At 45.9% G+C, this 65,944-nt stretch overlaps 2 protein-coding genes across 4 annotated transcripts in view; both read right to left on the bottom strand.

The window, feature by feature from the left end:
* LOC133473520 (dnaJ homolog subfamily C member 5-like) overlaps positions 1–1,674 on the bottom strand; it is a 62,938-nt gene extending 61,264 nt beyond the window's left edge. The window contains exon 1 of the mRNA XM_061765191.1: positions 1,153–1,674. The gene's annotated coding sequence lies outside the window, so the exon portion shown is untranslated. The remainder of the gene's footprint in view (positions 1–1,152) is intronic.
* Positions 1,675–11,011: 9,337 nt separating this feature from the next.
* Positions 11,012–37,586, bottom strand: rps21 (ribosomal protein S21). Of its 3 annotated transcripts, none has more exons than XM_061765172.1 (6): positions 37,521–37,586; positions 37,102–37,176; positions 18,202–18,265; positions 11,292–11,363; positions 11,127–11,182; positions 11,012–11,056 (listed from the first exon to the last, which is right to left on the bottom strand). In XM_061765172.1, exons 1-6 carry the CDS (start codon positions 37,556–37,558, stop codon positions 11,047–11,049), a joined length of 315 nt encoding a protein of 104 aa, XP_061621156.1. In that variant the 5' UTR covers positions 37,559–37,586; the 3' UTR covers positions 11,012–11,046. The 3 variants fall into 3 exon arrangements, with proteins under 3 accessions (XP_061621156.1, XP_061621158.1, XP_061621157.1); XM_061765174.1 differs by having other exon boundaries at positions 37,446–37,531; XM_061765173.1 differs by lacking the exon at positions 11,012–11,056 and having other exon boundaries at positions 11,123–11,182.
* Positions 37,587–65,944: the final 28,358 nt, after the last annotated feature.

The following is a 65,944-nucleotide window of genomic DNA, read 5'->3' as shown; positions in this document are numbered from 1 at the left end:
TTTTTATTTTGAAATACAATATCAGCTCTTCATCAAACTTCTTTTCGTGGAGTCCTTGGTGGTCTGTCACACAGATCTGGACTTGTCTTGCGATACCAATGGGATTATGTTGGGGTGGCTTTGGCTCAGTAGGTAGAACAGGTTTGAATCCCTGCTACAACTGTCCGCATGTCGAAGTGTCCTTGGGCAAGACACTGAACCCTAATTTGCTCCCAGTGGGCCTGGCAGTGCCTTGCATGGCAGCAGTCGCCCATTGGTTTATGAATGTGTGTGTGTGTGAATGTGAGGCTTTGTAAAGCGTTTTGGGCACTGTGATGATGTAGATAAAGCGCTATATAAGTGCAGCCCATTACCATTAAGTTTTCCTAAGATATCAAATAAAGTAATTTTTTTAATGTATCTCAAGATTCAAATTAACTTTGCAGGTTGCATTCCTTAACCGAAGAGTACTGACGTCCGTATTATTGGGAGGCTTTTATTTTTTCGCCGCCAGTTGCCGACCTATTACCGTAATGCCGAGTATGAACAAAATTAGGGGCGGCTGGATTGACTGCTACTTTACGAGTGGAGGCTGGCTTGACCGCAGTAATCTACCGTTTGAGTACTCTGATTAATGATTGATGCAGGTATGAAATATTTATCATAGAATACCACACTTTTAAAATTTGTTTTTTCAAAAATTTACAACAGCCCACTTGCAGCACTTGATCTTTAGGATTTAAAGATAGATTAAGAGTGCAACTAAGAATAGAAGCAGGTTTGTGTGAACAACTTGGAAGACTTAACTTTAAATGCTAGTACATTGTACACACACAATAAACTCCGATATCGTCGTAAAAACAGACCCATCAGAAAACAATCTCATTGAATCTGAATTCTACTTTCTCCGTTGAAAAAAAAATATACTAAACGTGCTGAGTTGAGAAGTACTTCGCTGACATTGGAATTATAACTGAATGGCTTGCGGGTTTCACACAGCCGCTTGGTGAGCTACCAGAGTCAGGCGGGACAGTGCTCTTTAGACCGGATAATCTCCAGCGCCTTTATCCGCGTTCTGGTTAGCCCGCTAGCATTGGCTCCCTCACTAATCCAAGGATGACAAACACCAGCAGTGTTAGCCTACATGCTAACGCAGAGAGAGGAAACACTCACCAATTTTTCAGGCGCAACCGTACAACGATGTCTTCAGTCTTCCTTATTACCAACGTCCGAACCCTAGTGGATGTTCAAAAATCCATCTTCATCCCAGCGCACACTGGAGGATTCCCCAAATCCGAGCAGCGAGCGGTTAACGTTTACACCGGCTGTCAATCACTCTTAGGGTGCGAGCAGAAACCCTTCCTCCTTGTGTCGCGCGCCTGGCCTGCTGTCACCGTGAGCGCGCTTGAACAGGAGGGAAGCCATAACAACCCACAAGTAATGTTTATTTGCTCAAATTCTAGTATCATAATATAATACAGTACTAATAATAAATAATAATCAAAACCTAGTTTTACTTCCAAATGTACTGTCTGATGAAACGATACACGAGCGGTCAAAGGTTTTAGAACACCACAATTTTTCTAGCTTTTTTAAAATTGAAATTTATGCAGTTCAATTTCTCATTTTACTCTGTAATGAAAGCACAGAAATAAATACACTATTCAAGTTACCAAAGAAGTCATGGAATCAATCTTGAAGGAAAAAAATTGTTCTAAACCTTTGATTCATTAAAGTGGCCACCTTGAGCAGATATCACAGCTGATCACACATTTTAAAAAAATGGGGAAAAAAAGTTCTGAAACCTTTGACCTGTCAAAAATTTTTAAAACGCGCCATTTCTGTTTTTTTAGTTTTTTAGTAAAAAAAAAAATAAATTCAACCTCTGTACCTATTCACCACTTACTGTATCTTAGTTTGTCTCATTTCAAGATACTCATTGCACTTGAAGTACTTGAATTAAAAAAAAAAATTTTAAATAGAAAAAAATGGTGTGTAATAAAACTTTTGACCAGTAGTGTATAGACTTTACACCGATTTTATCGGCCTGATTGGTATCGGACAATAATTAGCATTTTATGCTGATCGGCGGATCGGCTTTAATGTCATTCACCGATCCGATCAATGACGTCTTTGATCGGCTCCGCAAAAGGCATTAACATCACCATGGTGCACAGTATATTTGAATCCAAAAGCTAGTATATTTTTAACCTTGTCGCATGTCTTTTGACGTAGTACTGTAAATATCTGATGGCCAATAAAGTCCATCCATTTTCAACACCGCTTATCCTGGTTAGGGTCGCGGGATGCTGGAGCCTATCCCAGCTGACTTCGGGCGAAAGGCGGACTACACCCTGAACTGGTCGCCAGTCAGTCGCAGGGCACATATAGACACAGACGACCATTCGCACTCACATTGGCACCGTCACTGAGTGGGAACTGAACCCATGCTGCCTGCACCAAAGCCAGGAGAGTGTACCACTACACCATCAGTGGCCAATAAAGTTATATAAAAATAAAAAAATACATAAATAAATGTCAGCGGTGTGGGACAGACAACACGTAATGCCAGGATCAGACTACAAGACAAATTTTCTCTTTCACGATTGCAGTATGTCAGACTACTGCAATAGTAGTATTGTATTCCGATACCACCGCATCCCGTTTTTTATGATACACTTGTTACCGTGGCGACGACAAGAACAAGAGTGGATCGTGCCAACTATATTATAAGGACAAAATGGGGGAAAACGTGTGTTGGTGGTCACCGGTGCTCAGGACAGGAGAGGAGATTCGTTTAAGGATAGCTTGAGGTATGTTCATGTACTTTTAATACGATACGGCTCGCAAGCAGGCAACAAAAACGTTATGTAGCCAAGCAAGCTACTGCTAGCACTGACGGTTGTACTGGCATTCTGTCGAATCATGCGCTAAAGTTCCGGTGTGGGTGAAGTAATTTAATTACATTAAGTTAGCACCCATTATTTCTGTCATGTTGTAATGTTGGTTTGACCTGACTGACGAGAGCAGTGATTTCCAACCTTTATGGAGCCAAGGAACATATTTTACAATTGAATAATCTCATGGCACACCAACAAACAAAAATGTCACAAAAAGTGGATGCATTAATTACTGTATTTACTTCCTGCTATCTAATAGAAGACCATTCATTTGTTCTCTGTCACTATGCCTCACTGGCATAAATAGCGGAACAAAGATACATTTATTGTAAATATAATTTTTTTAGCAATTAAATACACAAATATATACAGTAAATGAACAGTTCATTTAAATAGACACATTCCTCCATCTTGTGATCGGATCGGTGATCGGTTATCGTTTTCTTAATCTTGCTGATCGGTGCTTGGCCGAAAAATCCTGATCGTGTAAAGCCTCGTAGTGTATATATATAGTAATTCCAATGAAAACTACTAGACAAATATGGTATAGTATAAATAGGATTACAAATCCAAATCAGAATCATCTTTATTTGCCAAGTGTTGTCAGAAACACACAAGGAATTTGTCTCCGGTAGTTGAAGTCGCTCTAGTATGACAACAGCCATTGTGACAATAGTTTTAGGACATAAGAACACACTACGGAGAGTTACTTAGCAATGAAGGGTTGCCAGTAACGTGGTAATGCTGATTCAATGACAATTGTGCAAATGATGCAGTCTTCAAGCAATTCCGAGCGGTTTGGAATGACTAATAGTGCGATAACTGGTATATAGTGACAATTGTGCAAATAGTGCAGAGACCTCAGGAAATTTAAGCAGTTTAAAATGACTAGTAGTGCGAAAATCTGGGACAGTGACAATTGTGCAAATGGTGCAGATAAATCTCAAGCACATTAGTGACCAGTATTGGTCAATAACAGATATGCAAAGTGAGTGCACGAATAATGTAGTGGTGTCCCAACAGCGATGTGCAAAATTGGCAGCATGTTACAATTGTAAGTTAACTGTTTAAGAAGTTAATGGTAAGAGGGAAGAAGCTGTTGGAGTGACTGCTGGTTTTGGTTTGCATTGTTTGATAGTGCCTACCTGAGGGAAGGAGATTAAAGACCAGGGTGTGGAGGGTCCAAGAGGATTTTGCAAGCTCTTATCTTAGTTCTGGCAGCGTGCAAGTCCTCAAGAGAGGGTAGGGGGGTACCGATGACTTTCTCAGCAGTCCTGACTGTCCCTTGCAGTCGGATTTTGTCCTTCTTTGCAGCAGCACCAAACCAAACTGTGATGAATGAACACAGAACCGATTCAATGACTGTTGTGTAGAACTTCCTCAACAGCTCCTGTGTCAGGCCATGCTTCCTCAGAAGCCACAGGAAGCACATCTTCTGCTGGGTGTTTTTGAGGATAGAGTTTATGTGGGTCTCCCACTTCAGGTCTTGAGAGACTGTAATTCCCAGGAACTTGAAGGTCTTGCCGGTTGACACAGGGCAGTTGGACAGCGTGAGGGGCAGCTGTGGCGAAGGATGCTTCCTGAAGTCCACTATCATTTCCACAGTCTTGAGCATGTTCAGCTCCAGGTAATGTCGGCAGCACCAAAGCTGTAGCGCTCCACTTCCTGCAGTCATTAATGTTGAGGGAGAAGAGGAGCGGAGAAAGGACACATCCTTGGAGACCCTCGTGCTGATGGTGCGTGTGAATAAGGTGGTGTCACCCTGCCTCACCTGCTGTGTCCTGCCCGTGACGAAGCTGTAAATCCATTGGCAGATGGCAGGCGAGACGCTGAGCTGGAGGAGCTTGGAGAGGAGTTTGGGGATGATTGTGTTGAACACAGAGGTGAAGTCCACAAACAGGATCCTTGCATTGGTCCCTGCGCCGTCAAGGTCTTCTAGGATGAAGTGAAGTCCCATGTTGACTGCGTCATCCACAGACCTTTGGTAGACAATCGGCAGGGGGTCCAGCAGGGGTCCTGTGATGCTCTTGGGATGGTCCAGCACGATGCGTTCAAAGGAATTCATGACCACAGATGTCAGGGCAACAGGCTGTAGTCATTCAGACCCGAGTTTGCAGGTTTCTTGAGGACTGCGATGATGGTGGACCATTTGAAACAGGATGGTACCTCGCACAGTTACAGAGATCTTATGAAGCTCTGTGTGAATACTGGAGCGAGTTGGTCTGCGCAGACTTTGAGGCAGGATGGGGACACAAGGTCTGGGCCTGCTGCTTTGTTGATCTTTTGTTGTTTGAAGTTACAACTCAAATCCTGTTCGTGGCCGGTCAACGCAGGAGGGGGAGTAAGAGGTGTGATGGTGCTCGGTGGTGTGGCTGGCTGGGTGTGGGGTGTGAAAGTGTCCTTTCCAAATCTGCAGTAGAAGGTGTTCAAGTCGTCAGCTAGTTCTTTATTGTTCTCTGCTTGGGGGGATGGTCGCTTGTCATCTGTTAGCGATTGTAATCCACGGCAGACTGATTTAGAGTCATTCGTGGTAAACTGTTTTTCTAGCTTTACTGCATTTTTTTTAATTAACTTTGTTGGTACACACACATCTTCACAGAAACTGATATAGGATGTAACAGTGTCCGTATATTCATCTAGAGGGCCAGTTCAGTTTCAAAGACACTCCCGTCTGTGCAGTCTAAACAGCTTTGAAGTTCTATCTTTGCTTCATTGGTCCACTTCTTCACAGTTTTCACCGTAGGCTCTGCACATTTAAGTTTTTGCTTTATGTTGGTATTAAGTGAATTAAGCAGTGATTAGAGTTGCCCACGCCCCCCCCCCCCCCCCCCCCCCCCCCCCCTCCCTGAGCCGTCACCTTGTCGTGGTGGAAGGGTTTGTGTGTCCCAGTGATCCTAGGAGCTAAGTTGTCTGGGGCTTTATGCCCCTGGCAGGATCACCCATGGACTTCGTTTTCCCTTGCCAGGACGTGGGTCACCAGGACCCCCCACTGGAGCCAGGCCTGGTGGTGGGGCTCAAAGGCGTGCGCCTGGTGACCGGGCCTGCACCCATGGGGCCCGGCCGGGCACAGCCCGAAAGGGTAACGTGGGTCCCCCTTCCCATGGGCTCACCACCTGTGGGAGGGGCCATAGGGGTCGGGTGCAATGTGAGCTGGGCGGTGGCTGAAGGCGGGGACCTTGGCGATCCGATCCCCTACAGAAGCTGGCTCTAGGGACGTGGAATGTCACCTCTCTCTCGGAAGGAGCCCGAGCTGGTGTGTGAGGTCGAGAAGTTCCGACTAGATATAGTGGGACTTGCCTCCACACACAGCTTGGGCTCTGGTACCAGTCCACTCGAGAGGGGTTGGACTCTCTTCCACTCTGGAGTTGCCCACGGTGAGAGGCGCCGATCAGGTGTGGGTATACTTATTGCCCCCCGGCTCGGCGCCTGTACATTGGGGTTCACCCCGGTGGACGAGAGGGTAGCCTCACTCCGCCTTCGGGTGGGGGGATGGGTCCTGACTGTTGTTTGTGCCTATGCACCAAACAGCAGTTCAGAGTACCCACCCTTTTTGGAGTCCTTGGAGGGAGTGCTGGAGAGCGTCAATGTCCATAACGAACACCATGTTCAAGCATAAGGGTGTGCACACGTGCACCAGGACACCCTAGGTCGCAGTTCGATGATCGACTTTGTGGTCGTGTCATCGGACTTGCGGCCGCATGTCTTGGACACTCGGGTGAAGAGAGGGGCGGAGCTGGCGGGTGATGGAGAGGAGGGTTCGTCGGGTAGTCGAATCTCAGATTCAGGAGGAGCAGTGTGGTTTTCGTCCTGGCCGTGGAACAGTGGACTAGCTCTACACCCTCGGCAGGGTCCTCGAGGGTGCATGGGAGTTCGCCCAACCAGTCTACATGTGTTTTGTGGACTTGGAGAAGGCGTTCGACCGTGTCCCTCGGGGAGTCCTGTTGAGGGTGCTTCGGGAGTATGGGGTACCGAACCCCCTGATACGGGCTGTTCGGTCCCTGTACAACCGGAGTCAGAGTTTGGTCCGCATATCCGGCAGTAAGTCGGACTCGTTCCCGGTGAGGGTTGGACTCCGCCAAGGCTGCCCTTTGTCGCCGATTCTGTTTATAACTTTTATGGACAGAATTTCTAGGCGCAGCCAAGGTGTAGAGGGGGTCCAGTTTGGTGGCTGCAGTATTGCATCTCTGCTTTTTGCTGATGATGTGGTTCTGTTGGCTTCATCAAGCCGTGAGCTCCAACTCTCACTGGAGCAGTTCCCAGCCGAGTGTGAAGCGGCTGGGATGAGAATCAGCACCTCCAAATCTGAGACCATGGTCCTCAGTCGGAAAAGGCATGCCCTCTCCAGATCGGGGATGAGATTCTGCCCCAGTGATGCAGACTTTGTATCGGTCCGTTGTGGTAAAGAAGGAGCTAAGCCGAAAGGCGAAGCTCTCAATTTACCGGTCGATCTTCGTTCTTACCCTCACCTATGGTCATCAGCTGTGAGTCGTGACCGAAAGAACAAGATCCCGAAATGAGTTTCCTCCGCAGGGTGTCCGGGCTCTCCCTTCGAGGTAGGGTGAGAAGCTCGGTTATCCGGGAGGATCTCAGAGTAGAGCCGCTGCTCCTCCGCATTGAGAGGAGCCAGATGAGGTGGCTGGGGCATCTGATTCGGGTGCCTCCCGGACGCCTCCCCGGTAAGGTGTTCCGGGCACGTCCCACCGGGAGGAGACCGGTGGCGGGCTCTCCCGCTGCCCCACTAATATGCTCTCTAGTGTGGCTTCTCCCTCAGGGGCCAAAAGACCGTGGGAACACGATCGGATTGACAACACAGGAAGCCAACTTGGTGGATTTCTGGGACGAAAGGAGAACACACAGCACACAGCTCACCAAAGGAGTCAACCCCAGCATATGATTATGTGAGAAAGGAGTTGGACAAAGTCAAAGCTGGTAATAATATTTCAGCCTTGGATGATTTATGTATGCCGTTAAGTGTGACTCATTTGAGGAAAGATGGGGCTTCATTCAGCGGCTTGAAAGGAGAACATTGGCCTTGTTGACACGGCTGAAGGACAAAAAGATGCAGTTCTTCCCAAACAATCGAAGGAACAAGACATAAGGCGACACATGGTGGCAGATGGTGAGGAGGACCCAGATGAGGGCCCCGAGGGGTCTCACCAGTTGGAGGTGAAGAGGCATCAAAAACAAGCGATTAAAAGAAATAAAAATCCCCCCCAAAAAATAATATATAAAAAAATAAATTTTTTCAACAAAAAAAGAAATTCCCAAAAAATAAAAAAATAAAGGAATTAAAAGAAAATAATAAACAAATTAATAATGCAAATAAATTCCTGAAAAAAATCATTCCAAAAGAAAAGTTAAAAATAAAATGTTTTCGGAAAAATTTAAATCAAATCAAGTTTTCCTTTTTCTTTACAAAAAAAAGGGCACTCGAGGACAACCCGGAGCTTATGCTATGGATAACACCACGAAGGAAGAAACCAAGGTGGCAACGTCACGTCTCTCCAAACAGAAAGACGAATTACGAAGCCTTGAGTCTATAAATGACCAAATGGCGTTCAGTGAGAGGCTTCTGATTTTAACACAAAGCGAAAACGGTGACCGTCGTGGGTGCCACGGGTTTTTTGTTTTGTTTTTACACACAAAGAGCTAGCACTCTAGCTCAGCGTTTGACTGACGTGTAAACGGGATTCTCGGTATAGAAAACGTTCTTGTGACCAGAAACTTCCCAAACCTCCTATTTACACAGCGAAACTCAGAATAAAATTCCCAAAACCATAACGGGCATATAGCTCATCTGGTTAGCAACTCCAGAGCATAGCGGGAAGAAGACGAGGACCGTCCGAACACTTTTCAACAGAACTTTACATAGGAAATCTCCTCACAGTTCAAAGCATGCAGCGCATAAAACGGATATCCAAATAAAATTTGCAATGCAACAACAGCGCTAGTTTCGTTAGGGCTAATCTTCGTTTCTCTTGTTAGTAAGTGCTCGGGCGCTATGGTAACGGAATGTGCTCACACATAGCCACAATCTAGATAGTAGTGGACGTGTCAGACATGACCCTGCCAAGATGGCGGCTGTCGTCTTGGTTTATTGCAAAAATATCGGGGGGGTTTGTTTGGGTTAGGAATAAAACTTAGTATCTCCTCACTCGGGGCCACCACTCTGTAGCGTATATTGGGGGATAACAAATTGTGCGTAATTAGGAAGAAAACGATGAGTTGGAAGCGTCGACTGCGACACTTCCAGGTTATCGGAATTTTAAATTACAGCGTTATAAATCAAGATATTTGATAGATATGGGAGGCACCATCATATTTTTACAAGTTTAACTTGAGGCGAAATGACGACAAACCTTTATTATCAATCTCTTATAGGAAGGTGGCTACATTCTAGGAACTTTGAGTTCGAGACTTTCTAGTTCACTCACCTTATCAACAGCTCCCTGACTACTGGAAAGTTGGGACGTTGTGTTAAATTAATAAAAAATATATATATATAAATAAAAATAAAAAAATTAAAAAGAATACCATGATTTGCACACCATGTTTCAACCTATATTTAATTAAGTACACTACAAATAGATATTTAATGTTCAAACTGATAAAACTTTTTTTTTTTATCAAATTTTTAGCAAGTAACCATTAACTTAGAATTTTATGGCTGCAAAACGTTCCAAAAAAGCTTGGACAGGTGGCAAAAAAGAAAGTTGAGGACTGCTCATCAAACACCTGTTTGGAACATCCCACAGGTGAACAGGCTAATTGGGCACAGGTGGGTGCCATGATTGGGTATAAAAGGAGCTTCCCTGAATTGCTCAGTCATTCACAAGCAAAGATGGGGCGAGGTTCACCTCTTTGTGAACGAGTGCGTGAGAAAATAGTTTAAGGACAATGATCCTCAACTTACAATTGCAAGGAATTTAGGGATTTCATCATCCACGGCCCATAATATCATCAAAAGGTTCAGAGAATCTGCAGAAATCACTGCATGTAAGCGGCAAGGCCGAAAACCAACATTGAATGCCCACGATCTTCGATCCCTCAGGCGGCACTACATCAAACTGACATCAATGAGTAAAGGATATCACCACATGGGCTCAGGAACACTTCAGAAAACCAATGTCAGTAAATACAGGTCGGTGCTACATCCTTAAATGCAACTTACAACTCTTACTATGCAAAGCAAAAGCCATTTATCAATAACACCCAGAAACGCCGCCGGCTTCTCTGGGCCCGACCTCATCTGAGATGGACTGATGCAAAGTGGAAAAGTGTTCTGTGGTCCGACGAGTCCACATTTCAAATTGTTTTTGGAAATTGTGGACATCGTGTCCTCCGGGCCAAAGAAGAAAAGAACCATCCAGACTGTTATGGACGCAAAGTTCAAAAGCTAGCATCTGTGATGGTATGGGGCTATGTTAGTGCCAATGGCATGGGTAACTTGCACATCTGTGAAGGCACCATTCATGCTGAAAGGTGTTGGAGAAACATATGCTGCCATCCAAGAAACGTCTTTTTCATGGACGCCCCTGCTTATTTCAGCAAGACAATGCCAAACAACATTCTGCACGTTACAACAGCGTGGCTTCGTAGTAAGAGTGTGGGTAGTAGGCTGGCCTGCCTGCAGTCCAGACCTGCCTCCCATTGAAAATGTGTGGCGCATTATGAAGCGTAAAATACGACCACGGAGACCCAGGACTGTTGAACAGCTGAAGCTGTACATAAAGCAAGAATGGGAAAGAATTCCACCTACAAAGCTTCAACAATTAGTGTCCTCAGTTCCCAAACGTTTATTGAATGTTGTTGAAAGAAAAGGTGATGTAACACAGTGGTAAACATGACCCTGTCCCAGCTTTTTTGGAACGTGTTGCAGCCATAAAATTCTAAGTTAATGATTATTTGCTAAAAACAAAGTTTATCAGTTTGAACATTAAATATCTTGTCTTTGTAGTGTATTAAATTAAATATAGGTTGAACATGATTTGCAAATCATTGTATTCTGTTTTTATTTATGTTTAACACAACATCCCAACGTCATTGAAATTGGGGTTATAAATAAATACTGGTCAACTGTTGTGTGTATGAATAAGTATATTTTAAAAATAAAAACAAGACCAATAAGCATATGAATGTCACATTTTATTGAACAAATGTTGATCACTCAGATGTTCCTGTGGATGGAAAAAAAAGCACATTACAACTCAAATTAAGTGATGACGACATCTAAGAAAGTCGGCTTACTTAGCAACAACTCCATCATTCTTTGCCAGCCTGAGGATTGAATCATCAGACTCTCCCTGTTTTGCATTTAGGTGAGAAGACGCACACACTTTAGAAATAAGCAATTAACCCTTCAAAAGCCTTATCAAAACATTATAAATTTCAAAAACAATGGAGATCACTCACCATCCTGCGGATGGCGCCACAGATGGCGTAGGTCTTGAACTGACCATTGAAGCGACCAGTGACCTTGTCCACCTACAGCAGACATTGGGGCATTGCGGAAAAAGCAAACAAACAAAAAAACATAAGACAATGATATGAAAGTCCTTTTAAACCCATATTCAATGGAATACACTTCAGGGGTCACCGACGTAGTGCCCGCGGGCACCTAGTAGCCCCCAAGGACCACCCCGGCCTATTCTAAAGATAGTTTACTAGTGTAGGAACATTGTGATTCTTCTAGGAATGGTGTGGACGTGATCTGCAAACATAAATACTGGAAGAGATTTATGGAACTGTTGCATGTTAATTTTATTTATCTTCTAACGTGAGAAATTAATGTCATCACGAAAACGAAGATATTTATTTACAACATTCATCCATCCATTCATTCATTTTCCGGACTGCTTATCCTCACTAGGATCACGGGTATGCTGGAGCCTATCCCAGCTAACTGCGGGTGAGAGGCGGGGTACAACCTGCACCGGTTGCCAGCCAATCGCAGGGCACATATAGACAAATGATTCACACTCATATTCACACCTATGGACAATTTAGTCTTCAATTAACCTACCATGCGTATTTTTGGATGTGGAAGGAAACTGCAGTACCCGGAGAAAAACCACACAGACACGGGAAGAACATGCAAACTCCACAAAGGAGAGCCCGGACTTGAACCCAGGGTTCTCAGAACTGTGAGGCAGATGTGCTAACCAGTAAAGTTAATTTGAGCAAATGTTATTTTGCAGTCTGTATCAAGCTGATAGCCCTTCGGATTAATCAGTACCCAAAAAGCAGCTCCAAGTTTCAAAAAGGTTGATGACTACAAAAGATAAGAAAATTAATGTTCAAGGTGGTAAACTTTTTTTTTTTTTAACCAACTATTCACTCATTTTGAATTCAACATGTTCCAGAGAAGCTGGGACAGTGGCATGTTTACCACTGCTAGCATTTGGGAACTGAGGACTCTAATTGTTGAAGCTTTGGAGGTGGAATTCTTTCCCATTCTTGTGTGATGTACAACTTCAGTTGCTCAACAGTCCGGGTTCTCCGTTGTATTTTGTGCTGCATAATGTGCCACACATTTTCAATGGGTGGCAAGTCTGGAATGCTGGTAGGCCAGTCTAGTACTCACACTTTAACTAAAAAAGCCAAGCTTTTGTAACATGCAGAATGTGGCTTGGCATTGTCTTGCTGAAAAAGGTAAGGACTTCTCTGAAAAAGGCGTTGCTTGGATGTCAGGTTGCACCAAGTACTCAAGTGCTTCGACTACTTCCAGTATAAAAAAAATTATCGAGGGAATTTTCTCTGCCTCGGGGACCCACTTATTTAACAAATTCAAAGGCCAGTCCTCCCAGTTTTATACTATTGGTATATACAGTCAGGGTTGGCACTGGGTCATGAAACCTCTTAGCCAATGTGGCTTCACAGTATAAAAATCGTGTGTCCAGTTAGCCACATCATCACGTGTGTTCATGTGGCTAAACCTTGAGCCACACGTAGCCAGTCCTTGTCACTGGGAAGCTGAAACGCTTTTAACAATGAGTCCAGGGATCTCTCGTTTGATTTTTTTGTTTTGGCCTCCAACTTAAATCCTTTTTAAGAACTCTCATTGGGAAAAGAATTGACAAAAATCATTGTCTGTTTCACTTCATTTTTCACTATTACCAACTTCTAAGGCTAATGCCAAATGCATCCTGCAGGAAAATATTAAGTACAATATTTTTCTGTTTTTATTGGCCATTTCTGAATTTGAATTTAGTTCATTCTGTTGTGACATAATCCCTGACATCGCTCTGTCGCTTAATACATTTTACATTGACATCAGTAAACTAATTAGATAATTGGAGGCATGTTTCCTAATTAATACAAAATGTACAAACAGATCAGCTCTTGTCGCCGATGTTACATGTGCTTCGCGGTTCCGCTGGGACCACAACCAGGGCCACGACCCGCAGCACCTCAATGTGAAAATACAAAAGACCAGTGTAACAAATACAACACTAGCTGATCTGATGAGCAAAGACGTTGCTTCAATGTAGCAAATGGCAATAGAGGATGTACGCTCCGAGGTGGGTAGAGTAGCCACACATTGTACTCAGTTGTACTGTTACCTGACAATAATGTGACTCAAGTAAAAGTAAAGAGTAGTCCTCCAAAACCTTACTTGAGTAAGAGTAAAATGTACACTGAAATAATTTCTCAATTACTGAGTAAATAGTGAGTAACTTCAGATTTTTTTTAAACCACAGCATGAACATCAATTAAAAAAGAAATTACAAAAAATGTGAATGTACAAATTCTGATGATGCTGTGTGTCAGAACAGCTGCAATTTACTGAAAGGTGTTTTCTAAAGTTACAAGTGAGCTGAAATATCCACGTTTGGGCAGAAAGTGCCAGCCAAATACTACAATACATGAAAGCTGTTGTTTTTGTTCGTCTAAATGTAAACACGAGTACCGCGCCGTTGCCTTAATGGTAACGACAACCTTCCCAACATAGTCGCAACGTAAGCACGTCGATCAGCCAGGCTGGCTCATCTAGTGTTAATAACTATGCCCGGGAAGCCCAAAAGAAGACATTGTGTGAGGTCATGTGACTTGTGTCCTTTGATTGGTGAACTAGATTTAAACGTCACTAGTACTTAAACTGGATTGGTGCAAACAGCGCCCAATGCGGAAGTCGAAGTCGTAGTCTGCATCAAAACTAATCGGAAGAAGCTTGATTATGCATCAAGACAATGACCCAAAACACAGTGCCAACACAAAGAACTTCATCAGGGGGAAAAAGTGGAAGATCTCACTAGGCCAAATCAATCACCGGATCTTAACCCAACAGAGCATGCATTTTACCTCCTGAAGAGGATGAAGGGAGAAACCCCCAGAAACAAACAAGAACTGAAAGAAGCTGCAGTAAAGGCCTGGAAAAGCATTTCAAATGAAGAATCCAAAAGTCTGGTAAAGTCAATGGGTTGCAGGCTTAATGCAGTTATTGCAAGTAAGGGTTATGCCACAAAATATTAAATGCTATTCACTTTAAGTTAATTTAATAACGGCTGTTCCAATACTTGTGCTTACTTGAAAAGCGGGTGACTTCAAACAGAAAGTGCTCTGTTGTTTAACACATCTAGATGTAAATACCATGAAATAAAAGGTGTAATTCTGAATTTTTGTATCATATTCATCTTTTGATCTGATACCCAAATGTCTTCAGGATACAACAAAGGAATTGACCTTGCCGTTCCAATACGCTCACTGTAAGAAAACAGCTTAGTGTACGCGAGCGCCCGCATTTCAAAAACATACGCGCACACGGCCAATCAGACAGACTCCCCGCCCTTCACTATCTCTGATTGTTTGAGAGACCACGATGGGTTTCATGCGTGAGCTTCAAGTTGGGGAAATGTTTTTTTCTTCCTCAAATGACTTGGCACCTGTACACTTTTTTTTTTTTTAACCGCACCATTCAGAAATTAGGATGCATGTGACCAAATAGTACTGTCTCAAAAAAAAAACAAATTTCCAGCAACATGAGAAAGTACGAAGCCATAGCTCTTCATCCTAAAACGCAGATTGATCGTACTTTTTCCATCCCTCCTCATTTTTGTGTCTCAAATGCGGGACACACAATCAAACGAAATCCCTGCATTAGTAGTGAAGAGAGAATGTAATTATATACTATAGGCGAATTTCCGCCAGAGACGGCAACACGGGACAACTGGAAAAAGTAGTCCCATGGCAAGCAGTTGGAGGCGGCTTGATGAAGAATCGAGGCTTAAGTTTTATTAACTTAAAAAAAGAAAAAGTCCCCTCCAAAAGTATTGGAATGGCAGAGTCAATTCCTTTGTTTTAGTTGTATGATGATCAAAGCAACAGGTTTTGATCCAAGATCGTACTACTATTCAAAAGTCTGGGGCCTTTATTCAAAAACTGCTTTGTCAACATGTTCAACGGCTACATCACTTACGATAATGAGTAATGCTATAATGTATATAATATGAGCATGCGTGCACCATATACAGTATGTTGCTACTTGACACTTAACCGACTGGAAACGTGATTGGCAGTATATGGCCTGTTAAGGCAATAATAACCGTTTATACCTCTGTGTCAAATGTTCAATATGTTCAAGTGCAATTTTTGTGAATAGAGCCTGAGTCCGTTTTATTCTCAATTTTTTATCCAATTTTATTTAGTGTTCCACATTACAATGTCAATGTTCATTATTCAAAGAATTATAATTAATAGTAATTTGCTCTTAAAAAGACACGCTTGCATTATTCGGCTCTATCATATGAGTGGCATAAAAAAAACAACGATACTATAGTTTGTCGTGATGGTTTTTGGTAAAATATATCATCCTACAATATTTGCTACAGTGACAGGCCTAAACACAATATAATGAGAGAGAGCAAAAGCAATGGATAAATATTGTACCAACAGTATGAAAATAAAACAACAACCGTAATAGAAATCTGCAAAATAGTGGGACCGCGAAGCAAGAACCATGGTATAGCGGAGAATTACTGTGTCTGTATTCCATAATGAGTTTACAAGACAGTGGTGAGGCCAGCCATAATGTACGGATGAGAAACAGTGGCACTGAAGAGACAACAGGAAGCAGAGCTGGAGGTGGGGGAAATGAAGATGTTGAGGTTCGCTCTAGGAGTGACCAGGTTGGATAAAATTAGAAATGAGCATCAGGAGTACAGCCAAGATTCAATGTTTTGGAGACAAAGTTAGAGAGAGCACACTTTGATGGTTTGGACACGTCCAGAGGAGTGTGAGTGAGTATATTGGTAGAAGGATGATGAGGATGGAGCTGCCAGGCAAGAGAGCCAGAGGAAGACCAAAGAGAAGGTTGATGGATGTCGTGAGGGAAGACATGAGGGCAGTTGTTGTAAGAGAGGAGAATGCAGGAGATAGGCTTACATGGAAAAGGATGACACGCTGTGGCGACCCCTAACGGGACAAGCCGAAAGGAAAGAAATTTCTCACTTCAGTCAGGAGAGTCTCCTTAAGCTCTTAAAGTAGCTGCCATTAACCCTCTCCCAAAAAGAACGCTGGACGCTTCCATGTTAGCAAGCTATAGACCCATCTCAAATCTCCCTTTCATAGCCAAGATTGTTGAGAAAGTTATTTGTAATCAACTTTCTTGAACTTAAATTGACTTTTTGACAAATTTCAATCAGGTTTCCAAACTCATCACATTGCAGAATCTGCTCTTATCTAAGTGCTATATGATATAAGGTTGAATACTGAATCAGGAAATGTGTCAATTCTGGTCTTGTTGTCTCTCAGTGCGGCTTTTGATACGGTAGATCATAATATACTGCTGAACAGGTTGGAAATGTGGGTAGGACTAAATGGAACAGTCCTTAAATGGTTCAGGTCCTACTGGAGGAAAGGAGTTATTTTGTAACCATTGGAAGTGTTCAATCTCATCGAATGGCAATGACGTATGGGGTCCCTTCAAGGGTCAGTTCTTGGACCACTCCTGCTCAGCCTGTATATGCTACCCTAAGGTCAAATACTTCAATTTTGATATCATAGCTATGCAGATGACACACAGATATCTAGTCGCGTCTCCAGATGACTTCGGTTCAATTAAGGTATTGTGTCAGTCTAATAAAATAATAAGCCAAAATTTTCAATTCAACTGAGATAATCGCTTTAGTTAATAAAGAGGATTGCTGTTAGTAAATACAAGGATTCACTCTCTTTAAAAAACAAAGACCAAGTCCAAAACATTGGTGGACTGATAGATTCCGACCTGACTTTCAACAGTCATATCAAATCAATTCCTAAAACTGCCTTACCATCTGAAGAAGACTTGACTATTGTAATGGTCTTCTGACTGGACTCCCCCCAAAAGAGCATTCAATAGCTGCAGCTCAGGTTCTGACCAGAACAAAGAGGTCAAAGCATATTACTCCAATTCTAAAGTATCTACACTGACTCTTTGTCAGCTTTAGAATAGATTTTAAAGTTGTGCTACTGGTCTATAAATCACGAAATGGTTTAGGTCCTCAATACATGAAAGAAATGCTAATGGTATATAAACTCAGGTCAAATAGTGGAGCACATAGTCCAAAGCAAACAAAATGAAGCACCATTGAGCTATTGTGGTGCACACAAATGGAATAAGTTGCCAACAGAAGTGAAGCAAGCCCCAACTGTGAATGTTTTTAAGTCCAGGTTAAAAACTTGCGTACGGGAGTATAAAGAGGTCTTTAGTCTGGCATTATGACAAAATAGTTGTCAGTACAAATAACTATCTGTTCTGAAAAATCCTCCATAAATGTTCCACTGTATCTTGGGGGTCTATAAATTATTAAAACAATACCTTTGGGTCACCTTTAACTAAAAAACAGATATTCAAAAGAGCTAAACTCACCAAGTATAATTTCTTCAGACTGAAATAGACTTAAAAATAACAACATCACTGCCTGCCTTTTTTCCTATTCGACACTTGTTCATAAAATAAAAATTTGCTGGTGTTGACTCATTTAAAATGGTATTACAGCTACTTTCTGTTAACCAAGTTTCATTTAGTCGCAAAAAGTCTAGCTCATAGGTTGTAATGTCATTAATCAACATTGTTTTATTACCCAGTGACCTGACATTGAAAAGTCTCTGGGAGATAACTGGAGATAACAGTTATATAGATTCACATTTTATCCTCACTAAGTTTGTCGTTCTTCTTTTTTGTGCCATATTTCTTTGACCAACTTTCTGTCCCTTGCAATTACAGGTCCACTACTATTTATTTCCATGTGTGTTGGTGGCAGTGTGTGCGCGCGTGTGTGTTTTTGGGGTGCAGGGGGAAGGCAGAGTGATGTAATCAGTTGTCATATAAAAAAAAATACATTACCTCAGCGATGTTGATCTGGACAGAAGCATGGTCCTTGGCTCCAATGATTCTGTTGCTAGCAGAGCTTCAACAAACACAGCAAATCAAACAAAAACAAATAAAACAATTTCTCATCCCCAGTTATGTTATTTTCCAGCCTGTCTGCTCCAATCCGATTGAGCCAAGAAAGCGCAAAACTCGAATTAAGCGGTCTCGCATCGCAGTTAAAATTCACATTTTGTGCCTCAAATAACATTGAAAAGCAAAACTGCAAATCACAGTTTTACTGCAGAGACTGTCTTAAAGACCTAATAAGATGACGTAATAACGCCGGGGGTGTATGTGACAAGGCCCTTACGTCACCGATGCATGGGAAGTAGAATACGGAAGTGAACTTATTTGGTTGAAGGCGCGGGAGCTGTGATGCAGAGTTGAGAACATGAATTAGTTTATTTTTGGATCAGTGAACTGAACTTTGAACTAATTTGTGCAGAAAATGAACATTCCCAACACTGTGTGTGGCTTTATTATGAGCTTGAGAAGTACACCACGCAACCGTAACGTCACTTACAGATGCTTTTGCTCAGTGTAGTCACTGTGTGACATATGGCCAGTATACTACCATCTGATGATCTGTAAGTAGCAAAACTTTGAGTCAAGTATGAAAAATGTGGCAAATATAGCCAGAGAGCAATAAGCGTAAAATGGGTCATGTATCCAAAAAAAGCAGGGTTTTGGCAAATTCAGATGAAGGAATTTTTATTTCAAGGTTTCTTTGGTAAATTCTAATGCTTCAAATAACACAGGGAGCAGTCCAGAGTGTTGTATACTTCTCTATGACAACTATGAAAGAGGATGGGGGAAACTATGTAAATCTGTTGCATTTCCTATTTTGCTCTTCAGAATCAAACTACTGTATGCAGGTACCCAGAAGTACGTAAGTACGTGAGGTACATTCACGTACACAGCGTAAATGGGAGTATATGTTCCTTGATTCTTTAATACAATGCATAATTGTAAAAATGGATTACAAGCAAAATTATTTGTATCAGAATGTTTATAGTTAAAACACTAAAATCACACTGTGATATGGAATTGTTTCTAGTTAAGTATATAAAAAATAATTTTAATAAAGTCAGCAAGAACTGCTGAGAATGCAAAGTTAATGTCATTTCACCATCATTCCCGTCATACTGTCTTGCGTATTTGTCACATTAAGGACGACAGTCCTGTTGTTTAAAATCCATCCATCCATTTTCTACCACTTATCCGAGGTCGGGTCGCGGGGGGATAGCTTGAGCAGGGACACCCATACTTCCGGGGACACCCTGCAGAGGAAACTCATTTCGGCCGCTAGTATCCGGAATCGTGTTCTTTCAGTCACGACCCACAGCTCGTGACCATAGGTGAGGGTAGGAACGTAGATCAACCGGTAAATAGAGAGCTTCGCCTTCCGGTTTAGCTCCTTCTTTACCACAACGGACCAATACAAAGTCAGCATCACTGCAGACGCTGCACCTATTTGCCTGTTGATCGCCCGTTCCAATCTTCCCTCACTCATGAACAAGACCCCAGGATATTTAAACTCCTCCACTTGGGACTATTGCAATATTAGTCTTTCGAACTGCTCTAAGTGCTAGAGGACTCTGCAGCTTTCTGCACAATTGTCAAAAAAATAAATACAAATAACAAAAATTTAAAGTACCGGCATTACCAAGTAACTAGCAACCCTTTATTGCTCAGTGACTGTTTTTTGTCAATGTCTTTATGTCTCAAAAGTGTTCTCTGTCAATTGACTGTCTGTTGTCGTACTAGAGCGGCTCCAACTACCGGAGACAAATTACTTGTGTTTTTTTTGGACATACTTGGCAAATAAAGATGATTCTGATTCTGACGAAGGACCATTTAGAGGTCCTGATTCTCATCCCAGCCGCTTCACACTCTGCTGCGAACCGCTGCAGTGAGAGTTTGAGATAACAGCCTGATTAAGCCAACAGAACCACATCTGCAAATAGAGATGCAATACTGAGGCCACCAAACTCGATCCCCTCTACGCATCGGGTGCACCTTGAGATTCTCTCCATAAAAGTTATGAACAGAATCGGTGACAAAGGGCAGCCTTGGCGGAGTCCAACCGTCACTGGAAACGAGTCCGACTTACTGCCGGATATGCAGACCAAACTCTGACTCCGGTCGTTCAGGGACCGAACAGCCAGTATCAGGGGCTTCAGTAGCCCATACTCCTGAAGCACCCCCCCCCCCAAAGGACTCCCCGAGTGACACGGTCAAACGCCTTCTCCAATCCCACAAAACACATGTAGACTGGTTAGGCGAACTCCCATACACCCTCGAGGACCCTGCCGAGGATGTAGAGATGGTTCACAGTTCCACGGCCAGGACAAAAACCACACTGCTCCTCCTGTATCTGAGATTCGACTTCACGATGAACCCTCCTCTCCAGCACCCCCGAATAGACCTTCCCAGGGAGGCTTAAAATGGGGGACCACCACCCTAGTCTGCCAATCCAGAGGCACTGTCACCGATGTCCACGCGATGTTGCAGAGGCGTGTCAACCAGGACAGCCCCACAACATCCAGAACCTTTAGGAACTCCAGGCAAATCTCATCCACCCCCGGGGCCTTGCCACCAAGGAGCTTTTTAACCACCTCGGTGACCTCAACCCTAGAGATAGGAGAGGCCGCTTCTGAGAACCCAGACTCTGCTTCCTTATGGGAAGGCGTGTCGGCGGAATTGAGGATGTCTTCGAAGTATTCTCCCCACCAACTCACAACGTTCCGAGTCGAGGTCAGCAGCGCCCCATCCCCACTATACACAGTGTCTATGGTACACTGCTTAACCCTCCTGAGACGCTGGATAGTGGACCAGAATTTGCTCGAAGCCGTCCAGAAGTCTTTTTCCATGGCCTCACCAAACTCCTCCCATAGTTTTTGCTTAAGCTGAATTCCGCTTGGCCAGCCGGTACCCATCAGCTGCCTCAGGATTCCCACTGGCCAAAAAGGCCCGATAGGACTCCTTCACCTTGACGGCATCCCTTGGGGATTGCCGCCACGACAGGCTCCGACCACAGCTCCGGTCGGCCGCCTCAGCAATGGAGGCGCGGAACATGGTCCACTCGGACTCCATGTCCCCGACCTCCCCCGGAACATGAGCAAAGTTCTGTCGGAGGTGGGAGTTGAAACTCCTTCTGACAGGGGATTCTGCCAGCAGACCCTCACAATACATTTGGGCCTGCCACATTGGACCAGCATCTTCCTCCACCATCGGAGCCAGCTCACCACTAGGTGGTGATCAGTTGACAGCTCCGCCCCTCTCTTCACCAGAGTGACCAAGACATGCGGCCGCAAGTCCGATGACACGACCACAAAGTCGATCATCAAACTGCGACCTAGAGTGTCCTGGTGCCGAGTGGACATCTGGACACACTTATGCTTGAACATGAGGACAGAAGTCCAATAACAGAACACCGCTCAGGTTCTGATAGGCGGGGGCAGGGGGCGTTCCTCCAAATCACACCCTTCCAGATCTCACTGTCATTGCCCACGTGAGCATTGAAGTCCCCCAGCAGAACAATGGAGTCCCCAGCGGGAGCGCTCTACAGCACCCCCTCCAAGGACTCCAAACAGGGTGGGTACTCTGAACGGCTGTTTGGTGCATAGGCACAAACAACAGTCAGTACCTCATCCACCGGGGTGAACCCCAACGTACAGGCGCCGAGCCGGGGGGGCAATAAGTATACCGAAACTGTGGAAGAGATTCCAACCCCTCTCGAGAGGACTGGTACCAGAGCCCGAGCTGTGTGTGGAGGAGAGTCCCACTATACCTAGTCGGAACTTCTCGACCTCACACACCAGCTCAGGCTCCTTCCCTGCCAGAGGTGACATTCCACATCCCGAGAGCCAGTTTCTGAAGCCGGGGATCGGATCACCAAGGTCCCTGCCTTCGGCCACCACCCAGCTCACACTGCACCCGACCCAAATGGCCCCTCCCACAGGTGGGGAGCCCATGGGAAGGGGGACCGACGTTACCCTTTCGTGGCTGTGCCCGGCCGGGCCCCATGGGTGCAGGCCCGGCCACCAGGCGCTCGTCTTCGAGCCCCACCTCCAGGCCTGGCTCCAGACGGGGGCCCCGGTGACCCACGTCCGGACAAGGGAAACCCCGCTCCACTTATGTTTGATTATAGGAGTCTTTAGCCGTGCTTTGTCTGGTCCCTTACCTAGGACCAGTTTGCCATGGGTGACCCTACCAGGGGCGTGAAGCCCCAGACAATTTAGCTCCGAGGATTATTGGGACACACAAACCCCTCCACCATGATAAGGTGACAGCTTCCAGGAGGGGTAGAAAAAGGTGGTTTGGTAAATATGGCATCTTTAAACTGTCCAAACCCTCAAAATTTAAGCTTCTTAGTAAATATGTAATCCTCCATCTTTGTGTTGAATCAAGATAAAACATTTGCAAACAACTGCTTTTACTTTGGAAAGGAATTATCCACATATATGGCTTTTTTCTGACGTTACGGACCAAACCAGTAACAATCATAAATGTATGTGCATTTTCTCCACTGTCAATTTGAAATAATTTGCTGTTTTTGAATAAGGGGATAGAAATTAAAGCATGTTTTTTTGTTTGTTTGTTTAAATCAGATTCACTGATTAACCAACAATATAAAGAGATTAATCCATTATTAAACTATTAGTTACACCCCTAAATTAAACTGAAGAAAATAGAAAAAAAGTAGGGACGCACAATCACTATCGGACCAATAACTATTGGCCAGATTTTGGGGATAAAATTACGTCATTTCGGCCCGACAGCGTGACAAAAATAAATAAATAAAGAAAGAAAAAATTAAATTCGGACCGACAACTAGAGCCATATCATTCAGCAGCTCACTGGTCGTCAGCGGGTCTTTAGCTTAGCAGCTGAAGTCGACAGAGGAGCGAGCAGGAGCGATTTGGCCGCATGCAGAGCACAGTTGTTGCCGTGGGCTGACTGCTAACGTAAACATTAACCCCTGCAGAGTACCGTTCCTATACATCTTCGTCTGCAACGTTCGCTCATTGGACAATAAATTAGATCTATAATTAAAATTACGATCAAAACACACAACAGCCCTCCGCCGTTCAACTGGGCCAACACAAGTTTGGATCCACTAATGACACGCATCTGCCGGCTTGCTCAGCAGCAACACTTCCCCTTTGTCACTGGCACTCTTCATTAAGGTTGGTCATAATTTGAATTTGAGTGATTCCAGTTCCAAACGATTCTTGTTTCCAATAGTTTTAGGGTGCTGGGTCAAAAAAAGTTTGCATGGTTTAAATAAAGGGTGTGCAAATTATGAACATCCATTTTCTTAGCAGCCCGCAGTATAGACTAAAATGAACGTTTGACTCTAGGTTCTTTATAACCAGTGTCAATATCAAACCTATGAACTAAAGTTAAGTTTTAGCCCAATGTTAAGTTGTTTTTTTTTTTGGGTCATGAGCGCTCATGTTGGTTTGAAGACTAAAATAAACCCTAAAAACCAACAGTGCAAAAGTGCAAGTAACCGTTTACCTTGTTAGCAGTCTCAATGTCCATAGACAAATTTTATTGTTTCACTCACCCAGTTGACAGAGTTGACTTCACCGAAACGCCAGGCGATGTAGGTTGCATCTGGTTGCATCAGTTTATTGTTCCCAACCCTAAATTATACATCGCACCCCAATCTCTCTGTACCCGTGTATTGTTGTGACAATAAACAGGCATTCTTTTCTTCTTATTATATTACATATCCCAAACATGATATATGATAAATGATATGATATTAGTATACTACTAGATAAAGGGCTCAAAGTTTACTTTTTAAACAGTTTTTCTTGCCAGTGGCAAACTTTTACTTGCCCTGTTCGCTCGAGTGCACTCAAATGTTTGCTATATGTCACGGTTCAGTCTTATTGGTATTAATCTCACCGTATGCAAATTTATTACGGTATTGTGGAAAAGCTCACAGGATTTTTGAAGGAAGGTTGACTGTGCAGGAGGGACAAAAAGGTGAAAGCAGGAATCCCGAAAACCTTGCTCCACAGTCTACTCTGGACTTTCTTTCACCGACTTTTTCGAATTTTTCTCTCACTCACTTTTTCAAATTTTTCTCTCAGTTAATAACCCGTAGACTGGCTGTGATCTACGGCCCATGGATGCGACGGCACAGGGGGAAGCAAGCCGGAATCAAGGTCAAGCTCCATAAGAGAGGATTCCAAATGACACTCCCATCAATTCACCTCGCAAGTCTACGCAAAAGGTTAACATGGGTCACCCTTTCCATGGGCTCACCACTTGTGGGAGGGGCCATAGGGATCAGGTGCAGTGCGAGCTGGGCGGTGGCCGAAGGCAGGGACCTTAGCGATCCAAACCCTGGCTACAGAAACTGGCTCTAGGGACGTGGAACGTCGTCACCTCTCTGGCAGGGAAGGAGCCCGAGCTGGTGGGTGAGGTTGAGAAGTTCCGACTCGATATAGTGGGGATCGCCTCCACACACGGCTTGGGCTCTGGTACCAGTCCTCTTCAAAAGGGTTGGACTCTTTTCCACTCTGGAGTTGGCCATGGTGAGAGGCACCGAGCAGCTGTGGGTATACTTATTGCCCCCCGGCTGAGCGCCTGTACGTTAGAGTTTTCACCCTGGTGGATGAGAGGGTCGCCTCCCTCTGCCTTCGGGTTGGGGGGGACGGGTCCTGACTGTTTGTGTCTATGCACCAAAAAGCTGTTCAGAGTACCCACCCTTTTTGGAGTCCTTGGAGGGGGTGCTGGAGAGCGCTCCCGCTGGGGACTCCATCGTTCTGCTGGGGGACTTCAATGCTCACGTGGGCAATGACAGTGAGACCTGGAAGGGCGTGATTGGGGGGAACGCCCCACCACCGATCAGAACCTGAGTGGTGTTTTTTTATTGGACTTCTGTGCTCACCCACGTCTCGGGGGAGGCGGGGGACATTGAGTTCGAGTGGACCATGTTCATGCCTATATTGCCGAGGCGGCCGACCGGAGCTGTGGCCGTAAGGTAGTCGTGCCTGTCGTGGCGGCAATCCCCAAACCAGTTGGTGGACACCAGTGGTGAGGGATGCCGTCAAGCTGAAGGAGTTCTATTGGGCCTTTTTGGCCCATGGGACTGCTGAGGCAGCTGATGGGTACTGGCTGGCCAGGCGAAATGCAGGTTTGGTGGTCGCTGAGGCAAAAACTCAGGCATGGGAGGAGTTTGGTGAGGCCATGGAGAACGACTTCCGGACTGCTTCGAGGAAATTCTGGTCCACCATCCGGTGTCTCAGGAGGGGGAAGCAGTGCACCATCAACACTATGTATAGTGGAGATGGGGCGCTGCTGACCTCAATTCGCGACGTTGTGAGTCGGTGGGGAGAGTACCTTATTCATCCATCCATCCATTTTCCGAGTGTACAACAGGCACTGGGGAGCATTTTTAAGCGATAAATACTGCAAATGTGTGTAAAACTCCAACCAAAGCTTTGGGATTCAAACCACTGCCTGTAACTAGTATAAAGGGGAGAGTTTTACTCTTAAATGCAAGAGAATTCACTTGGAAAGCACCCTTTGTGAAGTTATGAGTCAAAATAAAAAAAAGTGTACAGCAGGCGCTGGGAAGCATTTTTAAGCGATAAAAACTGCAAATGTGTGTAAAACTCCAACCAAAGCTTTGGGATTCAAACCACTGCTTGTAACTCGTATAAAGGGGAGAGTTTTACTCTAAAAAGCAAGAGACTTTACTGGGAAAGCATCCTTTGTGAAGTTATCCATCTGAGCCGCTTCTCCTCACTAGGGTCACGGGCGTGCTGGAGCCTATCCCAGCTATCATCGGGCAGGAAGCGGGGTACACCCTGAACTGGTTGCCAGCCAATTGCAGGCCCATACAAACAAACAACCAGTCGCACTCGCATTCACACCAACGGGCAATCTAGTCTCCAATTCATGCATGTTTTTGGGATGTGGGAGGAAACCGGAGTGCCCGGAGAAAACCCATGCAGGCACCGGGAGAACATGCAAACGCCACACAGGCGGGGCCGGGGATTGAACCCCGGTCCTCAGAACTGTGAGGCTGACGCTCTAACCAGTCGGCCACCGTGCCCCCTACCTTATTCATGGTTCCACTTAATTACTTTACAATGGGCAATGACGTAGCCTGTCCATATCTGCAACTCTCTGAACTAATGGTTGTATTGTTTCACCTGAACTGATTTAACAATGCCCCACCCTTCCTTCCTCCCTTTGCTCATGCGTGGAACCAGTATCATATACCTTTCAAGGGCAGCCGTGGCCCAATGGTTAAGAAATGAGAAAACACACAGTTGTGTTCATATGTTTTATTACCCAGGTAGGATTTGTCAGATGTGTACAATTCTTAAGAAAACAAAGAACCAGGAGAAACATTTTATTTTAAATGGTATTCAAATTAAAATTACCCTCCTTGAGCCGTCACCTTATCGTGGTGGAGGGGTGTGTCCCAATGATCCTAGGAGCAAAATTGCCTGGGGCTTCACTCCCCTGGTAGGGTCACCCATGGCAAACTGGTCCTAGGTAAGGGACCAGACAAAGCACGGCTAAAGACCCCCCCATGACGAAAAAAAAAAATTGACTCAGGTTTCCCTTGCCCGGGCCACCGGGGCCCCCCTCTGGAGCCAGGCCTGGAGGTGGGGCTCGAAGGAGAGCGCCTTCTCCAGCTCAGCGTCTCACCTGCCATCTGCCAGTGGATTTACAGCTTCCTGACGGGCAGGACACAGCAGGTGGGGCTGGGGGAGGCCACCTCATCCACACGCAGCATCAGCACTGGGGCGCCCCAAGGTTGTGTCCTATCTCCGCTGCTCTTCTCTCTCTACACAAACAACTGCACCTCAACACCCCCTACACCCACCTTTGAGGACTTGCACGCTGCTGGAACTAAGACAAGAGCGTGCAAAATCCTCAGACCCTCCACATCCCGGTCACCGGCTCTTCCAGCTCCTTCCCTCAGGTAGGCGCTACCGATCAATGCAAACTAGCAGACATTCCAACACATTTGTCGTCACATTTCTGTCGGGCCAATTATATATTACTCGTGCACTCACTATAGTAGTCTCACCACGCTGCACTATTTGCATATCTGTTGTTGACCAATACTGTCCACTCATGCCAGAGTAGCATCTGCTCGATTTGCACACTGACTGAGGAGTATCTGCAACATTTGCACAATCAACATTGTCCCAGATTATCGTACTACTCGCTTGAAATCTCGCCGCCCTTTGCACAATGGTCAATGCACCAGACTATTGCAATATTAGTCATTCGAACTGCTGTAAGTGCTAGAGGACTCTACATCTTTTTGCACAATTGTAAAAAAAATAAATGTACCGGCATTACCAGATAACTAGTAAACCTTTATTGCGCAGTGAGGTTTGTTTTTTTTGGTCAGTCTCTTTATGTCTCAAAAGTCTTCTCTGTCAACTGTCTGTTGTCGTACTAGACCAGCTCCAATTATCGGAGGCAAATTCCTTGTTTTTTGGACATATTTGGCAAACAAAGATGATTCTGATAAACTAAAAGCCCTCAAGCTGCTGGACTGTGATTTGCGACATTTAGCTGTCCATCAAACGATGCTGCAAAGGAGTTCATTGAAGTCAACTCCTGCATGAATATTGATGTGCTGCTGTGGTTATGGTTTATAAACACATTTTCCTGTGTGTGTGTGTGTGTGTGTGTATGCACGTGTGTGGATCACAACTGCGAGCGCTGGTGTTTGAAAGGCATAAGGTTAGAAGTTTAGGGGCAGGGTTCAAATTATTTTACCATAGTGTAGATGGGATGAGAAATTGAGTTGGGGTTATTTCAAAAGGAAGAGGTAGCTAAAAATGTCTTGGAGGTGAAAAGTGCTCAGCTTGTTCAACAGAATTCTAGCATGTGAGAAGATGCCTGAGGAATGGAGGAAAACTGTGCTGCTGCCCATTTTTAAGAATAAGGGTGAGGTGCAGAGCTTTGGGAACTATAGAGGAATAAAGTTGATGACCCACACAATGAAGTTATGGGAAAGAGTGGTGGAGGCCAGACTTGGGACAGAAGTGAGTATTTGCGAGCAACAGTATGATTTCATGCCCAAAAAGAGTACCGTACCATACACAGCTTGTAAGTTTTTGATCATCTTCTGTTGCCGCGAGTTCAATAAATTAACTCAAAGTGCATTAGCGACTACCTTCCTCCTTGACCACTTCCGAGGGCATTACAATCCTATTGGTATATACGGTACCCACCCGTTAAAACTCATTCACTGCCAGCCTTCCCAGTTAACGTGGGTATTTGACTTCTAAAGCCGTCAATGGCAGTGAATGTGTTAATCGACCAAAAAAAAAAAAAAAAAAAAAAAAAAAAAACAAAAAAAAAAAAAAAGTTTGGAGAATTGTCAAGCTGAGACAGTCAGAACCCTGAATACCTTGCATCACGTTATAGTAGTTGTACTATATTATGGCCAGTATCCCACCAGCAGATCTGCAAGCGCTACAGTTTGAGTCAAGTACTGTAGGGGATGGGGGGGGGAAAAATAAAAGGTTGCGAGTGGCAAAGTTTGTGAAAAGATTTAAGGTAATACTTGTTTCCTACCGAGGTGTCTTCAATTTCATCATCCTGGTCCAAGCTAATAAATGCACAGCCTATGAACCTACTGTATTTCTTCTTAATTATGTCACATCCTAAAACGCTAGATGCTCAAACGAAGTTGCACAACAAGCTCCTTATGCCTTTTTTAAATGCCTTATGGGTTTTTTATACTTACTATAAATGCTATGAACCCTAAGAAAAAAAATTGTAAGTTTAAATAGAAATGTATGTTTTCTTGCCTCACTGAAAATATTTCGACAAGTAACGTTTGCTGCTCAATGTGAATTCAAGAAATAAAAAAGCTGATTTACGAAAGAAAAACAACTGTCGTAAATTTTTAAGTGAAAGGGCTTATTTTTGTGTGTATTCATAATTGGTCTTTAACCAAGCAAATATATAATTCATCCGAATACTTGATTATGCGATATTTTTTAGTTGGATACTCTAATACTAAAATATTCGATAGCTGTTAGCCTTAAGGCCTCTTTATACTACCACGCTCACGTGGCCACCAGTGCCCGGATTGCATCAAATGACCGACGTATAGGGCTGCGCGCCCCCTATTCGGCACTTGATGCACACACAGCAAAAATTGTTACTGTACGTAGAATGCCAGAGATCATCTCTTGTGAGTTGTCCGTTTTAGTCACATGCTATGGTGACCAACTGAGCGTTCCCCTTGGTTCCACATACCACCTACGCCGTTGCCTTCTTGATCGATTTTGCAGCATAAGTAAATGCATCCACTGGTCATCTAGGTCCATTTATTCTAGTAGACACTGTTCCACGGTCGCTATTGTTGTTGCCTTGTTCCGGAATGGAAAGCAAAAAGGGCTACCAGGCCACCCTTTGGTGTCCGAGCTAATACCACCCGTAGTGAAACCCCTGACTTGGAAAAGAAGTGGAGCAAATTTTCAAAACGGCGTGCGTGGGTTGCGCTCCGGTATAAAGGAAAACTGCGCGCGAGATAATCGCAGTGACCTCAGCGCGGTCCCTGCCCGTGCGAGTATAAAGAAACCTTTAGTTAACTTTCCCTTGAAATTCCCAGTTGTGTGCATCTACGGAGCAAACGGAATTCTGCCAAAGGCTTGATGCATCGTGAGCGGCGCTGCAGGTGTTACCACAACAATGAAAATGTATCGAGTTCAGAAGACTCCTGATATAAACTATTTTAAAAACTATTTGATTTGACTAAAAGATTAACAAAGCGGCAGGCCCGGACCACGTGTCCCCATCCTGCCTCAAAGTCTGCGCGGACCAGCTCGCGCCAGTCTTCACTCAGATCTTCAACAGATCACTGGAAATGTGCGAAGTTCCATCCTGTTTCAAACGCTCCACCATCATCCCAGTCCCCAAGAAACCTGCAATCTCGGGTCTGAATGACTACAGGCCTGTCGCTTTGACATCTGTGGTCGTGAAGTCCTTTGAACGTCTTGTGCTCGACCACCTCAAGAGTGTCACAGGTCCCCTGCTGGACCCCCTGCAGTTTGCCTACCAAGCGAACAGATCTGCGGATGATGCAGTCAACATGGGACTGCACTTCATCCTAGAACACCTCGACAATGCAGGGACCTACGCGAGGATCCTGTTCGTGGACTTCAGCTCAGCGTTCAACACCATCATCCCTGAACTCCTTTCATCCAAGCTTCTCCAGCTCAGCGTCTCACCTGCCATCTGCCAGTGTATTTACAGCTTTCTGACGGGCAGGACACAGCAGGTCAGGCTGGGGGAGGCCACCTCATCCACACGCAGCATCAGCACTGGGGCGTCCCAAGGTTGTGTCCTCTCTCCGCTGCTCTTCTCTCTCTACACGAACGACTGCACCTCAGCGAACCCGACTGTCAAACTCCTGAAGTTTGCAGATGACACCACTGTCATCGGCCTCATCAAGGACGGTGACGAGTCTGCATATCGACAGGAAGCGGAGCGGCTGGAGCTGTGGTGCGGCCGACACAACCTGGAGCTGAACACGCTCAAGACTGTAGAGATGATCGTGGAATTCAGGAGGCATCCTTCGCCACAGCTGCCCCTCACGTTGTCCAGCTGCCTTGTGTCAACAGTCGAGACCTTCAAGTTCCTGGGAATTACAATCTCCCAGGACCTGAAGTGGGCGACCAACATCAACTCCGTCCTCAAAAAGGTTCAGCAGAGGATGTACTTCCTGCGGCTTCTGAGAAAGCACGGCCTGCCACCGGAGCTGCTGAGACAGTTCTACACAGCGGTCATCGAATCAGTCCTGTGTTCTTCCATCACAGTCTGGTTTGGTGCTGCTACAAAAAAGGACAAACGCCGACTGCAACGGACAATCAAAACTGCTGAAAGGATTGTCGGTACCCCCCCTACCCACCCTTGAGGACTTGCACGCTGCCAGAACTAAGACAAGGGCGTGCAAAATCCTCTCGGACCCTCCCCACCCCGGTCACCAGCTCTTCCAGCTCCTTCCCTCAGGTAGGCGCTTCCGATCAATGCAAACTAGAACTAGTAGACATTCCAACAGCTTCTTCCCTCTTGCAATCAACTTCTTAAACAGCTAACTTATAATTCCATTACAACAAGCTGGCAATTTTTTGACTTGAGTTCGTTGTCACATTTCTGTGGGGCCAATTATGTATTACTCCTGCACTCACTGTAGTTGTCTCGCCGTGCTGCATTATTTGCATATAGTGGCCACTCATGCCAGAGTAGCATCTGCTCCATTTGCACACTGATTGAGGAGTATCTGTAACATTTGCACAACCATTGTCCCAGATTATCGCACTACTCGTCACTTTAAACCGCATACACTCCTTGAAGTCTCAGTGCCCTTTCCACAATGGTCATTGCACCGGACTATTGCGATATTAGCCATTCGAACTGCTCTAAGTGCTAGAGGACTCTGCATCTTTTTGCACAATTGTTGCTTGTTGTTGTTTTTTGTCAATGTCTTTATGTCTCCAAAGTGTTCTGTAAATTGACTGTCTGTTGTACTAGAGCGGCTCCAACTACCGGAGACAAATTCCTTGTGTGTTTTGGACATACTTGGCAAATAAAGATGATTCTGATTCTGATATCGATATCAATGCAGCCTTATGGGGAGCGCAAGCCAGTGCAAACTGTAGGCCGGTTCCAAGCCCGGATAAATGCAGAGGGTTGCGTCAGGAAGGGCATCCGGCTTAAAACTTTGCCAAACAAATGAGCGTTCATCCAAAGAATTCCATACCAGATCGGTCGTGGCCCGGGTTAACAACCTCCGCCACCGGCGCAAATTCAGCTACTGTGGGTCGAAGAAGAAGAGGTGGAAAGCGGGTTCTTTGGCAGAAAGAGAAGAGGAAAGCACAGAGCAGAGAATTGAATGTGGGGACTTTGAATGTTGGGACTATGACAGGAAAGTCTCAGGAGTTGGTTGACATGATGATTAGGAGAAAGGTTGATATATTGTGTGTCCAAGAGACCAGGTGGAAAGGCAGTAAGGCTAGAAGCTTAGGGGCAGGGTTTAAATTATTTTACCATGGTGTAGATGGGAAGAGAAATGGAGTCGGGGTTATTTTAAAAGAAGAGTTCGTTAAGAATGTCTTGGAGGTGAAAAGAGTATCAGATTGAGTGATGAGGCTGAAACTTGAAATTGAGGGTGTATAATGTGATTAGTGGCTATGCCCCACAGGTAGGATGTGACCTAGAGGTGAAAGAGAAATTCTGGAAGGAGCTAGACGAAGTAGTTCTGAGCATCCCAGACAGAGAGAGAGAGAGAGAGAGAGAGAGAGAGAGTCATGATTGGTGCAGATTGTAATGGACATGTTGGTGAAGGAAGTAGGGGTGATGAAGAAGTGATGGGTAAGTACGGCATCCAGGAAAGAAACTTGGAGGGACAGATGGTGGTAGACTTTGCAAAAAGGATACAAATGGCTGTAGTGAACACTTTTTTCCAGAATAGGCACGAACATAGGGTGACCTACAAGAGTGGAGGTAGAAGCACGCAGGTGGATTACATCTTGTGCAGACGATGTAATCTGAAGGAGGTTATCAACTAAGGTAGTGGTAGGGGAGAGTGTGGTTAGACAGCATAGGATGGTGGTGTGTAAGATGACTCTGGTGGTGGGGAGGAAGATTAGGAAGACAAAAGGCAGAGCAGAGAACCATGTGGTGGAAGCTGAGACAGAACGAGCGTTGTGCGGCTTTTCGGGAAAAGGTGAGACAGGCTCTCTGTGGACAGGAGTAGCTTCCAGAAGACTGGTGGACAGGAGGAGCTTCCAGAAGACTGGACCACTGCAGCCAAGGTGATCAGAGAGGCAGGCAGGAGAGTACTTAGTGTATCTTCTGGCAGTAAAGGAGAGAAGGAGACTTGGTGGTGGAACCTCACAGTACAGGAAATCATACAAGGAAAAAGGTTAGCTAAGAAGAAGTGGGACACAGAGGACCGAGGAGAGGCGAAAGGAATACATTGAGATGCGACACAGGGCAAAGGTAGAGGTGGCAAAGGCCAAACAAGAGGCATATGATGACATGTATGGCAGGTTGGACACTAAAGAAGGAGAAAAGGATCTATACAGCCTGGCCAGACAGACTGATAAAAGATGGGAAGGATGTGCAGCAGGTTAGGGTGATTAAGGATAGAGATGGAAATATGTTCACTGGTGCCAGTAGTTTGCTAGATCTAGAGAAAGCCTATGACAGAGCACCCAGAGAGGAACTGTGGTACTGCATGCGGAAGTCTGGAGTGGCAGAGAAGTATGTTAGAATAATACAGGACATGTACGAGGGCAGCAGAACAGCGGTGAGGTGTGCTGTAGGTGTGACAGACGAATTTAATGTGGAGGTGGGACTGCATCAGGGATCAGCCCTGAGCCCCTTCCTCTTTGCGGTGGTGATGGATAGGCTGACAGATGAGGTTAGACTGGAATCCCTGTGGACCATGATGTTTGCAGATGACATTGTGATCTGCAGTGAAAGCAGGGAGCAGGTGGAGGAACAGAAAGATGGAGGCATGCACTGGAAAGCACAGGAATGAAGATTAGCCAAAGTAAGACAGAATATATGTGCATGAATGAGAGGGGTGGTGGGGGAAGAGTGAGGGTACAGGGATAAGCGATAGCAAAGGTGTAGGACTTTAAATACTTAGGGTCAACCTTCCAGGGCAATGGTGAGTGTGGTCAGGAAGTGAAGAAACGGGTCCAAGCAGGTTGGAACGGGTGGAGGAAGGTGTCAGGTGTGTTATGTGACAGAAGAGTCTCTGCTTGGAAAAGGGCAAAGTTTATAAAACAGTGGTAAGGCCAGCCATAATGTACGGATTAGAGACAGTGGCACCGAAGAGACAACAGGAAGCAGAGCTGGAGGTGGCGGAAATGTTGAGGTTCGCTCTTGGAGTGAACAGGTTGGATAAAATTAGAAATGAGCTCAGAGGGCCAGCCATGGTTCGATGTTTTGGAGACCAAGTTTGAGAGAGCAGAATTTGATGGTTTGGACACATCCAGAGGAGAAATAGTGAGTATATTGGTAGACTGATGATGAGGATGGAGTTGCCAGGCAAGAGAGCTAGAGGAAGACCAAACATAAGGTTGATGGATGTCGTGAGGGAAGACATGAGGGCAGTTTGTGTTCGAGGGGAGGATGCAGGAGATAAGCTTACATGGAAAGGCATGACGCGCTGTGGCGACCCCTCAAGGGACAAGCCGAAATGAAAAGAAGATTCGTTATCGATATCGGCTGGGAGAGGCAGCAAGTTATCGCCATCGGTGACAAAAAAATAAAAAAAAACTGTTATTGTGCACCCCCCCAGCCCCCAAAAAAAGCTGTCAATATTTTGTCACTCAAAACTATTCAGAGGGGCTTTTCGAAAAGTTTGAAAAGCGTTAAAGCTACCATCAAGCCAAGTCCAAATTTTTCGAATTTCCCTATTCTTAAAATTTGGTCAATAACATTACAGCAGGACTGTTACAATAAAAATAATTCTGCATACCGCTCAATTGCACAACATTATCAAAATCGTTAATAAATTAAGGCTTCCATATTTATTAAAAATAAAAAACATGAATAAATGGAGTTACGCGAGTAACGCTTTTCATCACCAAGATGTGAGTATAAAAACAGCTGAAATGGTAAAACAAATGTTGGTTAATGTTCTAATTACAGTGAACGTGATTCTGTGATATGTATTCTGGTTAGTCTTATTCTTTGTATGTATTGTGTGGTATGTCAAATTTGCAAGATATTTATTTTCACTTTACAGGGACTTTATTAGCATTTTTAGTAGCACCAGCAGCAGCCAATGAAAATGTGCCCGCCACTCACATCATGATTTGAAGAGGACAGCCCTCGGTGAAGGCAAAATACTCAAGCCCTACCCCCAAAATAAATAATTTGGTTATTTTTTATTGAAAAGAAAAAAAATCCCAGGTAGGGACCATCCTTGTGTTAGGCCATAGTGATGCTGTTGTCAACATTGTTTGGCAGACTTTAACATATTTGGGGTGAACGCATAGAAGACTGCAAGTCAAAGTATTTAGTTTAGAACTGTAATTGAAATTGATGAATAAACCATTTTATTAATTCATGCTTAATTTCCCTTTATCTTAGAATGAGCCCAACCTATAAGAAAGAACAATTATAATAAAACGTGTATTTAATTGAACTTGGGGTTAATTTCATGCTTGTTTGTTGAAAAACAAAAAGTGATCCTTGGGGGGCGGGGGGGAATTGCAATATTGAGGGGCAGGGCACTGACTTTTGCACTAGCAGCAGTGGTGTGATCAACTAAAAAGATTGGTCGCACCAGTGAGAGACACACTACACTAGTACTACAGCACACGATTTGGTCACACCCTTTTTGAGGAGTTTCAGCATTACCATGACATACCATAGTTTGGCATTGAGTAAAGATTGACAGTGAGTTTAGATTAGGGCTGGACGATTGAGTGATCGAAAGTCGTGATAAATTTCTCGTCTATCTTGATTATCAGCTGTGTGCGTATTTTCCCGATTTAACATGGCTGGAATGTATGTGACAAAAGCAAATCAGAGTCGTTCTTGAAATTAGCAATAATGTTAACAGTGTACTGGAGAATGATCATGTTTATAATCCAAGGTGTCGTCATTATCCCCGAGAGGGCAGTTTGTTTATTTTGTACCTTGAACCTCCCAAAAAAAAAAACAAGACTTAAAACTAGTACAATATTCTTATATTTCTCCACATTTGTTGTACTGTTGTGTTAAAATTGTTATATTTTTCTATATTTATTTTAGTTGCCTGATTTACTTAGTATGCCAATATGATGTTGGGGTTACTGTTTTAAATATTGACTAGAAGTGTTGTTACGAAAAGGCGCCAAAATGTTGAACTAATCTCTTGCTTCAGTTTTTAGTACAAATGCTTTAAAACTGGCTATTTAAAAAGTTTTAAAAGGTATAAAAAAAAAAATAATCGAGATTGGACGATATGAAAAAACGATTTTTTTTTTTTCACCATATAGCCCAGCCCTACTCGACATGCATGATACTTCGTAGGAAAATATGCTACTGTGAACAATAAGTTTGTCCGCAACAAGCCGTAGCAAACAAAACAAGTAAATTGGAGGGGGGGGGGGGGGGAGAAAAAAAATGGCTTTTCGTTAATTTGATCATTTGTTCGTCCCCAAACAGAACATGGACAAATCATTACGAATGCAATTATTGCACTTTAATGATAGTTTGTTTTCCAATACAATCTTCTTTAAAAGAGTCTGGGCTGTTTAACTTTGCACATACAGCATCTTCTTGTCTATGCTATAAACAGGGTTTAGATTGATTAACAGAGATGTATTAGCTTTGCTAGCTTCATAACCAAGGTATTAAAACCTCTGCACATGACTGTGTTTGTAAAAATGAGTGAAATGAAAATGAGATATAAATTAAGCAGGCAATCTTTGCCGTTAGCAGTATACGCATGCGCACACACACGCACAAGAACAAAAAACTCACTTCGGGCCAAATAGAAAATATGTTCTCTGTATGTCATGGGCACTTACAAGTAGGTTTCTCCACCATTACAAAACATGCTCAAATGTGACTGTGTGACAGTGGCCATCCAGCGCGGTCCTGCCCCGAGGTTTGACTAGCGTACACTTATTACATTTTTTTAAAAGTTGTATTTGTGAGCCCTGGCATTGTCCTTTTTGTATTTACATTTTTATTATTCTACGCGTTTGTTGTTTACACACTGTGTACGTATTTTACTAAGCATATTTATATCATTGTATCTTTTACACTGTCAAATAAATAGCACACAAAAACAAAAAGATTACTGTATTTATTGTACAGCGCGAACTAACATCCGTTATTGCTCACCATTTACGAGGGACGTAGAGGTCCACAAATTCACCAGCGTCGTTCTGCATGTTGATTAGCACGCCGTCGACAAAGCTGCAAAGTGCACATTTTATGTCAACCTTTTCACTATACACGACTCGAATACTCATATCTCAGCTAAATCACAATCTATTAAAATGCAAAGACTGCCGAAGTATCCAGACGGATGGTGTAAGACCAAACGTTAGCAACTGTTAGCATAGCAATCACCATGTGGAAACGGCCGCGTGGGGCGTTGTTTGCCATTTTAACAACAGTTTAACTACTAAACTTATTTAAACTAACACACTGTCACGCTGTCCACTCAACTGCGATAAACTCACTTGCAGAAAACACGACTATGTCACTGCTGACGATCATTGAAGGCAGTTTTCAGCAAGAGCTGGAAAAGTACTCACCTTACCCAACAAATGGACGACAGGAAAAGAAGGAACATTGACCCGGAAGTAGAAATACTTTTTTTGTTTTTAATTAGTATATATTTTTTTAAAACCATTGAAGGAAATACAAACAATATTGCTTTTATCACAATGACCTACAAATAGGATCGGGTACATTCCAAAATGAATAAACAAAAATATACAAATAATATAAAAGAAAAATGGGGAGGGCTTGTCACATGGCATATATTCTTCAACTATACAAGAAAGATTATTAGCAATTCTGTTTCATATAGTTGAGGGCTTTCGAGAAAGAAACAAACTCTGTGAAAAAAAGCAAATGTAGGTTTCACCTTCAAAACTTTGCATCTATGTACAAAAATATTCCCAAAAACTAGAATGGTATTTACCAGAAGGTCATTGTTAGAATTGTCCATAATGAGACCAAAGAAAATGTCCTCCAGAGAAAAATCTCTCAGTTGGAAAACTTTTGTATATGTATATCCGTCCATAAGGCTTTGACATACAATCAAAACACAGATGGAGAGTAGTTCAACAGCATCTCACACACACACACACACACACACACACACACACACACACACAGACACACACACACACACACACGTTATTAGTATCAATACCAAATCGTTGTCGTACGTTGTTGTTGGATGGATAAACCCCGTTCATAACATTTCAAAATTAACTTCTTTGGCTTTGAGAATAACTGGAAATTTTAAATATTTTCCCTTTGGAAAAGAACTGTGAGATTGAATTTTGATATGACATGAGTGGATATGGCGGCACGGTGAACGACTGGTTAGCACGTCTGCCTCACAGTTCTGAGGTCCGGGGTTCAAATCCCGGCCCAGCCATTGTGGAGTTTGCATCTTCTACTCGTTCCTGCGTGGGTTTTCCTCCCATATCCCAAAGACACGCGTGATAGGTTGATGGGAGAAACTCTAAATTGCCCTTAACGTGTGAATGTGTGGCGGCACGGTGGCCGACTGGTTAGAGCGTCAGCCTCACAGTTCTGAGGACCCGGGTTCAATCCCCGGCCCCGCCTGTGTGGAGTTTGCATGTTCTCCCCGTGCCTGCGTGGGTTTTCTCCGGGTACTCCGGTTTCCTCCCACATCCCAAAAAACATGCATGAATTGGAGACTCTAAATTGCCCGTAGGCATGACTGTGAGTGCGAATGGTTGTTTGTTCCTATGTGCCCTGCGATTGGCTGGCAACCAGTTCAGGGTGTACCCCGCCTCCTGCCCGATGACAGCTGGGATAGGCTCCAGCATGCCCGCGACCCTAGTGAGGAGAAGTGGCTCAGAAAATGGATGGATGGGTGTGAATGTGTGCGCGAATGGTTGTTTGTTTATATGTGCCCTGCGATTGGCTGTAAACCAGTTCAGGGTTTACCCCGCCTCTCGCCCAAAGATAGCTGGATAGGCTGCAGCACGCCCGCGACCCGAGTGAGGATAAAGCGGTACGGATGCTGAATGGATGAGTGGATAAGAAACGTTGTTAAATAAAGATCGAATTACCTTGGTGGAATTTTGACACCACGAAAGTAGAATTACTGCACGTTGATGACACACAGTCACTGATGGTGTAGTGGTACACTCGCCTGACTTTGGTGCAGGCAGCGTGGGTTCAGTTCCCACTCAGTGACGGTGTGAATGTGAGTGCGAATGGTTGTCCGTGTCTATATGTGCCCTGTGAATGACTGGCGACCAGTTCAGGGTGTAGTCCGCCTTTCGCCTGAAGTCAGCTGGGATAGGCTCCAGCGTCCCGTGACCCTAACCAGGATAAGCGGTGTTGAAAATGGATGGATGGCTGATGACACACATTCACATGAACACTGGCTGTGTCAGTTTGGTCTAGCTGTCTGACGTTCCTACCTGGCAGCCATGTTGAGAGAGTCAAAGTTCCCATTTAAGGCAATACATGGGCGTAGAAATTAAATAAAAATGTGTTAATTTCTCAAACGATTTTCCTGAGGTTTACCTTTTTTGTCAATGCCAAAGCGTGTGCAAGTAATCACGATAATTTGTGGGGAAAAATCCAAGGTGTATTTTTAACCAGTGAAACTTACTCCCAGTTCCCTTGTCGTAATTATACCGCGTTGTTCGAAACCGTATACAGTACAATGTACCGTCATCCTTGGTCTTTAGGTTTTCTTGCCTTCCAAAGCACATGGAATGCTCTGTCGACCTGGCCCCTGTCCATACCGCCAGAAGCACCAAAACCTGGATCGATGCCCATGCCATCACAATGCTTGACTGGCCAGCCAACTCGCCGGATCTAAACCCCATTGAGAATCTATGGGGTATTATCCATCCATCCATCCATTTTCTGAGCCGCTTCTCCTCACTAGGGTCGGGGGCGTGCTCGAGCCTATCCCAGCTATCATCGGGCAGGAGGCGGGGTACACCCTGAACTGGTTGCCAGCCAATCGCAGGGCACAAACAAACAAACAACCATTCGCACTCACAGTCACACCTACGGGCAATTTAGATTCTTCAATTAATTAATGTTTTTGGGATGTGGGAGGAAACCGGAGTGCCCGGAGAAAACTCTATGGGGTATTATCACGAGGAAAATAAGGGACACCAGACCCAAAAACAAAGAACAACTGACAGCATCAAGGAAATCTGGGTTTCCATAACTCCCAGGCAATGCCACAGGCTGATTGCCTCAATGCCACGGCGCATCGAGGCAGCAAAGGGATTCCCAACTTAGTATTAACATATTGTTTTGAAAGTACCATTTTGTGATTGATTTAATGTGACCCAAAGTTCTTTCTCTTTTTTCTGCAAAAACTGAGTAAATGATTTCTTGACAGTATTAAAATATTTTAAATTCTTGATTTTGTAGGGCGGCACGGTGGACGACTGGTTAGAACGTCTGCCTCACAGTTCTGAGGACCGGTTCAATCCCCGGCCCCACCTGTGTGGAGTTTGCATGTTCTCCCCGTGCCTGCGTGGGTTTTCTCCGGGCACTCCCGTTTCCTCCCACATCCCAAAAACATGCGTGGTAGGTTAATTGACAACTCTAAATTGTCCGTAGGTGTGAATGTGAGTGCGAATGGTTGTTTGTTTGTATGTACCCTGCGATTGGCTGGCAACCAGTTCAGGGTATACCCGGCTGATGATAGCTGGGATAGGCTCAGCACGCCCGTGACCCTAGTCTGAGAAGCGGCTCAGAAAATGGATGGATGGATGGATGGATTTTGTAGGTTTTATGAGCTGGAAGCCCAAATTATGTGAAAATAAACAAATAAATACATGAAATAGTTTATATTGTGGGCCCTGAATCTATAATTTATCAAAGTTTAACTTTTCAAATGGAATAATGGAAATAAATAAACTTTTCCATGATATTCTATTTTTTTGGAAAGGGTCTGAATATAGCTATCAGAATCAGAATCATCTTTATTTGCCAAGTATGTCAAAAACACAAGGAATTTGTCAGTCAACTGACAAAGAATACTTTTGGGACATAAAGACATTGGAAAAAAACAGTCACTGAGCAATAAAAGGTTACCAGTAATGTGGTAATGCCGGTACAATTTCTTAATTTTTTTCTTGACAATTGTGCAAAAAGATGCAGAGTCTTCAAGCAATTCGAGCAGTTTGAAATGACTAATACAACAATAGTCTGGTGGAATGACCATTGTGCAAAGGGCGCAGAGACTTCAAGAAATTGATGCAGTTTAAAGTGACAAATTGTGCGATAATCTGGGACAATGTTGATTGCGACAACATTTGCAGATGCTACTCAGGCACATGAGTGGCCAGTATTGGTCAACAACAGATATGCAAATAGTGCAGCATGGCGAGACTACTACAGTGAGTGCACGAGTAATGTATAATTGGCCCGACAGAGATGTGACAACAAACTCAAGACAAAATTGGCAGCATGTTGCAATGGGGTTGTAAATTAACTGTTTAAGAAGTTAATGGCAAGAGGGAAGAAGCTGTTGGAATGTCTGCTTGTTTTAGTTTGCTTTGTTCGGTAGCGCCAACCTGAGGGAAGGAGCTGGAAGAGCTGGTGACCGGGATGTGGAGGGTCCAAGAGGAGTTTGCAAGCTCTTGTCTTAGTTCTGGCAGCGTGCAAGTCCTCAAGGGTGGGTAGGGGGGTACCGACAATCTTTTCAGCAGTTTTGATTGTCCGTTGCAGTCGGAGTTTGTCCTGTTTTGTAGCAGCACCAAACCAGACTGTGATGGAAGAACACAGGACTGGTTCGATAACTGCTGTGGAGAACTGCCTCAGGCTGTGCTTCCTCAGAAAGTACATCCTCTGCTGGGACTTTTTGAGGATGGAGTTGATGTTGATCTCCCCCTTCAGGTCCTGAGAGACTGTAATTCCCAGGAGCTTGAAGTTCTCGACGGTTGACACAGGGCAGTTGGACAGCATGAGGGGCAGCTGTGGCGAAGGTTTCCTTCTGAAGTCCACAATCATCTCTACAGTCTTTAGCCTGTTCAGCTCCAGGTTCTGTCGGCTGCACCACAGCTCCAGCCACTCCACTTCCTGTCGCAATGCCGACTCGTCACCGTCTTTGATGAGGCCGATGACTGTGGTGTCATCTGCAAACTTCAGGAGTTTGACAACTGGCTGCGTTGAGGTGCAGTCATTCGTTTAGAGAGAGAAGAGGACACATCCTTGGGGCGGCCCGGTGGTAGTGGTGCGTGTAGATGAGGTGGTGTCCCCGAGCCTCACCTGCTGTGTCCTGCCCGTCAAGAAGCTGTAAATCCACTGGCAGATGACAGGCGAGACACTGAGCTGGAGGAGCTTGGAGGAGAGGAGTTCAGGGATGATGGTGTTGAACGCAGAGCAGTAGTCCACGAACAGGATCCTCGCGTAGGTCCCCGCGCCGTTGAGGTGTTCCAAAATGAAGTGCACCCTGCGATTGGCTGGCGACCATTTCAGGGTATACCCTTCCTCTCACCCGAAGATTGCTGGGATAGGCTCCAGCACGCCCGCGAACCGAGTGAGGATAAGCAGAATGGAAGATGAATGACCCCTGGAAGCTGTCACCTTATTCTGGTGGAGGGGTTTGTGATCCAATGATCCGAGGAGCTGCATTTTTCTGGGGTTTCACGCCCCTGTTATGGTTACCCATGGCAAACAGGTCCTAGGTCAGGGACCAGACAAAGCACAGCTCCAACAACCTCGAAAAGGAATAAACAAATGGATCTAGGGTTCCCTTGCCAGGACGCGGGTCACCGGGGCCCCGCTCTAGAGCCAGGCCTGGAGGTGGTGCTTGAAGGCGACCGCCTGGTGGCCGGGCCTGCACCCATGGGGCCCGGCCGGGCACAGCCCGAAAGGGTAACGTGGGTCCGCCTTCCCATTGTCACGTACGTGGTTAGGGCGAAGGCGAGGAACGCAAGGCAAGAACATGGTGGACACAATTGCAGGGAAGCAGGGAGGCAAGGCAGGAGTGCGGGAGTCTCAAAATAATAATATTTAATCTTCAAAAAAGGAAAACAAGGATATTGGATAAAGCAAAACTGAACGAAGTCCCACAACAGATAACAACCAAACCAAAGTAACAAAGAAACACTTGAATATCTAAAACTGGAAACAAACTATGACCTGTGAGTAAGACATGGAATAGATAGGGAAAATGACACCTGACAATGACATACCACAATGATAAAGACAACTGGCGACTATGACATGGCAAAGACGTGACAACGACAATGAACCGACAAGAACTGAAAGAAACCAGGGAACCAAATACAAACAAATTGACGAGACAACGAGGAACACCTGGACAAGACATGAGTGACTGGAGAGAGCTGATTGGTCGACACAAAGTAGACGAGAACAGGTGGACACGACAGCCTAATGAGCACACGACACACATGGAACACAGGAAAACATGGAACAAAACTAAACACAACCCAAACCAAAACACAGACCATGACACCCATGGGCTCACCACCTGTGGGAGGGGCCATAGGGGTTGGGTTAAGTGCAAGCTGGGCGGTGGCTGAAGGCAGGAACCTTGGCGATCTGATCCTCAGCTACAGAAGCTCTAGGGACGTGGAATGTCACCTCTCTGGCTGGGAAGGACCCCGAGCTGGTGTGTGAGGTCGAGAAGTTACGACTAGATATAGTCGGACTTGCCTCCACACACAGCTTGGGTTCTGGTACCAGTCAGAGCAGGTGTGGGTATACTTATTGTCCCCCAGGTTGGTGCCTGTACGTTCGGGTTCACCTCGGTGGATGAGAGGGTAGTCTCCCTCCGTCTTCGGGTGGGGGGACGGGTCCTGACTTTTGTTTTTGACGATGCATCAAACAGCAGTTCAGAGTACCCACCCTTTTTGGAGTGCTTGGAGGGGGTGCTGGTGAGCACTCCCGCTGGGGACTCCATCGTTCTGCTGGGCGACTTCAATGCTCACGTGGGCAATGACAGTGAGACCTGGAATGGCGTGATTGGAAGGAACGCCCCCAATCCCCAAACCTGTTGGTGGACACCAACGGTGAGGGATGCCGTCAAGCTGAAGAAGGAGTCCTATCGGGCCTTTTTGGCCTGTGGGACTCCTTAAGCAGCTGATGGGTACCGGCTGGCGAAGCGGAATGCAGCTTTGGTGGTCGCTGAAGCAAAATGTGGGGTATGGGATGAGTTCGCTGAGGCCATGGAAAAAGACGTCTCAGGAGGGGGAAGCAGTGCACCATCAACACTGCTGTGTATAGTGGGATGGGGCGCTGCTGACCTCGACTCGGGACGTTGTTAGTCGGTGGGGAGAATACTTCGAAGACCTCCTCAATTCCACCTACACGCCTTCCCATGAGGAAGCAGAGTTTGGGTTCTCTGAGGCAGGCTCTCCTATCTCTGGGGTTGAGGTTGAACAGTGGACAAGCTCTACACCCTCGGCAGGGTCCTCAAGGGTGCATGGGAGTTCGCCCAACCAGTCTCCATGTGTTTTGTGGACTTGGAGAAGGCGTTCGACCGTGTCCTTTGGCGGGTCCTGTGGGGGGTGCTTCTGGAGTATAAGGTACCGAACCCCCTGATACGTACTGTTTTGTCCCTGTACGACAGGAGTCAGAGTTTAGTCCGCATATCCGGCAGTAAGTCGGATTTGTTTCCGGTGAGGGTTGGACTCCGCCAAGGCTGCCCTTTTGTCACCGATTCTGTTCATAACTTTTATGGACAGAATTTCAAGGTGCAGCCGAGGCGTTGAGGTGGTCCGGTTGTGTGGCCTCAGTATTGCATCTCTGCTTTTTGCAGATGATGTGGTTCTGTTGGCTTCATCAACCAGTGATCTCCAACTCTCACTGGAGCAGTTCGCAGCCAAGTGTGAAGCGGCTGGGATGAGAACCAGCACCTCCAAATCTGAGACCATGGTCCTCAGTCGGAAAAGGAAGTATATTGGGGTCTTATTCACAAGTGAGGGGAGACTGGAGCGGGAGATCGACTGGCGGATCGGTGCAGCGTCTGCAGTGATGCGGACTTTGTATCGGTCCGTTGTGGTAAAGAAGGAACGAAGCCGAAAGGACGAAGCTCTCAATTTACCAGTCGATCTATGTTCCTACCCTCACCTATGGTCACGAGCTGTGGGTCGTGAACGAAAGAACAAGATCCCGGATACAAGCAGCCGAAAATAGTTTCCTCCGCAGGGTGGATCTCCCTTAGAGATAGGGTGAGAAGCTCCGTCATCCGGGAGGAGCTCAGAGTTGAGCCGGTGCTCCTCCGAGTACGAGAGGAGCCAGATGAGGTGGCTGGGGCATCTAATTTGGTTGCCTCCCGGACGCCTCCCTGGTGAGGTGTCCTCAGTTCCCAAACATTTATTGAATGTTGTTAAAAGAAAAGGTGATCTAACACAGTGGTAAACATGACCCTGTCCCAGCTTTTTTGGAACGTGTTGCAGCCATAAAATTCTAAGTTAATGATTATTTGCTAAAAACAATAAAGTTGATCAGTTTGAACGTTAAATATCTTGTCTTTGTAGTGTATTCAATTAAATATAGGTCGAACATGAGTTGCAAATCATTGTATTCAGTTTTTATTTATGTTTAACACAACGTCCCAACTTCATTGGAATTGGGGTTGTACATGAGATGGTGCATACAGGTTAATGGAGGGGGGAAAAAAAAATCTAAACATCTCGTTTAACACGCATTGGTTTTTATGTACTTAAAATACTTCCACTTTATGCACGTCATTTAAATATTATAACGTGCATGCACCTCTTTCTAAGTGTTTTAGTTACGTTGGAGTAATTCATATGGAATACATACACGTTCATATATGTGTTTTAAACATACATAACTCTGTCGTTGTTTATTCGAAACACGTGTTTATTATTTACATCGCATAACTTTCATTCTTAATTGTTTCATTTCCATTAGTATCGCAAATAGGTCGCACATAAAGTTTATTGGCTTGTTCATGTTAAATTTTAATTCAAATGGTTGTAAATGTTATCTGCCACGTCAATATAGTTTAAGAATCAGGACTAAATATTTCTGTGAGTGTAATTACGCAATAATAATGCACATTAATCTGATAATGATGAGAAAATTACAGAGGCGGTAGTCTTTTCTTCTTTTTTATCATGAGAAGAAAACCTTGTTTATGTAAACAGTGCACCTAACTTAGTTTTTTATTCACTGCAGACTCCCAACTTCGCAATATGAGGTACACAGGCAAAAAACCTGACATTTGGAACTCAGACTCTTTTATCACGTTCAAATCATGACTGAAAACATCCATCCATCCATCCATTTTCTGAGCCGCTTCTCCTCACTAGTTAATTAACTTAGCGTTCGGGGGCAAACCCAGCATTTGTGGGTCTCCCCTTTGAAGTCTCAGGCAGACGTGATTCACTTAGCGTCGGCATGGCAAAGCAAATGTCTGTGTCTTGTTGAAGATAGTTTATTGTGTTAATCCGTTTCGAGTCTGCGTGTGAACTCTGGAGTTACAGGGTACCTCGGCGGGGAGCGGCGGTAATGCGAGGCTGGGGTGCCGGGTGGCATTTTTTGCGTGGCATGTCCGCTACATATCCCCCCCTTTGGCGGCTGGATCCGGCTCAATGGCGGACATAGGCGACGTCTCGTTGAAAGATGGCACAGGTTGGCAGGAACACACACACAACAATGCAGTTACCAAAGTACAGCCTGAGTGCATATCACCCCCCTTATGGCTACAACAGTTGTTCATGGCAACTTCCAAAATAAGGTCAGGCTACATGTGTATATGGGTCAGGATTGATGTGTGTAGATGGATGTGTGTAGGTGTGGTTATTGGGATAGCAGTGAGAGTAGAAATATGGGGCATTGGGCGTAGCTAACACTAAGGGCGAGCATTACCTAGGTGTAGAGTTGTCAGTAAAAATCACAAAAAAAAAACAAAAAACAAGGAGAACTCAACGCAGCTCTACGTGGGGAGAGAAAGAGAAAGAAAAGGTAGTTAGCTCAAACTTGGCACGTAGGGGGCACAGTGGTTAGGAGTAGAACCCCACAAATCAATCAAGGAGAGGGAAGGTGCCAAGTAGAGGTTATAATCTTGGGGAGAGCTGAATCCTAGTCTCGATTCAAAAGGGGGTAGTCAGGTCCAGGGGGCAATTTAGGTCAAGGAGGACCTCCTACCCTGTCTGTATGGGGTTAGGTTCGGGTTCAGTCGTTCTTTTCCGACGGAAGATTTTGGGTCGCGCACCTGAGCACTGGTTCAGAAGACCCTGCAAGTTATTTGTCTTTCGGTAGAGCAGGTAGGCGATGCCGAAGGTCATGCAGTAACCGAAACTGACCAGGGCAATTAAGATGTTATCTGCTGCGGACCAGGAATGCATGAGCGGGAGCTCGGGTGCTAATAGCGCGTAAGGTGTTGTCAATCTGGGTGATGTCAATCGCCTGAGTTCCTTCAAACTGAATCTGTGTAAGCGTCTCAGGATCAACTTCCAATTTGTACTGTCCGAAAAAGTTAGAAATCTCAATCTCGCTCTCATAATTTTCGGTTGGGCGGTGGTAGAAGGCGACGTCCTCAATATGCAAAATGGCATCTTTGGGGACGTCGAGTCACATGGTTGGATTTGGCAGGGCGAGTCTCGTCGTGGTGTCGTGGTGGTCATAACTCAGCGTTGCGCTTAGGACAGTGGAACTCCCGAGAGAAAAAAACAAGTGGGCTTGGACAGGGCTAATGGGGCTTGCCAGAGCATTAGACAGGATGCTTTTGATTAAGGTCAGGGGAACCAAGTACAGAGGGATTCTACCCATTGCTAAGTGGTCTATGGACGGAGAGGTTTCAACGTAGCATGTCATTCATCAATGTGGTAACAATCTGTGTGTGATCATAATCCGTTTGGACCACCGACAGTAGTTTACTTATGCTCTGTCTAGTTTGGTTCAGGATGACATTGTGAGTGTTGAGGACAAGGATAGTCCCCTTGAGTGTCTCGCCTAACGATCGGAGGTTAGCCGTTTGTCTCTCCATGTTGCGTCGGATGTTCGGAATTTTGGTTTGGAGTTCACCAATTTGTTTCTTAACCGTGTTTAAGCTGATGGTGGCGTTTACCGAAGAGGTTCCTATGCTAAACAATGTGCCGTGGGAGGCGGTGGCCATGAGCAGGCCCCCTACAAAACTCTTTGAACGTCTGGGGATTCCGCTGAGATCGGCCTGAGTGACGGCAAATTTTTCTAATTACTGGAGCATGTGAGTGGCGTCGAAAGCGGCATGGTGGATAGCGTTGCGAGACCACGTGGCTCCTGCGTAGCTGGTTTTGGTGGACGTCCCGACGGTACTAAGGCTACACGCTTCACCGGTGGGGGCGCTGCGGATACCTGTTATTTCGGTCGTTATGTTTTTTGTTTGCGGCGGAGCAGCGCGTTCGGTTTCACCAGTGTCTCGGTCAGGCGTCTCCGTTGGCGGACATGGTGCTGTCCTTGTCGTGGCAAGGATGCTGTCACGGAGGTTGGACCTGCTTGACCGGTCCGGTCTCAGTGTGTGGACCATCCTCTGTTTTGTGCATGATTGTTAAATATATTATAGAAGTTATCATTTATTTGCTTAGCTTGCATTAGTATTATGGACGATTTTAGATGTCTCGCCTTCAAAAAGATGACTCAGCATCATCCGATGGAAGGGCGCCTGGACCAAGGACGTGATCGGATGTGGTTGGGTCGTGACAGGTGTTGGTCCAATGTTTTGTGTTGTGTCTTATTGCTTAGAACACTATGCCTGGGAAAAACCCTCCTATTTTCAAATAAATGCAGGAGCGACGGGAGAGATTGTTTAGAGCGTGTTGAGAGGCTGTGATCTGAACAATCTCCCATACGCCCTCCTCATGAGAAAGAGAAACCAGCGTCTTCATTCCTTTTGTGTCTATTTTTTATAATGTTGGGTAAGATAAATCCAACAATGATGCATCATGGGGCGAGTCTTGTGTGACCCCCCCTTTCGCACCGTGAGGCCACGAATGGCGGTGAAGTGCCCTTCACGGAGGCACAATAACCAAAGTCCACAATAATGCGAATGCGCAGATGCAAAGTTAAGGAGAATCCGAAGTCAAGCTTGCACAGCGCACAGGAAGGAAGAAGAGCAGGAGCCCCGGTCACGGCGAGCCACAGAAAGATCACAAGAAAGGCAGGCAACTTTGCCATCACGAACAATGTGGAACAGAAGAGGAAGGCTGGGAACCATCACAGAAGGAGGCTCACATCACCAGTGGATGATGCAGGTGACCAAAAAGAGCCAGGGCCCAGGCGTGGCCTGACGGAGAGGTGGGTGGCTAGGGTGGGTAAGACGGCCTGGAGGTGCACTTTGCAAGTTCCAGAGAAGAGCACGGGGAGTCTGAGGTCTCTAAGGAGAGACAAAACCCACATGTCCTGTGCTGTTGAAGCCGTCCATGTGTGAAAGTCACGGAAGAAGCAAGATGACATAGCGGCCCTCGACGGAGCGGGCCAGCTCTGTAGAGAAGTCACTATGAAGCTCAGCGTGATGGCTGAAAATGCAGTCCATTGTTTAGGGACCGAGTCCACAAATTGCTTTTCAAAGGCCGCAATTTTTGTATTTATTTGGGGGTCGACTGGCCTCAAAAGGTCGAGAGCAAGTCCGGTGTCCCAGGAGCGACCCCTGGCAGGCCTGCTTGATATTGCAGGTGTAGTCCCCCCTTTTGTAAGATCGTCAACCGGTTACGGTTGTATTCGATGGGTCGGAGTGCAGCCCAGGTGCAAGTCTGTTAGGCTGCAGTCTCGTGAGTCTTTAGCGAATGACGCGACGTGTTTGGTTAGCACTTCCCGCAAACGCTGTCGTTTTACATCGGAATTTAGGGCGTCAGCATCCGCAAGGATCTGCTGCACGTGAGTTTCAATGTCGGGATAAGCGAGTAGGGGAATATCGCACTGTGTCACCGGTGCAGGCGAGTTTGTTCGCGATGGGTTTGAGGGAGTGGGTGATGTTGCGGGAGACCCACTTTCGGGTGCAGCTGGGATTGTACTAAGCGTATGGATCACCAGGTGTTGGTCTGTAGCCAGGTCCACTCTGACGATGTCATCACCCTCAGTTTGTCCCACTGGAATGAGAGCAATGTTTCGCGAAGGAAAAGTGAGTTGGACTCCACCAGAGCTAGGCAATGGGAAGAGGTCTAGCGGAAGCTGACCAATCACGGGGACCGTGATATTGAAGTCGTGGAAGTCGGAGCAGATCAAGAGGCTAAGCCTAGTGGATCTGGGGATGTGAATGTCGTTCCCTGTGTGGTTTTGAATCAGCAGCACGGTTGTTCGGGAAGCGTCTAGGAGGGGTGTGGCATGCAGTGACAAACCCAGGTCATTAAACTCCGGCGAAGGCTGAAAGAACGCATGCGGACCGGTTACGGCTTGGTTTGCGCGCGCGACCAGTCGAATCGGGAAGTTGATAGTTGACGTTTTTACGATAACTTCATCTTTGCTCAAAATTTCGCAAGTGTCGGCGATGGTTTGTCCCGACTAAAGGGTTAATGGTTGGACAACGCGGTTGGCGGAACCGCCATTCGTGTGCAACCACAAAACATCGTTAATAGTGTCAACTTGAACGGCCAGTCGGACAAGTACATCCGCGCCAACATAAGCTTTATGCGGCAAATTGGGGACTACTAGGAAGCAGTGAGTTAACGAGGGATGGTTCCATTGCGGGTTTAGGGCGCATACGCCCACTGCAGTGACGGCAGATGGTGGCACGGTGTTAACGGGAAAGCGAAATGTTTTCAGCGTTAACTGAAGGTCAGGATGCTTTAGTCGTAGGTTGTCAAACAGTGCCTGAGAGATTGCCTATTTGTCAGCCCACAAGGCCAGGATGACGTCGTCTGTTGGAGAGTCATGCAAATTAATTCCACCAGCAACATTGGGGCTGTAGCGCTCTTCGTGCGGTGGTTGGACAAGATGGGAGAGAAACGTGTCAAGTTCTCTTAACTCGGTTCAGCGGTGGCGAGGGGGCTACAGGGGACTTGCCGGTGTCGTCAATAGGGGTGTCGTTACTTGAAGGAGTGGGGCCTGACAGGTCGCCATCCTCCGAGTGGTCCCACCCCAGGCACCGGCCTGAGGACAGTTCCCGAGTTGGTGGTGGTAATGCCTGTTCCACCTGCGCCCACAGCTGAAGATTTTTGTAATTGATTAGTGGCTCGAACCGGCAGAGCAGGTCTTGGCCGATGAGCAGGGAGACGGTTTCAATTGGAGACATGTAGACCGGGTGGACTAATGTCATGGGGCCAATTGTCCAGAGGAGCATAGTTACGGTGTTTAGCTCGGTATTAGTCACTGAAAATGCACGGATAGTTAGTGCACAGCATTGCAGTTGAAGGTCGCGGCCACTGGCTTGTAGCAATGTCAGAAGTTGATTGAACACAGCATGGGACATAACAGTGATGTCTGCTGCGGGGTCAATCAGAGCTTCTTGGACAAGTTCATGCTCAAGCGTAATGGGTAAATAGAACTTTCGGGACGTACCTTTAGCGGTTAGTTCACCCAAAAACTGTCGGCATGGCAGAACGTTATTTAGTAGTGTGATGTCACGCGAGTCAGGGGCCTCGCCTGGGTCGAGTCGTACGATTAGGACATGTAAGTTTGGTACGAATTAGAGCTGCAGTCATTCCATGATTTTGAATTGCCATTGTTGGTTACGAGGACCATTGTTGTACGCAGGCCGAGATTGGTTGTATGGGTTAAACGACTTCTTTTGATTGTTGAGTTTAACATCGCCAGAACGTGGTGTGTTGGTCACACGCGTGTTGTACGTAGCGCCCTTTAATTCCATCTGTGGTGATGCATTTGTAAAGAAGACACCTGAGTCTTGTGCTTTAGAGGGAGGCTGTTTTTGTTTAGCAAAACCCTTGGCGGCCAGTTGACGCAGTTGGGCACTGAACAGTGTGCGTGGGCACGCTGCTACGCCCAGCTGGTGGCTGGTATTAGGGTGTAGGTTTTCAACAAACAGTGTTTTGACATTTTTGTCCTCCTCCATATTCGGCTCATTTAAATTTCCACAGTACGCTTTACACAACCGGCAGTAATAAGCTTGGGGTGTCTCAAGTCTCCCCTGTTTAACTGTGAGGGCCGCAGATAAGCCGGTTGCGGCCTCTGCGTCATCAAATTCTTGAGACAATGCTTGGCAGAGGGCTGGGTAATCGGCCACCACATGAGCCGGTTGTCGTTCAATTAAGCTGCTGACTTCTTGGGTAGATATAACTTTGATAAGGTACAGTTTGTCGTCCGTAGTAGCAGAAGGGAATCGTTTAAGGTGAAATTCGAGGTCTCCAAGGTACGCGGCTGTGTCATATGACCCGTTTGGCTTAGGATCAAACCTTGGAATGTTGCGCGCCACTTTGTCTAAGTCTCTTAGAGTCATACCTGGAGCAGCGCTGGGTGGAGGGAGAGTTGGGGGTGAGTTGAAAAGGTGAACTGCGACTGGTGGGGCTGCCACCCGTGAGTAGGCCGCACGGCGCCCCCTGAAGGTGGGTTCTGGCCCAAAGGTTGGAGATGTTCTGTAGGGCTCTTTGACGCGAGGTAGGGCCCCACACTGTCTGTAGCAGGGGCCGGAGCACTTGGATGAGTCAGACAGTTGGTGGACAGCTGTTGAGCTAATTGTAGCTCACGCCTGACATGGGTTAACTCATCCTCTTGGTCCCGGAGCTGTTGCTGGAGGCGGGACAGCTCCGTTTCCCTGATTACCATCTGTCTCCTGAGCCCGTACGACTGTTCCATCTCTTTGGAGCGTTTCGCTTTGAGTGTCTTGGTGCGTTCGGTGAGCCACTGAATGTCACCGGAAGCTGGCCACAGCAGAATAGTTGCTCACTGATGTTCGGCCCGTAATTCAAGCACTTGGTCATTAGACGGTCGGTCGGCTAATTCTACCAATTTACCTTTTAAGTGCGCAATCTCGGCATAAGCATCTTGTAGTTGGTTATACTGACCTCCGGAAGTTACTTCGCTCGAGGTCGGGGCTTGGGTTGTTTTATCATCATCATAGTTTAATTTGCCGCTGTCTTTAGGCAGCAACTGTGCAGCCTCAGCTGCAGCAGTGAGGTCGGCTATCTGAGCCTCCGCATCATCGTATTGCATTTCAACGTCAAGGAGGCAGGCTTCAGCCACGTTTAAGCGCGCGGGGTCTCTTTTAATTGTGCAGTTAACTGGACTTGTTTATGCTGTTCAGCTTCCAGTCTGTTTTTCACCAGAGCGTCCTTGCGGTCGCTCAATTTGAGTTGGGCTGCCAAGTTCAGCACCATGCAGCCAAGAGTTCGCGTGAGATTTTTATCTTTTAAGGTTTTGTGCTTGGCGTCACTCATAAGTTGTGCGATGTTATCATTGAGGACTTCGAGGCCAGCATTTTAAATGGACTCTGCATAGCCCGGGACAAGGTCCCTAGTTAAATTGTTGACGAGATCTTCCAGTGTGTCAAGATTGTCGTATTGACTGGGACTTTCTGGAAGTTCCGCCATGATTAGCGTTGCGAAGGGCACTTGGTGGAGTGGACAAATCAGCTTGTTGACTAAATTTGAAACTAGTTTAACCAATTAATTTATTTAGTTTGGGTAAATACATTATTATTAGTTCTAATTTTGTTAAGCAACTTGATTTGACGGTGTGTGATGGCTATCACTGCAAGTCGATTCAATTAATGGAGCGATTTAGGCTTTCAGCTGATACACATAAGCTTTATTTAACTTTGGGTAAAAGTCAAATGTACTTATGATTAGCCTTGTGAATTTATTGATTGCTTGTATGGCTAGTACTGGTGTCGCTTTTAGGCCAAGTGAAGAGGCATCAAAAACAAGAAGCGATTTAAAGAAATAAAAATTTAAAAAAATAAAAATTCTTTTTTTTTTTTTTAAATTCGCCAAAAAGAAATTTTAAAAAAACATTTCCCCCCCAAAAATTGAAAAAATTTTAAAATCAAATCAAGTTTTTCTTTTTCTTCCTCCCCAAAAAGAAAATCAGAGTGATTAAAACAGCCAAGCAATCAATTAATAAACTCCACTTTGTAAAAGAAATCCGTTAATTAACTGTGTTTACTGTAAGCGGTTGTCACTTTAATTCGACAGAAGGTGTTGTGCACGTTTACTGGCGGAAGGTGGTGGTGTTGTTGTACAGCAGTGCCGACGCTTTCGGGCGGTGAAACTCGTTAGAGTCTCACGTTGTAAATGTGCAAAACTGGTTAAAAATACCATGCATAAAGCTTTAAAGAACGATCGCGGCGTCTGTGTTTCGAAAACGAGCGAAAACGGAGGCTTTAAATTTAAAAATACTCTTTCTAACTATTATGAATTAAGACAAGCTCTTGGGGTTGTTCGGTTGCCTAGGCAACAGGTGACGCCAGGCTGCGCGATGCGCGCAGATTATCAGCAAACAAAAAGCACACGGCGGTGCTTATTATGAAAGCCCACGTTGATTGTTTCGAAAGCAACGACCCGAGATGAACGCGGTGCCCTAGCACGCGATCGGTAATGGCTAACTAGCGGCTTGAGCCGGAGCGAGTCAGCGCAAGTTTCCAGTCACACACCCGGAAGTTCCGTGTGGAATGAACGTCCACGAGGGGCACTCGAGGACAACCTGGAGCTTATGCTACGGACAATAGCTGAGAACAATAGCACACTAGCCAATGACTTGAATACCTTCTACTGCAGATTTGAAAAGGACACTTTCACACCACACACCCACCCGGCCGCACCCGCGACCACAATCACACCTCTGACTTCTGCGTTAACCATTCATGAACAGGATGTGAGACGCATCTTCAAACAACAAAAGATTAACAAAGCGGCAGGCCCGGACCATGTGTCCCCATCCTGCCTCAAAGTCTGCGCTCCAATCTTCACTCAGATCTTCAATAGATCTCTGGAACTGTGCGAAGTTCCATCCTGTTTCAAACGCTCCACCATCATTCCAGTCCCCAAGAAACCTGCAATCTCGGGACTGAATGACTACAGGCCTGTCGCTTTGACATCTGTGGTCATGAAGTCCTTTGAACGTCTCGTGCTGGACCACCTCAAGAGTGTCACAGGTCCCCTGCTGGACCCCCTGCAGTTTGCCTACCAAGCAAACAGGTCTGCGGATGATGCAGTCAACATGGGACTGCACTTCATCCTAGAACACCTCGACAGTGCAGGGACCTACGCGAGGATCCTGTTCGTGGACTTCAGCTCAGCGTTCAACACCATCATCCCTGAACTCCTTTCATCCAAGCTTCTCCAGCTCAGCGTCTCACCTGCCATCTGCCAGTGGATTTACAGCTTTCTGACGGGGAGGACACAGCAGGTCAGGCAGGGGGAGGCCACCTCATCCACACGCAGCATCAGCACTGGGGCGCCCCAAGGTTGTGTCCTCTCTCCGCTGCTCTTCTCTCTCTACACAAACGACTGCACCTCAGCGAACCCGACTGTCAAACTCCTGAAGTTTGAAGAAGACACCACTGTCATCGGCCTCATCAAGGACGGTGACGAGTCTGCATATCGACAGGAAGTGGAGCGGCTGGAGCTGTGGTGCGGCCGACACAACCTGGAGCTGAACACGCTCAAGACTGTAGAGATGATTGTGGACTTCAGGAGGCATCCTTCGCCACAGCTGCCCCTCACGTTGTCCAGCTGCCTTGTGTCAACCGTCGAGACCTTCAAGTTCCTGGGAATTACAATCTCTCAGGACCTGAAGTGGGCGACCAACATCAACTCCGTCCTCAAAAAGGCCCAGCAGAGGATGTACTTCCTGCGGCTTCTGAGAAAGCACGGCCTGCCACCGGAGCTGCTGAGACAGTTCTACACAGCGGTCATCGAATCAGCCCTGTGTTCTTCCATCACAGTCTGGTTTGGTGCTGCTACAAAAAAGGACAAACTCCGACTGCAACGGGCAATCAAAACTGCTGAAAGGATTGTCGCACCCCCCTACCGACCCTTGAGGACTTGCACGCTGCCAGAACTAAGACAAGGGCGTGCAAAATCCTCTCGGACCCTCCGCACCCCGGTCACCAGCTCTTCCAGCTCCTTCCCTCAGGTAGGCGCTACCGATCAATGCAAACTAGAACTAGTAGACATTCCAACAGCTTCTTCCCTCTTGCGATCAACTTCTTAAACACCTAACCTATAATTCCATTACAACAAGCTGGCAATTTATTTTTGACTTGAGTTCGTTGTCACATTTCTGTGGGGCCAATTATGTACTACTCGTGCACTCACTGTCGTTGTCTCGCCATGCTGCACTATTTGCATATACTGGCCACTCATGCCAGAGTAGCATCTGCTCCATTTGCACACTGATTGAGGAGTATCTGTAACATTTGCACAACCAACATTGTCCCAGATTGTCGCACTACTCACTTTAAACCGCATACACTCCTTGTAGTCTCAGCGCCCCTTGCACAATGGTCATTGCACCGGTCTACTGCAATATTAGTTATTCGAACTGCTCTAAGTGCTAGAGGACTTGCATCTTTTGCACAATTGTAGAAAAAAATAAAATAAAATTTACTAGTGACTGTTTTTCTCATTGTCTTTGCATCTTTTTGCACAATAGTTTTTCGCCAAAGTGTTCTGTAAATTGACTGTCTGTTGTACTAGAGCGGCTCCAACTACCGGAGACAAATTCCTTGTGTGTTTTGGACATACTTGGCAAATAAAGATGATTCTGATTCTGATGACACAAAAGTTAAGTGTGACATGTAATGGGTGCGTGTATCATAATCTTAAATAGATTTTGTACTATGCATTCTTAGTTGTTGTTTTTTTGACAATTTTCGGGAGAATTTTTGGTACTGTGTTGACCAATGTTTTAAAGAGAGGGTGGTAGAGATTCTATATTTAAGTACAGCAAAGCTAGTGTACATAGAAGGGTAAGGAACAAACACTGAACAAAGAAAACATTGACAAGTGGATAATATGGTGTGTGGTGGTTGTTTGTAGTAGCAGTGACTTTCTGTTAATCACATTTGATTTAGTAGCAAGAAATCTAGATCATAGGTTGTAATGATGTCATTAATCAACATTGATTTATTACCCAGTGACTTGATATTATCCCTCCTTGAGCTGTCACCTTATCGTGGTGGAGGGGTTTGTGTGTCCCAATGATCCAAGCACCCTGGCAGGGTCACCCATGGCAAACAGGTCCTCCGTCAGGGACCAGACAAAGCACAGGTCCCAAAACCCCTATGATGTTAAAGAATTCAGGAGGACGTTTTCCCTTGCCCGGACGCGGGTCACCGGGGCCCCCCTCTGGAGCCAGGCCTGGAGGTGGGGCTTGATGCCGAGAACCTTGTGGACGGACCTGAGCCCATGGGGCCCGGGCCGGGCACAGCCTGAAAGGGTAACGTGGGTGCCCCTTTCCATGGGCTCACCACCTGTGGTGCAATGTGAGCTGGGCGTTGGCCGGAGGTGGGGACCTTTGGCGATACAATCCCCGGCTACAAAAGCTGGCTCGAGGACATCTCTGGCAGGGAAGGAGCCCGAGCTGTTGTGTGAGGTCGAGAACTTCCGACTAGATACAGTCTGGCTCGCCTCCACACATGGCTTGGGATCTTGTACCAGTCCTCTTGAGAGGGGTTGGACTCTTTTCCACTCTGGAGTTGCCCATGGCGAGAGGCGCCGAGCAGGTGTGGGGATACTTATTGCCCCCCGGCTCGGCGCCTGTACGTTGGGTTTACCGCGGTGGATGAAAGGATAGCCTCCCTCACGGGTCCTGACTGTTGTTTGTGCTTATGCACCAAACAGCAGTTCAGAGTACCCACCCTTTTTGGAGTCCTTAGAGGGGCTGCTGGAGAGCGCTCCAGCTGTGGACTCCATCGTTCTGCTGGGGGACTTCAATGCTCACGGGGGCAATGACAGTGACACCTGGAAGGGCGTGATTGGGAGGAACCTGAGTGGTGTTCTGTTATTGGACTTCTTGGACAGATTGTCCATAACGAACACCATGTTCAAGCATAAGGGTGTCTACACGTGCACTTGGCACCAGGACACCCGAGGTCGTAGTTCGATGATCGACTTTGTGGTCGTGTCATTGGACTTGCGGCCGCATATCTTGGACACTCGGGTGAAGAGAGGGGCGGAGCTGTCAACTGATCATCACCTGGTGGTGAGTTGGCTCCGATGGTGGGGGAAGATGACGGTCCAACCTGGCAGACCCAAACGTATAGTGAGGGTCTTCTGGGAACGTCTGGCAGAATCCCCTGTCAGAAGGAGTTTCAACTCCCACGTCTGGCAGAACTTCACCCACGTCCCGCAGGGGACATTGAGTCAGAGTGGACCATGTTCCGTGCCTCCATTGCCGAGGCGCCCGACTGGAGCTGTGGCCGTAAGATGGTCGGTGCCTGTCGTGGCGGCAATCCCCTAACCCGTTGGTGGACACCAGTGGTGAGGGATGAAGATAAGCTGAAAAAAAACACGTCCTATTGGGCATTTTTGGCCTGACTCCTGGGGCAGCTGATGGGTACCGGCTGGCCAGGCAGAATGCGGCTTTGGTGGTCGCAAAAACTCACGCGTGGGAGGAGCTCGGTGAGCCCATGGAGAATGACTTTAGGACAGCTTCGACAAAATTCTTGTCCACCATCCGCCGTTTCATGAGGGGGAAGCAGTGCACCATCAACACTGTGTATAATGGGGATGCGGCACTGCTGACCTTGACTCGGGACGTTGTGAGTCGGTGGGGAGAATACTTCGAAGACCTCCTCAATTCCACTGACACGGCTTCCCATGAGGAAGCAGAGTCGGGAGTCTCTGAGGCGGGTTCTCCGATCTCTGGGGTTGAGGTCACTGAGGTGGTTAAAAATATCCTCGGTGGCAAGGCCGATGGATGAGATTCGCCCGGAGTTCCTAAAGTTTCAGAATGTTGTAGGGCTGTCATGGTTGACACGCCTCTGCAACATCGGGGACAGTGCCTCTGGATTGGCAGACTAGGGTGGTCGTCACCCTTTTTAAGAAGGGGGACCGGAGGGTGTGTTCCGACTACATGGGGATCACACTCCTCAGGTCTGTTCAGCGGTGCTGGACAGGAGGGTCCATCGGGAAGTCGAATCTCAGATTCAGGAGGAGCAGTGTGGTTTTCGTCCTTGCCGTGGAACTTTGGACCAGCTCTTCACCCTCGGCGGGGTCCTTCAGGGTGCATAGGAGTTCACCCAACCAGTATACATGTGTTTTGTGGACTTGGAGATCTTTACTATGATTTTGTACATCATAGTAAAGATTGCAGTGTCGACTCATGAACGCAGATCAGCTGGTCTTTGCGGGTGTTCTTCCTCCGGACCTCAGGTGAAAACGAAGCAGGTTTGGTTGAAGAAAGCCAAGATGCACAAAACAGGTACACACAGTAATGCAGTTACCAGAGTACATTAATGCATACCACCCCCATTTTACGACTATCACAGGTTTCCATGACAGCTTCTAACTCAATGTGTATGTCTATATTTGAATATAGATGTCAATGTTGTTTCTATGTGGTGAGGTCAAGAGATTGTGCAGTTGAGAGAGACAGGGGAAAAGACGACCACGAACCAAGATCAAGATGGCACCTACACCTACGCCTCGGTTACGTGCTCTCTAGTATTGTTTATGTTTTTGTGTTTTTCATTTGTCTTTGAAGACATTACACGACTCACTTACACAAGGGGAGACTTGCTAACCATCAAGGAGGCTACTCAGGACTTTCTTTCACCTACTTTCGCAAATCCGCTCAGTTTTTTCCCCGAGTTACTCACCGGTGCAGCGATCACGGTCTTTGGGGCATGGAGACGGAGGTGACGCCACAGAGGGAAGCGAGCCGGCATCCAAGTGAAGCGCCGCAAGAGATGATACATATTGCCGTTTCCGTCGATCCACCGCCGCGAATCTAGGCTCCCTACCCAACAAAATGGACGAGCTTCAACTTCTGATAAAGACCAGCAAAGACTTCGGACGTTCCGCCGCCATGTGTTTTACGGAGACTTGGCTTTGTGAGGCTGAACCCGATGGCGCCGTCAAGCTAAGGAGGGTGCATATCAGACCGGGGACAGGGCCCTGTATAATCGCACAAGAAACCAGCGGACTAAAGAAATTAACATTGCAAAGAGAAACTATGCAGCAGAGTTGGAAAAACAGTTTAGCACTAACGACTCAAAATCGGTCTGGCATGCATTCCAATCGCTGACCAATTACAAGCGACGATCACCCCAAGCTAAGAACAATAGCACACTAGCCAACGACTTGAATACCTTCTACTGCAGATTTGAAAAGGACACTTTAACACCCCACACCCACCCAGCCTCGCCACCGATCACCATCACACCTCTGACTTCTGCGTTGACCACCCATGAACAGGATGTAAGACGCATCTTCAAACAACAAAAGACAAACAAAGCGGTAGGCCCGGACCTTGTGTCCTCATGCTGCCTCAAGGCAGTGAGGCTGGGGGAGGCCACTTCATCCACACGCAGCATCAGCACTGGTGCACCCCAAGGTTGTGTCCTCTCTCCGCTGCTCGTCTCTCTCTACACAAACGACTGCACCTCAAGCCATCCGGCTGTCAAACTGCTGAAGTTTGCAGATGACACCACTGTGATCGGCCTCATCAAAGACGGTGACGAATCTTGCACGCTGCAAGTGCATGCAAAATCCTCTTGGACCCTCCATATCCCGGTCACCAGCTCTTCCAGCTCCAGCTCCTTCCCTCAGGTAGGCGCTACCAGTCAATGCAAACTCAAACTAGCAGACATTCCAACAGCTTCTTCCGTCTTGCCATCAACTTCTTAAATGGCTAACCTGCAATTCCATTGCAACATGCTGCCAATTTTATTTCTTGAGTTTGTTGTCACATTTCTGTCGGGCCAATTATACATTAGTCGTGCACTCACTGTAGTAATCTCGCCACGCTGCACTATTTGTATATCTGTTGTTGAACAATACTGGCCACTCATGCCAGAGTAGCATCTGCTCCATTTGCACACTGATTGAGGAGTATCTGCAACATTTGCACAACCAACATTGTCCCAGATTATCACACTACTCGTCACTTTAAACTGCATACACTCCTTGAAGTCTCGGCGCCCTTTGCACAATGGTCATTGCACCAGACTATTGCTACATTAGTCATTCAAACTGCTCTAAGTGCTAGAGGACTTGCATCTTTTGCACAATTGTAGAAAAAAATAAAATACAATTTACTAGTGACTGTTTTTCTCATTGTCTTTATGTCTCTGTTCTCTGCCAATTGACTGTCTGTTGTCGTACTAGAGCGGCCCCAACTACCGGAGACAAATTCCTTGTGTGTTTTTTGGACATACTTGGCAAATAAGGATGATTCTGATTCTGATTCTGAACGTTGACAAAAAGTCTTTGTAGGGCTCTTCAAAAATAAGAGAAAGAGGAGACAAGAAGGGAAAAAGAAAGAAAATGTCCTTCAGCCCAGCTCCTCCCTAGCAAAACAGAGGGAGTCTCCCAAAAAAAAGAAAAAGAGAAAAACAAAACTCTACTATAAGGGGTGAATCACTCAAATAGTAACCAAAAAGAAGAGGTGTAAGGCAGGTGTTCTAGTCTGTACAAAGGAAAGGAAACTTAGCCTTAGTCAGAGAGGAAGCGAGGAGGTCCGGGAACGTTCGGTTAGAGGGGGAGGATCTCCTGCACGGTTTGAGCTGGGACATATTTGAGCTCAGCCATTCCTTTCCACCGGAACACCTCAGGCAAGCATTGGAGTGCTGTTCTGAGCAGTGCCGCCGCTCCTGGGTCTTTCGGTAGAGCAGAGAGGCTCGGCTGAAAATCATGTAGTGGTCGAGGATGGTTAGGGCCACTAAGTTAAGGTCTGTAATACAGCCGGAATGTGCAAACAGGGGTTTTGACACCTTAGTGTTGGTGATGTCAAACGCCCGAGTTCCCATCCATCCATTTTCTGAGGCGCTTCTCCTCACTAGGGTCGCGGGCGTCCTGGGAGCCTATCCCAGCTGTCATCGGGCAGGAGGCGGGGTACACCCTGAACTGGTTGCCAGCCAATTGCAGGGCACATACAAACAAACAACCATCCGCACTCACATTCACACCTACGGGCAATTTAGAGTCTCCAATTAATGCATGTTTTTGGGATGTGGGAGGAAACCGCAGTGCCCGGAGAAAACCCACGCAGGCACGGGGAGAACATGCAAACTCCACACAGGCGGGGGCGGGGATTGAACCCGAGGCCTCAGAACTGTGAGGCTGACGCTCTAACCAGTCGGCCCCCGTGCCGCTACGCCCGAGTTCCTTCAAATGTAATTTGTTCCAGCGTTTCAGGGTCAAATTCAAATTTGTTCTGTTTGAGAAACTTGGAAATCACAATTTGGCCGTCGTAACTGCTGGATGGTAGGTTGTACCAAGTGGCATCCTCACGATGCAACGTGGCATCTTTGACGGCATTGCTGATTGTGCAAGTGACCAGAACGTTTTTTCTTTGGAACTCAGGATTGACATGCAGAGCTGTGAAGCTCGTACAGAAAAACCTGAGGTGGGCAGGATTGGTGGGGCCTGCCAGGGCCATACACCAAGTGATTTTAATAGAGCTGAGGGGTCCCAAATGTGGGAGAAATCTCTCTTTTGCCAAGTTGTCGAGAAAGGGAGCAATTTCACATAGTCTGTCGTTTATCAACATGTTAGCAATCTGTGAGCATAAACCGTTAGGAGCGCAGACGACAGCGTGGTTATGGCCTGCCTATTTTGGTTTAAAATTACACAGCAAATGTTGAGAACTAAAATGGCTACTTTTAACCAGGAATTGACTACTTTGTTAGCCATGCGTTGTCGGGTGGTTGGGATTTTGGATTGCAATTCCCGAAGTTGTCTCTCGATAGTAGTAAAGCTACAAACGTTACCGGTGGGGGCGCTATGGATGTGTTTTATTTTGGTCGTTATGTTAGTGGTTTGCAGCGGAGCAGCGTATTTGGTTTTACCTATGTCTTGGTTGAGCATCTGCGTTGGCGGACTTGGTGAAGCAAGGATGCTGTCATGGAGGCTGGACTTGCTTGCCAGGTCCGGTATCACCGTGTTGACCATCCTGTGTTTCATGCATGGTGCATCCTGGGCGGAGTCTTGTCTGACCCCCGAGAAGACGCTGAAATGGCTGCTTGTCTTTTTTGTTTGACAGGTAGCTGGAGTCATTCAGTGAGTCACAGGGCATGGTCGGAGACTGTCAAGGTGTGATTGTCGAACTTGTTTTTGGTCCGCGAATTTAGATTTTTGTAACGGGTGTTCCTGGTCATCGCAGTGGTCAGTTATGTGCTTACCCGCGGTCTGTTGGACGGGACGCTTGTCATCGCTAATTGGAGAATCAGCCGTGCACAGAGACGTTGGCGTCAGAACAGACAATCACAGCGGGTTGGCCGAGCAGGGGCTCAGGCTGTCGTAGGTCTTGCTTCATATTATTCGCCAAGCTGCGGATGATCTCAAGGATAGTATGTGCAGCAGTACCCGATTCTTTGTTAGTGACCCCTTGTGGGGTTGTGAAGGAGAATACATGACTTTTGGGCTTGTCGCATTCAAGCCAACTGGACCAGGCGTTAGTTTTTTAACCACAAATATTAAAAGTTTTGGCGTGCGTCATTATTTTGGTAGCTCAAGCCACAACTATTGTGATCTGATCGCTTTGTGTTGGTCTTTTTATGAATAGCGAAGCCTTTAGCAGCTAGGTCGTTAAGTTGTGAGCTGGACAGCGTGGGGGAGCATGTTGCTACCCCCAAATGTTGCTTTATATACGGATGCATGTTTTCAACAAAAAGAGTTTTAAAATGTATGTCTTCCTCCATCTTGGGTTTGTTTAAATTTACGGAGCACGCTTTATGCAAATGACAGTAATAAGCTTGTGTTGTTTCGAGGGGCTCCTGTTTAACAGTAGAGCCGCCAGAAAGCCGGTTGAGGCCTCGTCAAATTCTTGAGACAAAGCCTGACAGAGGGCTTGATAGTTTGACAATACATGTGGCGGTTGTCGTTTGATTAAGCTACTTACTTCCTGGTTAGATGTAACTCTAATAAGGTACAATCTATCGTCTGTAGTAGCGGAAGGAAATCCTTTAAGGTAAAAGTCAATGTATCTAAGGTAACCGGCTGTGTCGTGCGAATTAATGCGCGTTTAACGTTTTTTATTCCATGTCCAGTTTCAAGCGTTTTCTGAAAAAGCCGAACATTGTAAGTTCTCAATTCTTCTTGTATCTTTTTATGAATCGTCTTGCACAATTCAACATATTAAATTTTGTTGATAATGCTGGCCCTTTTCTTCTTTTCGCATGGCTTTTTCATTAAGTTGAAAGTAGCTTTAGATATTCTGGATGTTGTGGTCTTTCTTGTTGATGGCGCTACTTTGTGTGCAGTTAGAACAATGCCGTTTTCAATTTCGTTGTTGTGTATTGACAAATCTCTGTCTTTTAGTGTTAGAAGAGCTTCAAAGCGATTAGCCAAACGTATTTGAAACTCGTTGCTTCTTTCTTGAATTAAGTTTAATTTGGTAAGCTTGCTCTGTTAGAAATTTCTTTCGTTCAAGTTGACAGTTAATTTGCACTTTGACCCGGACCAATCTGTGATCACTTCCAATGGGAAATTTGTTTAGGGCGGTGCAATCCGTAAATTCCCCTTTGTCGTTGGACAGGATGTAGTGATTCTAGTGTTACCTTTGGGGCTTTTCCATGTCCACTTTCCGTTCCAGTTCTTGTTAAAGAAAGAATTGATAAAGTATAAGCCTTCTTCTTCAGCAAATTCTATTCAATGTTCTCCTCTTTCGTCTCTTGATCCCATTCGGTAGGATCCAATTGATTTCTCGCCAGAGTTAAGGCCAATCCTGGTGTTAAAGTCACCCATGACTATTCAAAATTTGTGCTTCGATTTACTATAAAGACGGGATAAATCTTCATAAAACGCTTCCACCTCATCATCAGTGTGGCTGATGGTCAGCGCATATATTTGTATCAATTGAAGCAAGTAATGCTTTCTAATAGAGATGGTACAGTACATGTGGCGATTCTATTGGAAATACTTTTGATGCAGGTAACGTAATTCGCAATAAGTTTATTAATAATGAAACCAACTTCAGCACTGCGTCCGCTTTCTGATCCTCTGCAATAAAATAGATGGCCATTATCTAGATTGAACTTAGCTTCATCTTTCTGTCGTATTTCACAAAGTCCAATTATATCCCATTTGATGGCTTCCAGCTCATGTTGGAGCACTTCTCGTCGAGAATCGTCCTTTAATGTTCACGTCCTAGAAATAAGTACGTACATACGTTGTGTCTTTTTTGCTTCTTCCTTGCTACTTTTAAAGATTGTCCTTTGGTTGACCTGAAATGTTTGTAAGAGTAACCGTATTCTGGTCTAGTATAGCCAAGTCCTTTGTCCGTAAGCAGCCATAATTAGCCCGATGATTCTTAGCACCCTCTGCCGCAAAGATTGTCTGCCCACTATCGTACCCAGAGGCTCTTTGGCCTCCGGGGAATGAGGGCCGTGTTTTTTGTTGTACTGCCATGAAGAAGGTAATAGGCCCTAATCTGCCACGCTGGCCCAATGCGTGTTGGCAGATTGCCCAAACTTAGTCCTGTAGTTTTACAGTTTCCCTACAGGTAAGCCCCTAAGCAATGGGCATTTAGGGAATACAGTGTATATATATATATATATATTTATACTGAACAAAAATATAAATGCAACACTTGTTTTTGCTTCCATTTTTCGTGAGCTGGACTCAAAGATCTAAAACTTTTTCTACATACACAAAACGCCATTTCCCTCAAATATTGTTCACAAATCTGTCTAAATCTGTGGTAGTGAGCATTTCTCCTTTGTTGAGATAATCCATCCCACCTCACAGATGTGGCATATCAAGATGCCGTAGACAGCATGATTATTGCACAGGTGTGCCTTAGACTGGCCACAATAAAAGGCCACTCTGAAATGTGCAGTTTTGCTTTATTGTGGAGGTCTGGGGGGGGGGGGGGGGGGGGGGGGGGTGTCAGAAAACCAGGTGACCACCATTTGCCTCACGCAGTGCAACAAAGCTCCTGCGCACAGAGTTGATCAGGT

Source organism: Phyllopteryx taeniolatus, unplaced genomic scaffold (assembly GCF_024500385.1).
Source record: "Phyllopteryx taeniolatus isolate TA_2022b unplaced genomic scaffold, UOR_Ptae_1.2 contig_27, whole genome shotgun sequence".
Lineage (NCBI taxonomy): Eukaryota > Metazoa > Chordata > Actinopteri > Syngnathiformes > Syngnathidae > Phyllopteryx > Phyllopteryx taeniolatus.
This window is presented reverse-complemented; position numbering and strand designations above follow the sequence as displayed.

Excerpts from the sequence above, each read along its gene's own strand:
- rps21 (XM_061765172.1), bottom strand. The coding sequence starts at position 37,558 with ATGTTCCTTCTTTTCCTGTCGTCCATTTGTTGGGTAAG. Across the intron at positions 11,364-18,201 it reads TCCAGATCAACATCGCTGAG|GTGGACAAGGTCACTGGTCG; the intron begins GTAATGTATTTT and ends TGTCTGCTGTAG. Across the intron at positions 11,183-11,291 it reads GTGGCGCCATCCGCAGGATG|GGAGAGTCTGATGATTCAAT; the intron begins GTGAGTGATCTC and ends AATGCAAAACAG.